At 43.1% G+C, this 72,089-nt stretch overlaps 1 protein-coding gene across 5 annotated transcripts; it reads left to right on the plus strand.

Annotated features, from left to right (window-relative positions):
• Positions 1–16,462: 16,462 nt before the first annotated feature.
• MKNK1 (MAPK interacting serine/threonine kinase 1) lies at positions 16,463–52,536 on the plus strand. Of its 5 annotated transcripts, none has more exons than XM_032218299.1 (14): positions 16,463–16,520; positions 19,292–19,354; positions 26,871–26,967; positions 37,180–37,278; positions 38,680–38,777; positions 39,304–39,383; positions 39,832–39,905; positions 41,501–41,605; positions 43,773–43,828; positions 43,928–44,023; positions 48,213–48,407; positions 48,901–49,065; positions 49,871–49,914; positions 50,400–52,536. In XM_032218299.1, exons 2-14 carry the CDS (start codon positions 19,292–19,294, stop codon positions 50,626–50,628), a joined length of 1,401 nt encoding a protein of 466 aa, XP_032074190.1. In that variant the 5' UTR covers positions 16,463–16,520; the 3' UTR covers positions 50,629–52,536. The 5 variants fall into 5 exon arrangements, with proteins under 5 accessions (XP_032074190.1, XP_032074188.1, XP_032074193.1 ...); XM_032218297.1 differs by lacking the exon at positions 16,463–16,520 and adding an exon at positions 16,555–16,677; XM_032218300.1 differs by lacking the exon at positions 16,463–16,520 and adding an exon at positions 16,622–16,641.
• Positions 52,537–72,089: the final 19,553 nt, after the last annotated feature.

The following is a 72,089-nucleotide window of genomic DNA, read 5'->3' on the forward strand; positions in this document are numbered from 1 at the left end:
TGCATCGTGAGATGGGTGTGCGAGAGCGGAACAGCCGCTTGTGCAACCCCCCTCTCCAGCCATGCAGAGCGCCATTTACTGGCATTTGGAAGGTGTCAAGCTGCAGGAGCTGGGCGGCGGTGAATAGACGTGGCTTGGCGATACCCCTAGGTCAGTGAATGGTGCTGGGCCTGGCTGCAAAGGGGGTTTGCCGAGTGGCTGCTCATGAGCGTGGTTGCTTCATGGCTATTGTGTTGCGCTGCTGCGACAGCACAACACAGCCATTCGCCCATGAGGCTGTGCCCAGCTCTTTGGGAGCCAGCTCACAAGAGAGCAGCTGCCCGGCAACCCCCCTCTTCAGCTGGGCACAGTGCTGCTCACCAACCTAGTGGTATCCCGAAGGCGCCAAGCACTGCAATCACCTTTGCCTCCCCCCAGGTTCCCGCAGCTTGGCACCTTTGGGATACTGCTACGTTGGTGAGCAGCGCTCTGCCTGGCCGGAGGTGGGGAGTTGTCCAGGGGGCTTATATGTGGGGGGGGGGTTATATTTTTTCCCACTAGAAAAATGTGGCATGGCTGTATTATGAGGACATGTTGTATTTTCGGGGAAACACGGTACTAGAATGACCAGTGAGCAAGACTACTTGTGTTTCAATACAAAAAAAAAAAAAAAAAACAGCCTTTGAAATGAACTAGTAATTGTGGATATAATTATAAAAATCTAAGAAAATAGCAATATTACAGAGTTTTCATGAGCAAATTATATCCAAATATTAACTTTCTAAAATTTTGGGTGGTTATAGAAATTGAATTCAATCAATCATATCTTCCTAGTCATCGATATATAGTATTATAAAACTGAAGGCAATCCATCTTTACTTTATTTGATTAACACATTCCTGAGATTTCTTTTCATAATTTTAATTACAGGACTTCATTCAACCTGTAGTGTGCAATATGGAAGAGGTTTCTGTATGATCAATTTTCATGCTCTCTTGGGGTTTTTCTGGCAGACTAGAGTTGGAACACAGAGCTTTCCATCTATTGCAATAGTTTTCAAGCATGTCAGTATGACGCAGAATTGATCCATACAGAGAGATTGTTCAAACTGTTTCAGAAAATACAAGAGTTACACACAGCTTCCTTTTTGAGTATATTTTCATTGATCCTGAGTCCAATGGTGCTTTTAACACATTTTATTTATTGTTTCTGTCACATTTGGGATTTTGTCCTAAGATGGCACCCTAAAGGAAATTTCTCTCCAGTCTCTATTCTGGGTATTTTCAGCCTATTCAGGATCATTCTGTTTTTGTTTCAGTGAATAACAGAATAACACAATAACAGAGTAGAGGGTACTTGGAGGTCTTCTAGTCCAACTCCCTGTTCAAGCAGGAGAGTCTAGTCTATACCACTCTGGACATATACTGTATCTGTTCAATATCTTCTTTAAAAACCCCAATGATGGAGCATGCATAACGTCTGGAGGGGAGCTATTCCAATGATGAATTGTGCTCACTGTTATGAAATTTCTCCATAGTTCTAAATTGGATCTCTTTTTGATAAATTTCCATCTGTTACTTTTTGTACTGTCCTCAAGTGGTTTGGAGAATAGGTTGACCTCCTTTTTTTTCCCTGTGTGACAACCCCTCAAATATTGAAAAATGTTTATCATGTCACCCCCCCCCCCCAAACTAACCGTTTTCTTTGTTAGGCTAGACATATCCAGTTCTTGTAACCATTCAGCATACGTTTTAGCTTTTAGCATCCTGTTGTGGTCTGCTGTTGGCCTGCGGAATCGTATAGTGAGGAGGTTGGGGAAGAACATGGGCTAGTCCTGGAATCTGGGGAAGGCTCGGATGAGTGCTCTGCGTTGGATAAGGTGACCAGATTTTAACATTGGTAAAGAGGGACACCATTGACTGGGGGGGGGGGGTTTCTTGATTAAAAATTAAAAAAAATTGGGACTTTTTTAAAACGCCGTGGGACGCGGGACAAATTGTTCAAAAGCGGGTCTGGTCACGCTTAGTTTAGAGGAGACTGCTGAGGAATTTAGGATAAAGCAATATAAGTTACTCAATCTACTTGCAACCCATCTTCAGATCATTAATTTTGTGGTTATTTATAACTGCCCTACTCATTGATTTTAAAATATTACTACAGTACGTTGTGTTCCATCACTGGATACACTGTTGGCCTCCTAAGTGAAAGTTTAATTCTTAAAAGGACATTGCAGTTCTCCAGATCTTCATTCACTTTTTTTCCACAACTCCCACATTCATCCAATAGTGGTCTATATCAGGCAGGGATGGGTTTCAAAAATTGTTCGAATCTACTCTGTGGGCGTGGCCTCCTTTGTGGGAGTGGCTTGCCACCATGTGAACTGGTGGGAGTGACCAAGACGATGTTATTACTAGATATTACTAATTACTAGATATTATTAATATTACTAGATCATTATTAATGCGTAGATAACTGCGGGACATTACACAGCCACCCACCCACACACACACAAACTATGACAATGCTAGGAAAACACCAAAAAAATAAGAATCCCCCCCCCCCAAAAAAAAAACTGCCAATGAAACCATTTTTTTTTCCTAAGCCTAAGGACAGGAAAGACAAAGTCACTGGAATAAAAACCATAATTTTCCAATGTGGAAAATTATAAAGGGCAGGCGCTCACAGAACCATCAACCACCTCAGAATTACCTAAACAAGGAGGGTGAAACACACTGCCTTGCAACAAACCTGGCCTGCCCATAGAAAAGCAGCCACTTTGAGACACATAAACCTGGTCTGAACACTTAAAAGCAACATATTGCATCACAAATAAAACATTTGCAAAAAGGAATAACATTTCTTGTAATAAACATTCTATAAACAATAAATAAATAAAAATTCCCTAAAATAATTAAAAACTACCATGTTCAGAAAACACCAAAGGACCCCACAGTCATCTCCCTCTTTATCTTTTTCTTTTTTGTCCTAACTTTCTCCTCCCCCCCCAACCCCACTCCCTTCTAGCACTGATGATGTTACCAAACTAGGAGTGCTGGAGAGGAGCTCTCACAGGGCGAAGAGCTTCCCGCTACAGGCACAATCTATCTGCAGCCATAAATGATTGCAAGCAGCAACTTCAGGCACCTGCTCGCAGCTGACAGTTGCGTTTGGGAGCGGAGGTGGCGGCAGCAGAAACGGGCACAGACGGGATGTCCCCGCTTGCTGAGTAGAACGAGGCGGCGGGGATGCGTTGTTTCAGGGTGCCCCAAGCGCTGGCTCCTCTGAGTGCAGCCCATTCCCCCTCCCAAGAAGACCGTTTTCTTTTTAAAAACGCCTCTGCAGACTATCTTGAAAACCTGCGAGGTTGCTTTGGGAGGGGGAAGACAGGCAGCATTCCCCCACCCCATCCCTGGTTGCCTGCAGCCTCGGAAGCTTCCGCAACTTGCACAGTAAAGGCAATTAAGAACTTCTCTCGCTTGTGAGATTTTCTTTACTGTGCAAAGGCTTGCTTTAAGGCTGCAGGCTCCCAGGGAGGGGGGCAGAAGGAAATGCTGCCCATCTGTCCCCTTCCAAAGCAACCTTGCAGGTTTTCAAGATCATCTGGAGAGGCGTTTTTTAAAAAGAAAATCCTGAAAAGCCACAAGATTTGGAGAGATGGGCAGCTGGTCTTTTTTTTTGGGGGGGGGAATCCCCAGAACCAGGTGCGCAACCTGCCGGCTCCTCTGAGTGCAGCCCATTCCCCCTCCCAAGAAGACCATTTTCTTTTTAAAAACACCTCTGCAGACGATCTTGAAAACCTGCGAAGTTGCTTTCGGAGGGGAAAGACAGGCAGCATTTCCCTACCCCATCTCTGGTTGCCTGCAGCCTCGGAAGCTTCCGCAACTTGCACAGTAAAGGCAATTAAAAACTTCTCTCGCTCATGAGATTTTCTTTACTGTGCAAAGCCTTGCTTTAAGGCTGCAGGCTCCCAGGGAGGGGGGCAGGGGGAAATGCTACCCATCTGTCCCCTTCCAAAGCAACCTTGCAGGTTTTCAAGATCATCCGGAGAGGCGTTTTTTAAAAAGAAAAACCCTGCAGGCAGCCAGCAACAGGGGCCAGGAGTGGTACTGGCATTCCGGAAGTTAATTACTTCCGGGTTCACCGATGATCCGGTTCGTGCAAATCGGTGCGAACCGAGAGGAACCCACCCCTGATATCAGGGGTCACCAACCTCTGATCTGTGGACCAGCACTTGTCCACAGCATGCCAGCAACCGGTCCGCGCAAACAAGCAAAGCCCCATTCACGGCACGCGGGCAGCACACAAAACCACATACACTCTGGTCCACAGAAATACCTTTCTCCATGTAAACGGTCCCTGGTACCCAAAAGATTGAGGGCCACTGCAGTGGTGCAATTCAGCCAGTTCTATCTGGTTTGGGCAAACTGGTAGTGGTGGCGGCAGGAGGCTCCATCCACCCTCCCGGACGTCATCACATCCCATTTTTGTCACTCTGCACATGTGTGGAAGGTCCTGCACATGCGTAGAGGTGGCATGTGGGCTCACATTTGTGACCCGGTAGCAAAGGTAAGTTGATTTCACCCCTGAGTCACTGGTCTATATTGTTCACCTATTGTTCTATAACAAAGTCTCATATTGAAAACTTATGTTTAATTTCCCTCTAGGTAATTATTATATATTCATGATTCATGAAACAACTGCCTTTCTCTAAAAGGTCTTCTAGTTCATGTGACTACAAAATTCTATAAAAACAAGAGAAGAGGCTGAATGTGTTTTTTTCTACCTCACACAAGTTCCTCACCTTTATTTTCTGAATTTAGGTACTTTCCATCTACTAAGCTTTCCTACATTTTGAGAATCTTTAAGCTATTAGAGTTCTTCAGATGCAAATAAGGAAATTTATCAAAACCTCCTTTCAAAATTCTACAGACTTAAAACTGTAAAAAAAAAATCATACAGAATGTTTGTAATTTTTTGCTTTTTACAAGAAGAATTATTTCATTGAGTGGTTGCATCCCTCCCCTGGTTTCCCCTCTTAGGCATTATGGAAAGAGTCTAATAGACCTCTACTAAATGTCTTCTGAATGCAGGACTTTTCAATAAACATTTTAGAATTAATAGAGATCAGTAATTAATCCTTCTCGGGGGCTCTGGTGGTAAGCAAAAGTTTTATGTATTATGGTTCATCAATGTGGTTTCTTTGCTTTGGCTTTGGTGTGATGAAAGAAACAATTGCTTACAATCTGTAATTGATAAAGAGTCTCAATCAAATCACACAAAGCCAAAAACAATCACACATTGTATAGATCAAATTTTGAGACAAGGCTTACTGCTTTCTAATGGAAAATGCTAGCAGCCTCCCAGGCCTATAAAATTATTTCCTGGAGAGCACAACTTTGATGGGGGAGGGCAGATGGACATAGTGAAGGCACCTTCTGAATGCTAACATTCATTTAATAAAACCAAAGTATTAAAAGCTGACAAAGTGAAAAGGAAGAGTTATCACTTATATGGACCAGAAGCCCTTTACAGTCAGTGTTCCCTCTAAGGTGTGCAGGTGCGCAGGCGCACACGTGGAAAGTAAACACTGCGCAGCAGTTTCTAACTACCACGCAGTGTAATTTGCCCGACACGGACTGCAGTCTGCAGAGTGGCTGCACAATCGCGATTGAAACCCCCTCCAGCTAAACAGGAGTCTTGAGGTGCAGCAGGGCAGCAAAGTGACTGGGTTGAGGACTTGAGGTGGCTCGGGATTCCTGGAGCAACTATTTAGAGGGAACATTGCCCACAGCTGCCTTTGCACAAGTTTAAGAAGGCTAAATTTGCCTTGTTGGGTGGTGGGGGGGAGAGGGAGTGATTGGCCGAAACTCGCTGAAAGAAAGTTCCGTGTCATTCTGATCCGGATGATTAATTCAGCCTCTGAGATAAACGCATTGTGTGAAAGCAGCCGGCTATCTCTTCCTCTCCAGCATCTGTGACTCGATTAACACATAAAAGCCCACAAGGGGTGGGGGTGGGGGCTGTTCGCGAACCAAGAACGAGCCAACTAAGCCGAGCACGCTTGAGAGAAACGGCAGCAGTAATGCAACGAGGTAGAAAGTGAAGGCTGGAAGCTCACTGCCGCTGTTTCTCTTGAGGCTACCCACCTGAGGCTCACATTGGCAAATCCAGGGTGGCGCGGCAGTGATCCTAGATTCCCACCTAGAGCATGTGTGCCATAGAATCCAAATGCAGAAAGCAGGATCTGTTTCCTCGTGCATCTCTCTCTTTCAAAGAAAATCTTCTTTGTTCTACCTCTCCTGGCTGCAATCTCAGCTATCTTTGAGTCTCCAACGGGTCAAGTGACATCACGTGATATTTGATAACTCATTGGGATTTTCAAAGCCATTGAGAATATTTTTGCTTTTAAGCTAATTACACTTCCTATCTGTCAGTTTATCTGTGCAATTTTGTTGGATATTTTGGGTCACTAGTTACTATCATTAGTTATATGCAGAATTGTCTCCCAGAGCTCAGTAGTAATAGGTTACTGAAACCACCTGTATAGAGAGGAACAAATTGCCACAATTTTTTAAACAATCAGCAAACATTGTTGAACAGACAGGCAATAAATCCTTGAGTTTACAAATTAATGATGGAAGAAAACTGTTAGATGTGAATGAGACTTTATGCATGGGGATTTTAATCATTTTACTCATTTAAAATAGCAAATTGCATATAATATATTAAAATGAAGTATATCAAGTGAAATTCATTAAAATGAAGTATATCAAACATTTACTATTTTAATATTACTAGTATTAAGTGCCATTTATATATTCATTTCAAATCTCTTTTATTTAATCCAAAATGAGTTTGAAAAGATAATTGTGGTGAGTTTGCTTTTGAACAAATATTTCTAAATTTATTCGTTTACAATTTTTAAATTTTTATTAGTTTGATTTGATATAACACTGATTTCATTGTTGTCTTGGGTGACATCTGTGAAAAAAATTCAGGTGCTCAGGCATGAAAATGTGCCGCTCAAACACTATACTTTTCCACCCACACTGAAAAAAAATTAGAGGGAACATTGTTTACAGTGCAACATAATTGAAGCCTGGAGGATTGTTCCATCTGTGCTTCTTTAAAATAGTATATGTTAGAATAGAATAACAGAGTTGGAAGGCACCTTGGAGATCTTCTAGTCCAACCCCCTGCTTAGGAAGGAAACCCTACACCATTTCAGACAAATGGTTATCCAACATCTTTTTAAAAACTTCCAGTGTTGGAATATTCACAATTTCTCTCCTTGATTAGTTTCCACCCATTGCTTCTTGTTCTACCCTCAGGTGCCTTGGAGAATAGTTTGACTCCCTCTTCTTTGTGGCAACCCCTGACATATTGGAACACATGCTCTCCTAGTCCTTCTTTTCATTAAAGTAGACATACCTAGTTCCAGAAACAGTTCCTCATATGTTTTGGCCTGGAAAGGCAAGAGCGGGGGGGGGGGGGGGGGGGGGGGGGAGGGGTAGGATAGGTCCTATGGGAGATGGCATCCTCCCCCGCCAGCCCTTACCTGGAAGATGACCCCTGCCCTAAAAGATAGTACCATATTGCCTTGCTTTTAGCATTTTCAACACACAAATCAACATGTCACACCCAGGATAAGAAATTCATTTTATTTCATGCTCATACCTTATACAAAATAATTTTCTCCCACTGATACTAATTAGAGGAAAAAATCTGACAAAATAATTGTAACAGATTCCACAGACTATCTCTGGCTGTTCATCTCTGAACATAGAAAGGGAAGGAAGTACCAGATCAGTTTAGCTATTTCTACTTAGCTTGGTTAACCATTTGTCTGAAGTGGTGTAGAGTTTCTTGCCTAACTAGGGGGTTGGACTAAAAGGCCCCCAAGGCCCCTTCCAATTCTGTTATTCTGCTATTCTTTTGTTCCAAATTTCAGTAATTGTAAAATTAGATATATTACCAGAACAAGAAAAGCAGAAGATTGTAGGATTTCATGCCAGATAGTGAAATTTCCTGTTTTCCGTTTATGCAAAGAAGAAAAACAACAGCTTTCACTGAGGTACACTATTATCTATTTCTGTGACACACCTTTAATACCTATGTCAGTGAAAATATTATTTTCAAAGTTGTTAATTATAAATAATATATTAGCAAAAACCATGTAGAAAATTAGTTGTTTTATGACATAAGTAGGTAATGCAGTGCTAGCGCACTGAAATTTTGGGTGAGTTGCTCTTTTGCTAGAAAATTGGTATAATTATTTCTTAAAAGCAGTGTTCCCACTCTAAAAAATAATGTGTGATTTGAAGGAGATGTGAAATAAAGTACAAAGAAGATTCTGGTTTTCTTTTTAGTAAAAAGAACTTGGCAATTATTTTGTGAAAATGGTAGTAAGTTAGCCCCACTTTAAAATCTATAATTCAAAAATTCAGACTACTGTTTCTGAATGGCTGCTTATAGTATTGCCAGCATGGGAACATTTTATTTTCATTTCTTTTATCCTCATGATTCCTGTACTTATGACTGTGTGAAAAGATTTCATTGCTATATATGGTTTTTATATGCACAATAGTAGCTTTTAGAAACACTTTAAACTTAGTACAGTATGTGTTTTCTGCAGTCACTTCTGATTAAAAAGTTAGAATGGTTGAGTTAGCCTGCAATTTTGCATTCTGACCACTGGGACACCATGCCTCCAATATAATATAGGAGATAATATATTAAATTAAGATCAAACCATAATAAAATCACCATAATGGTGGAGCTATAGAATTGCAATGGAAGAGATGTTATCAGGGGTGGGCTGCTACGGGTTAGCCCAGGTTCGGGGGAACCAGTAGTTAACATTATGGCTGGTTTGGAGAACCTCCAAATCCTACCCCTGACTGCCCCCCCTCCCAGGAGTCTCTACGCAGCCTGTTTTGGATTCGAGGTAAGCAAAGGGCCCATGTGGAGGCTTAGGGAGGGGTAAGTTCCAGAAGGCCGGAAACGTGCCATTTCTAGCCTCTGGAGGGCCTCTGGAGCCTGGAGAAGGCAAACCGGCTCCCCTTCCCCCTATGGTGCAGGAGGCCGACTAGGCTACACCTGCCATGGTTACACCCATCCAGGCAGAGAACCTGTTGCTGAAATTTTTGAAGCCCAACCCTGGATGTTATGCTTCAATATATAAGGAAGCTAACCATCTAACTGCTTCTGGTGTGGTTACAGTGAGATCATCCCAGGTGCCTTGAAATTTCCTAAGGAGACATTCTTGAACTATATTCGTATGAATTATAACCAATGAAAAGGGGGCAAAGATTGAATTATGTGGCTGGGGCTGTCATGTTTTACTTTCCTCCTTGTGGACACCCTTGTCTATGGTCATTGCAGATGGTACAAGGAGCAGCTGTGAAAGCCTCAGACGAGATCAAGCTGCTTTAAGATGCTGCCCTTTAAACCTTCATTCTCCCCTGGAATTCAAAGCACAAACAGCTGTATGGTTAATTTCCGAAAATAAGCCAAACTGCATTTTTTCCGTGCAAATTCATAACAGAGGGAAATAAGGATTGTGTCCCACAGTGTTTGCAGGGGGAAGGGGGAATGACATTGAAGGACCGGAGGAAGAGCAGCTACTAAGCCAATGGTCAGATAAGTGGGGTTTGAGCCTAGGCCAAAGGAACTAGTTTGAGTAAATCCCTCAGACAAGCTCTTATTTAATTCACAGAAACATTAAGTGAGAAAAGGAGAAACACATTCAGGCTCAAGCAAGATACTGTTCTCTTTCTCAATATTACTTCCTTATCTTCAAAATATACTTTAGATAGAAGCAAGACTCTTCAGCAGCATCTGTATCTTAATACACGTACCTTTTATTCAATTATAATTAATGTTGTTAATATGTATTGTTAGCTGATAGTGCATCCAAGGCAACAACTTTATGCATATTTTACTGTTTTCAGCAGAACATTCTACTGTTCTTAAGTTCAGCAGGGGGGATGCAGTGGCTCAGTGGCTAAGACGCTGACCTTGTCGATCAGAAAGGTCGGCAATTCGGCAGTTCGAATCCCTAGCACCGTGTAATGGAGTGAGCTCCCATTATTTGTTCTACTAGTGTTGGAGAATGAATCCAATGGCACTGGCTTTTCAGCAGCTCATGAAATATTGATCTCTTTGTCTATTACTCTGTCTGCTCTTTGTCTGAAAGATAACCAGCTGAGGTTATTTCCTTCTGCCTTCCTTCCCAGGCACTAATACACAGAACTCATGTGTTGACTTTCCCCATGATACGATAAAGTTATCTAAGAGGTAGACTATGTGTTCCTTCTAATATATTCCCTGTAAATAAATCTGCCTCACTGCTTGAGTGAGATTCCCACTTTAAGAATGTTAACATGCATATAACATTCAAAACTGAAACCCTCCAAATTTAAGCCCAAGGCCTATTGGAGCTTGCAAACATCCTCAGGCAACCTATATTTTAGAAGTGAAACTTGCAAGCATAAATAAATATCTAGGGAATAAATTTCACTTGACACAATATCACATCTGAAAGAAATTCCCCAGAAATACATATAAAATAAACTAATCTATACATTAAATGAAGCATTTGAATGCAAGTATTCATAAGGGGACACAGTGGCTCAGTGGCTAAGACGCTGAGCTTCTTCATCAAAAAGGTCGGCAGTTTGGCGGTTTGAATCCCTAGCGCTGTGTAACGGAGTGAGCTCCTGTTACTTGTTCCAGCTTCTGCCAAACTAGCAGTTTGAAACCATGTAAAAATGCAAGTAGAAAAATAGTGGCCACCTTTGTGGGAAGGTAACAGCGTTCCGTGTCCCTTCCGCATTTAGCCATGCCGTCCACATGACCACGGAATTGTCTTCAGACAGCGCTGCTCTTCAGCTTTGAAACGGAGATGTGCCCCTAGAGTCGGGAACAACGAGCATGTATGTGCGAGGGGAGCCATTACCTTTACTTAATATATATGCAATGCAAATTTTGATTAAATGTTTACCACTATCTAGAATTAGTATATTACTGAGATGTACTGCCTATTCGCCCAACCACTCTGAATAATCAAAACAGTGATTAGAGGGTGGAAAGAAACAGTTCAAACAATCCATGTGTCACATGCAGAAGATGGGGGGAGGGGGGATGGAAGGAGAGGGAGAGACAGAGAATCCTGCAAGAAAAATATATAAATAAATAAATAAATATTCCTATGCAAAACATGACTATAATGCAGAAATACCGTATTTTTTGGAGTATAAGATGCATCTCAAAAGAGGCTGAAAATCTGGGTGCGTTTTATACACTAAATACAGCATTTTTTTGCCTCCTGAAGCTCCACTCCCTTCACCAAAATGGCTGTTCATAGCCTTTAGGAGGCTTTCAGAATGCTCCTGGAGGCTGGGTAGGTAGGGCAGGTAGGGCTGTTTTTTCCTCAGTTTTGCTCCCCTAGTCCCCAGGAGCACTCTATAAGCCTCCTAAAGGCTGTGCATGCCCTTTTTTGACAAAAAATGGGCCCGCTTTTGCAAAATATGGGCCATTTTTGGGAGGTCCACAGAGTGCACAAACTTTTTTTTTAATTTGCCTCTTCAAAATTTTGGTGCATCTTATACTCTGAAAAATACAGTACTTCGGACATCTGATAGCAATGTTATTTTTGTACTATTTTCCCCCCTGAAAATAAATTCTCAAATTGGGCTCCAACTGGCGCAGAATTTTATTTTGTATTTATTTTACTCTCAATATTATGAATTGAAATGCAGTGAAAAACACTTTTTTTTTTGCAGAGGCCAGCTTACAGAGATAGAAACTTTTATAGTACTCCTGATATTTTGACTACTTGTGCTAGCCCTGAAACATATGCCTGTTAGCAGTCTTTAGGAGTGTCTTTTCTGTAATCTGGTTATGATTGTAGGAAATTCTTCTACAAGTGCTAATACACTTGGCATGATGGCTTTAAGGACCCTCTTCTGGTTCCCACATCTGTGAAATGTCCTCTTTGGATAATCTATCAGGCCACTATACATATTTCATACACTAAACTTTCTTGTTGTAGTATTTTGCCTTTAATAAGTTTCATTTTAACTGCTGAATTTTTTTAATTAAATTTTTATTTTTATTACACAGACAACACATACATAAAAAACAACAACAACAACAAAGCATCATCACATACAGCATGTCATTTGGTTATAGGTAGGGTGACCAGATGTCCCGCATTTGGCGGGACAGGCACGCTTTTTCATAATTTTTCCCGTGTCCCGGGCCGTTCTCAAAAGATCCCGCTTTTTAATTTTGGTGCCTTCTTCGATTGCTCGCTTCCCCGCCCATCCGCTGCCGCTCGCATGGGCGGGGTAGCGTAGCGAGTGAGCGGGCGGATAGGCGGGGGAGCGAGCTCGCCTTTCCAGCCCCACTTCCACCTGGACAAGCCATGGGAAAGCCTCTGCCTCTCCGAAAAGAGCCACCTGTGTGTGTGGCCCTCGGCGGGGTCTGGAAGCGGCGCCTTTCTGACAAAGCATCCCTCACACATTTCAGGGGCCGGCGGGCGAGGCGAACGCAGTGGCCGAAGACTCCTCCGCGGGACCCCTTCCGACTCCGTCTGCTTCCCAGCCTGTCCCGGCTCTCCTGACTCCTGGGGCTGCCGCTTCCCCGAACTCACCCAAAGAGAGTAAGTGACGAGCATGGGCGGGGTAGCGTAGCGAGTGAGCGGGCGGATGGCGGTGGGATAGCCGCCAGAAGCCTTCCTGCCCACCATTGGCTGCACTGCAGCTGACTTGCCCTTGGGCATCCGGGCGGGAAGAGCTGCGAGCGGATGGTGGTGGGATCGTCACCCGGGAGCCGCCAGCCTTCCTGCCCAACACCTACTCTCCCCGGACTTGTTTTGATGAGCGCGGGGCGACTGACGGTAGTTTGCGCCGGCCGCGCCCGCTCAAACTATCATCAGTCGCCCCGTGTTATAAGATTAAAATCTCTTGAATTAGATTCCGGCTGATGCGGCGGGCGGCGCGGATTGCAGCAGGGACGGCCGTCGATTGCAGCCCGATTGCGCCAGGGGCTGCGCTGGCGGGGACGGGCGGCGGGGATGGGACTGGTCCTGCTAAGGGTGTGGAGGACGTGCCTCTTGTCGGTCGAGGCATCGGCTGCCCTCCCTTCTTCTGCCTTATCTCTCCGTCCGTCTACCTTTGCGTTGGGAAAGAGAAGCGGAGTGGGAAAGCAAGACGGATTGCCATTGTCAGTTGCCAGGCGTCCAGCAGGTTGGCTGGACGCTGCCCCTGCGCTCCCGCCCAGTAGCAGCAGCAGCGGGGCTGGCGCCTGAGTGTATGGTGGAGACACCCACAGCCTTCTCCGGCTCACTGATTCTCCCCAACCCTGCGATTTTCCTTCTTCTCCACATGCCCCCCTCTCTATTCTTTTCCTCAGTTCCCACGTCCCGGTGGGTCCGCACAAGTTCCTCGCCTAGTTAAGCGCGCCTTGGATCCCAGCCCCAGGGCACCTTTCCACAGTTGGCCAAGCTCCTGCTCTCCCCGCAAAAGGTAGCCTCGCCGCCACCTCTCTCTATTCCCTTTGCCCGCTGTCGGTTAAGAACAAAGCCCACGGTGGGGAAGCTGCTTGTTTGTGTGCCTGGGATTCTTTGGGGTGTGTGTGTGTAATTGTCTCCAGCTGAAGGAGCGGAAGCGGGAGGAACGAAGCTCGGAGAAGCCAGGGAAAAGATGCAACCCCCCCTCAACTTCCCACAAGGGTTAAAGTAGAGCCTCGGGATGCCTTCATATGGAATCTCCCTCCTTCCTCTCGGCTTTGACCTAGGGAGATCCCAGGCGCTCCCGCCACCCAGCTAGAAAGGAGGAAAATCGCGGGATTGGGGAGAATCAGTGAGCCGGAGAAGGCTGTGGGTGTCTCCGCCATACACTCAGGCGCCAGCCCTGCTGCTGCTGCTACTGGGTGGGAGCGCAGAGGCGGTGTCCAGCCAACCTGCTGGAAGCCTGGCAATGGCAATCCGTCTTGCTTTCCCACTCCGCTCCTCTTTCCCAACGCAAAGGTAGACGGACGGAGAGATAAGGCAGAAGAAGGGAGGGCAGCCGATGCCTCGACCGACAAGAGGCACGTCCTCCGCACCCTTAGCAGGACCAGTCCCATCCCCCCTGCCCGTCCCTGTCAGCGCAGCCCCTGGCGCAATCAGGCTGCAATTGGCGGCCATCCCTGCTGCAATCCGCACCGCCCGCCGCATCAGTCGGAATCTAATTCAAGAGATCTTAATCTTATAACACGGGGTGACTGACGATAGTTTGAGTGGACGTGGCCGGCGCAAACTACCGTCAGTCGCCCCGCGCTCATCAAAACAATTCCAGGGAGAGTAGGTGTTGGGCAGGAAGGCTGGCGGCTCCCGGGCAGCGATCCCACCACCATCCACTCGCGGCTAGGTGGAAAGCCAGGGAAAAGATGCACATGCTCAGAGGCCAGGGTGACGCTTGCAAAGGAGAGATGCGAGAGGCGCTGGGATTGGTTAGAATCAGATGAAGCTTGGCTTTGGAAAGGTTGGGGGGGGGGACAAGCAAAAGTGAAAGCCCCAGAGAGTGACGCAGCCAAGTGTTCCACGGCCTTCCCCCCTCAGGAAAGGAGGGTTGGGATCACAGGCACCTGACTCTATTTGCTTTGGGTGTGCATCATAATGTTGTAAGCCGCCAGGAGTTACCTGTGTGTGAGGTGGGCTGCCCTATGCATTTGCGTGTGTGCGCTGGAGAGAGAGTGAAAAAGAGAGGGAGAAATAATTATATTTATTAGATAGATCAGTGTTTCTCCACCTTGGAGACTTGAAAGAATTCTGGGAGTTGAAGTCCACATACTTTCAAGTCTTCAAGGTGGAGAAACACTGAGGTAGATGATAATGAGATGAGGGAGGGAGAGGGAGAGGGAGAGAGAGAGAGAGCATAACTAGATAGACAGATAGGCAGGCAGATAGACGGATGGATAAAGAGAAAGAGAGAGAGATAGGTAGGCAGTCAGATAGATGGATGGAGAGAGAGAGGGGGAAAGAGGGAGAGGGATACCATAATTAAATAGACAGATAGGCAGGCAGATAGACAGACAGACGGATGGAGGGATAGAGAGGATATGTATAATTAAGGTGATCAGACGTCCCTAGCGAGGCCGCGGGCTGGCAGTAACCGCCGCAGCCTAGCTCCCCCCCCCCCCGGTCAATGGTGTCCCTCTTTACCAATCTGAAAATCTGGTCACCTTAGTTATAGGTGTTTTAACATCCATATTCTCGAATAACATTTACCATCACAGATTTTTCATCTAGTATAACTAAATACCTCACTTTCATTGTACAGTATATGTTCAATTACGATTAGTATTATTTTTTTCCCAATAAATCAGTTCTCTTACATTCTTGATTATCTATTTGATAACAGTATACCTTTATATAATCCCCATGTGAAAGAAAAGATTTTTTTTACCAACCATTTATATTTATATATCACTATTTTCCATTATACATAATTCCACCAATCAGGTATGCTTATGTTCATTGTTATCCTTGTACCTCATAATTAACTGCTGAATTTTTGATATTTATCAATTTTAATATTTATATCAGTTTATTTCTGTTTTCTTATTTATAAACTTCTTTGACAATATTTGCTACTTAAGATCGTATATGCATTTCCATGTTAATATCTTTTAAGTTCTGAGAGCCATCTTTTCTGTGGGCATCTACTTAGTGTTCATCTTAAATCTAAATCTATAGTGATCAATCTATGGATTTTAGATCGCTGATGGTGCATCTGGCTCTCTTCTCTTCTTCTGCACCCAACATTGAAGCATGTGATCACCTTTTCTGTTCATGACAGGACCACATGTTCAGCCATGTTGTCCTGTCCACCATTAAACCATCTTTCCAAGTAGCCTCCATGTCTCCAGTGTCTTTTTCCCCACTTGGAGCTGAACCCAGAAGGACATTTCTTACAACAGGTCCACATAATGTTCATATTAGTATATAATGGCTGTCAGAAACAACACGAAGCCATCTACACACTCTTGATAGTTTTTTTAAAGTTACAAGATTCTTTAAAATCATTCCACGTGGTTCGCCATTGCTTTATTGCTAGGCTGAGAAAGTATGACCGGTGTGATGCGCATGACTAGGAATTTTAAAAAAAGGAGATACCTAACACCAATTCGATCGCTACACTCATCCTTTCACTCCTACCGCCGCATGATCCTTTTTATCACCCTAAAATTGGAGCAGACCGTCAGCGTGTGAGTTGTGCCGGGCCATTCCCCATTCTTAAAGCATTAGCTAGCAGGAAAGGGAGCAATCTACAGATCTTCTGCTGTCCTACCCGCGGACTTTTTTTTTTTTTACAGCATCCGGTTTCTTCATCCCTCAAACCACCCGAGTGAGTTAGAAAACCGAGAGCGGGGAATGTTTCTCCCTACTTTCGCGTGCTCTGCGCATGTGCGTTCTGGCACCCAGTCCGGCCTTCCGGAAGCTGGTTCCAAAAGCTCTCCTACTACGAAAGGGTGATTCCCACGACCGGCAGGTGTGAGCATGCGCATACTTCCCCACCCCCGGCTTACAAAGCTTCTAAGGGGGGCAGGGGCAATTGCTTGTAGCTCCTCCTTTGTCGAAAGCGTGGCGGCCTGTGGGTTTTGGAGCCGGCTGTGAGTAGGAAGGGATGCCCTTTGGCAACCGCAGAGGTAGACGAAGCGGCTGAGCGTCGGGGAGGAGCGGGAGTAGAACTATCGGTGCCAGGGCACCTAACCTCCTGAGAACACAGGAGTTTGAAAGAAACCTTGCTACTGCTGCGGGTGAGGGAGAATCTTGGCTGGGGCTGGGAGATTTCAAAGAATCTTGGCTGGGGCTGGGAGATGTCGGGTACCGGGTGGGGCATTTGGCTTTCTCCTAGAGTAGGGAGTGGCCATAGTTTCCCCAGTAATACAGAGGATTGATTGAGCAAGTTTGGGGTGCGGTGGGGGAAGGGGGAAAGAGAAAATGGGGCGCCACGTGTTGGAAAATGAGGCGGTTTTTTGCAAGGTTTCTTTCAGACTCCCGTGTTCTCAGGAGGTTAGGTGCTTGTGGGTCCATTGTGTGTATGTGAGAGAGAGATGAAAGAAAGGAGATGTGAAAACCTAGTTGCAATATTGCCCGATTTACCTATTGAGCTTGGGGTTTGTAAGGGCATTATTTAAAGGGCCTGGGCTGTATTTGTGTCTCTATATTCAGACACTGCTTTTTTAAAAATCTGGGATAGGTATTTTTACAGAATGAAATGTGTCTCATGATGTCTGAACTTGGGATATATTTGCAAGTAATTGGGCCAAGGCCTTTTTACGAATCATTTCACAACAGTATATGAAGATTGGTTGTGGCAATATTGGCAATAAAAAGAACAAAAGAAAAACATGGCATCTTCAAAACACAAACACATTTATTATACTATAAATATATGTACTTGGATAGTCTTCTCAATTAATATTTCACTCCTGCTAATGAAATGACCACATATGTGAACATCTCTTGGCCAAAATATGGAAGTGGTTTGTTGTTGCCTTTTCATTTTTTTGTTTTTAAACATTTCCCAATCTAGTCTACAAAGTGGATTTTCTGGTGGTCTCCATCAGTTTACTAACCATATTTGATCGTGCTTATTTTTTTCTGAGCTGAGGTCAGCCACAATCTGCTAGGTGGGTTGGCTGGGTGAATATTTATATGGGAATTTTGGATACCTCACGGTTCACCTCTGTACCAACCAGGTTCTTTGCAAAATTGCCTTTTTCTGAGGGAACCTATCTGTCCCACCAGGTTGGATAGGTGAATGCTCCAGGCCCTTTCCTTTGAATGCTGTCATCTGGTGGGACCTTGGAGGCATGCCTTCTCTGTAGCTGCTCTGAGTCTGGAATAGGCTCCCACTGAGATTCACACCTTCCATCCCCAATCTTGTTAGCCTTCCTGAATGCTGGGAAGACTAAGCTAGGATGGGGATGAGCCAATGTATATGGAATATGGGTTTTCATGGCGCCATGGAAGGAATGATACAAAGCATTTTTATGTTGTTTTAATGATTTTGTTGTGAGCCACCTATGTCATATTTCTCATAAATAATTCTCATTTTAATTCTATATTACAGATCTCAGGGGGACATCCTTGAGCAAAATATTTCAGTGGAATAATATTTCAATGGAAGGAAGCTGAATTAAATTTATTATGAAAGTTAATCCTATTTTAGCTTATTAACACATAGGGATAAGAAACCTGCTACTCTACTATTTTTTTTACAATCTGACAGATACTGTTAAATCCAATTTATTGTGTTTTACATTTTCATAGAGTAAGCATACTCTTCTACAAAGATGAAGTACTCTTTGGGCAATTTATTTACTTTGATGGTTATGAGAAAGTGAATAGTAAAAGGAAAGAGCAAAGGGAGCAAAGGGAAATAAAATGAAAAAGATGTTCACAATACAACGATATATATATGTATATGTATATGTACACACACACACACACACACACACACACACACACACACACACACATATATATATATCTCACCCAATGACAGTTTTGTGAATGGCCACTTTTATTGGCAATTATTATTTGATCTTTTTCATTTTATTTCCCTTTGCTCTTTCTTTTTACTGCTCATTTTCCCACAACCATCAAAATAAACTCCTCAAAGAGTACTTCATATTTATAGAAGCTTACTCTATGAAAATGTAAAATATGTTGAATTGGATTTACAAAGTATCTGTAATATGATAAAAATAGTAGAGAATCATTTTGATAATAAATTAGCTTCTTTCAAACACATTTTGTGCTTTAAGCCTATTAGTTATGTAAACAATACTAAAATGAATTGATTTTTGTTTTTAAAGGCACCATGCTAGAGGTGTTTTGGGAAGGCTTCTTTGATACCTATTAAAAGATGGTATCTAAATAATAATAAAAGGATAAGAAGAAAGAATGAAGGAAGTACACATGAATGAGCGAGGGATTTAAAAATTTCATTGAGGTTAGGGCATCGTTAATTAAACATAAATAACTATATATTGCTTTAAAAGACTAAAAAAAATCAGAAAAATCATTCCACTAAATGATTATCAAGAACTGATATAATACAATATAAATCACCTGGTACAATTTTGTGTTGGCTATGTCTTCCAGTAATGGAATAAAATTATCTCCAATTTTCCCAATGGTATCTTGCAAATCATGTGGATTCCATTTAAGGAGATATTATTCTGAGAATTTCAGTTATATTAAGGGTTTTCTAAAGGTTGTGGCTAATCCTGATGTTTTCATTGTTTCCAGATGTCTACTTTGATGAGGCCCAATAATAGTTCGGACCTGAAGAGTTTCCCTAGTCCCATTATGGTAAAATACAAAGAACCCCCAGTTGTTTGTTAGAACTATTTAGGTTCACTTGGATGTTTTGATGTTTTCCTGTTCCATGTTATCATTATTTTTAAAAGTTATAGTTAAGCTTTTTTTTGGGGGGGGGGGGAATCTGGTAAATTTGTGCTGTTATTCTTTCTATTCTTAGAGATGATTCTCCAGAGACTACTACAGTTGAATGAAGGTTTATGACACATAGAAATAGAAATCCTAACCAAACCTATTTCACTTTCTTTGGAGAGAGACAGATAGACAGACAGACACATCCCCTCCATCCCAAGGACATTGTTTTGTATTCCTGAAAATCCACAACAGTGAATATTCCTTAAGTCTGGCCAACAAAATGTTAATTTAAACATCAAAGGAAGAGGAAGATTTGCCATATTATCACATTATAATACATGTAAATAAAAGGCAGTCAATAAATACTATAAATACAGACTTCAGCTTGCTAATATTCTTAAATTATTCCTAATAGTCTATCTAGATTTGGGGTTGCTTTAGCTAGTAAAAATATAACCTTCAAGGTTAACAATGCTTTGGAAAACTGTTTGCAAATCATTATTTTATTGTTTTTCTTTGAGCTGTGCAACCGCAGTCAAGCTTTGTATGTCTCATTTATCAGACTATTTGTTATCCTTTCCAGCTGCTTCATGTCTGGTTTTTAAATGTGACCAGAACTGAATGTACTCTTCCAGCAGAGTTTTTTCCACTACAAAGTAAAGTGAGAGAAGCAATTTCTGTGTCATGCTTGCCTAATACCTAACCATTATAGTGTACCTTGGCAATAAATGTGTTTGGACATCATGAAAACTATAAATCTCTGGTGTTTCAGTATGATTAATAGCTGAAGTTTTATAAACACTGCATCTTACTTATCCCTTCAATAAATTTCATGCAAAAATCCTCAAGCAGGTTTAATTAACTCCATCTCATGATACAGATATTAGAGTAACAGATAATGCCTTGGCGATAGATGGTAGAGGCCTAACTTTTTCTGCTCAACAGTTGTTTCTGGAATCAATTTTGTATGGAGTAGGTACAGTTGTCTCTAGGGCTTGCGATACCCCATGTATGATAGGAATATTTGGAGTTGTAGTCTAAATCTGAAGGGTAGTGGGTTGGAAACAGCTGGTATATGTTTAACTTTTGTTTTTTTCTGACCAGTTGGCTGGGACGATTTAATAGGTGAGCTTGAAAAACAAGTTTAAGGCAGAAATACCGTATTTTTCAGAGTATAAAATGCACCAGAGTATAATACGCACCAAGGTTTTGAAGAGGCAAATTAAAAAAAAAGTAGGTAGGTAGGTAGAGGTATAGAGAGGGAGAGAAAGAGAGAGAAATACAGTAGGTAGGTAGGTAGGTAGATAAAGGGATAGCGAGAGAGAAATAGAAAGATAGAGAGAGAGAAATACAGTAGGTAGGTAGGGAGAGAGAGTGTGTGTAGATAGGTAGGTAGGTAGAGGGATAGAGGGAGAAATAGAAAGAGAGAAATACAGTAGATAGGTAGGGAGACGGAGAAAGAGTAGGTAGATTGGTAGGTAGAGGGAGAGAGAGAGAGAGAGAAATACAATAGGTAGGTAGGGAGAGAGAGAGAGAGAGAGAGAGAGAAATACAGTAGAGAGAGAGAGAGAGTAGGTAGGGAGGGAGATGTTTCCAGATGTATTTATCCATGTACTGGAGAAGAAAATCGCTGACAATCTGTAGCACCTAAGACTTTGTTTCTGCTGGCACAGCACTTGATCAATCTAATTCTGGTTACCGTATTTTCACGCAAATAACCCGCCCACGCAAATAACCCGCCCATGCAAATAACCCGCCCACGCAAATAACGCGCAGGTTTTCAAGATTTATGTAAAAAAGTTTTTATACACCCCGCCTTCTTATATAACCCGCAATCACAGCACGTCCCTTCCCGATCTCAGCACTTTCCCTCCCCAGCGCCCAGGCTTTCTCCTCCGTTCCCGCCTCCCGTCCCTTCCACCATCTCAGCACTTTCCCTCCCCAGCTCGCCCAGGCTTTCTCCTCCGTTCCCGCCTCCCGTCCCTTCCACCATCTCAGCACTTTCCCTCCCCAGCTCGCCCAGTCTTTCTCCTCCGTTCCCGCCTCCCGTCCCTTCCCCGACCTCAGCACTTTCCCTTCTCCTCCGTTCCTGTCGGGATGCCTTCGTGAAAACCCCGCCCCTGGCTATGGGCGAAGCGACCAGGAAGAAGCAGGAGGCGAGAGGAAGCGCAGGCGGTGCTCGGCAGCCTGGATTCTGCTTCGCCGCCAGTTCAGCAGCTCCTCGCCTTCTCTGGCTTGGAAGTCCGGCAGGAAGGCGGTGGCGGCGGCGCGGCTGTGGCTCCGTTTTCAGGCCAGCCACCGCCTCCCCTTCCCTTCCTGCCGGACTTCCAAGCCAGAGAAGGCGAGGAGCTGCTGAACTGGCGGCGAAGCAGAATCCGGGCTGCCGAGCACCGCCTGCGCTTCCTCTCGCCTCCTTCTTCCTGGTCGCTTCGCCCATAGCCAGGGGCGGGGTTTTCATGAAGGCGTCCCGAAACCCAAGCAGGAAAAGGGAGAAAAGGAGCCCGAGCCGCCGAGCCAAGTCTCCTCAGCCCTTTCCAGTCTGGTTGCACGTGCCCCCGATGGAGAACGGGGAGCCGAGGTAAAGCTGCCTCCCAATTCCTCGAACTCCCTCGGCATCCCGGGAGCGTCGCCTCCGCCGTTCATCCGCTAAACTCACAGGCTGCCTTTCAGAAATAATAGTATTCTGTCAGGGTGGAAAACATTAGGCCAGCGCAAAGGGCGCCCGCTGATCTGCATCCCAGCCCACTGCCGCGAGGAAAGTGGTGGTCCCAAGCTCTCCCTTTAGTTAACCTGTGTAAAATATTTTCCGTATACCCCGCCCACTTTTATACCCCGCAGGGGCGTGCTGTGTAGGTAAAAAAACGCACATTACCCGCGGGTTATATGCGTGAAAATACGGTAATCAGTTAAAGAGCTTTCCAAAAGGGGGGGAGTTTTTGCAATCTGCAAACCTCCCTAAAACGGTCTGTTTTTCACGAAAAAGGGCCCATTTTTTTAAAAAAAGCATGAATAGTCGGGGGGGGGGTGTCTTGCAGAGTGTTCCTGTGGGGATGGGCAAAATGAGCAAAAAATGGCCCATTTTCCGTGGAAATGGGTCCGTTTTTTGTCAAAAAAATTGCATGCATAGCCTTATGGAGGCTTATGGAATGCTCCCGGGGGGGGGGGGGGGAACAGACCATTTTTTGCTCATTTCTGCCCTTCCCAGCCCCCCGGAGCTCTCTGAAGGCCTCCATAAAGGTATGCACGGCCATTTTGGTGAAGGGGCGGGGCTTCAGGAGGCAAAAAAAATGCTGTATCTGATGTATAAGATTTTCAGCCTCTTTTTTGAGACAAAAAAGTGCGTCTTATACTCCAAAAAATATGGTATTTATTTGAAACAAACCTTTTTGAATTACATGGGACTTATTTCTCAGAAATGAGTTCTCTCACCCCAGTTTCTAAAGTGCCATTGAATTCTAGTGTTTAGAAATTTATCATTCTTTATTCAGTGTTCCAATAAAATGTATACAAGTGGGACTTACAAAGCAAGAAAATGATTAACCCAAATAAATGTTTTTTTCATGTTGGAATTATTTTTATAAAACTAAACACAAGATTTGATTATTTTAAATCAAACAAAACGGTCAAGTTCTAAAAATGATTGAGTGGAAAATGTGTAAAGATAAAATCTGGCAATGAGTTTAAAACTAAAACATTAAAAAAAGAAACTGAAGGCTTTATTTTGGCTGTTTAAGAACAAGCTATTCAAACTAATGCAATCAAGGCCAGAATTGAAAAATCATTAAATGATTCAAAGTGCAGATTGTGCTAAGAGGCAGAAGAAACTATAGATTATATATTCAGCTCATGCAAGAAAATTGCACAAATTGATTAACAACACCATAACTCTGTCATTATGATTCTCTGGAACATCTCTAAAATTACGTGCTGTTAATGAAAAATTGGTGGAAATATATAGTTTAAAAATAGTTGAAAATGAGTAGGTTAAAATATTGCGGGGTTTTCAAATAAAAAAAATGATAAAGTCTTGGCTGACATCAGATTTAACTCTAGTTAAAAAGAAGAAACTATGGATAATTGATGTGGCAACACCCCTGGAATAGTAGAATAAAAAATTAAGAATTGAAGTTTACAAAGTATCATGATCTAAAATCAGTGTTGAAAGATTATGACGTAGACCGGCTGTGGCAGTCCCAGTGGTTGTTAGCACACTGGGTATCATACAAAAATATATTGGGCAGCATTTAGAAAATTTGGGCATTGACAAAATTTCCATCTGTCTGTTACAAACCTTCAGTCTGCTTCGATTGCACATATATTGAACTGGATATATTATGTTAACCTCAGTTCTTGGGAATAATTTGATGTATATGAAGGCCAACACCAGTTAATAAATCGACAGCTATGGTTTCACATTGTAATGTATTTGATAATATTTCATAGTCAGCCAGATGTTTAGACTGCATTTGGCTTTATTATCTAGGTCAGTGTTTCTCAATCTTAGCGACTTTAAATCCTGTGGACTTCAACTCCCAGAATCCCCCAGCCAGCACAACTGATCTAAGTCATTGTGGAGGACTTGATAGGTGGAAATAAATGCCAAATACAGTCTAAACATTTGACTGACCAACTATAAATAAACCACATAGATAGATTTTCTCCATGACATTCTGTTCCCAACTTGGTCTTTAGGTCTTCCAACAACGTGTTCATTGCTGTTGTAATTTAGTCCATTCACATTATTGCTGGTCATTTTCTCTTTCCTTCCACCATTCTCACCATTGTAGACTTTTCCAGAGAGCTAGACCTTCACCTAATAGTCCTCGACTTACAACAGTTTGTTTAGTGACTTTGTAAAGTTACAATGATACTGAAAAATGGGACTTATTACCTTTTTTCATAATTATGATATTTGCAGCATCCCCATGATCACGTGATCAAACTTCAGATGCTTGGCACCTGGTTTATATTTATGACTGTTGCTGTGTCCCAGGGTCAAGTGATCCGTTTTATGACCTTCTGATAAGCAAAGTCCATTTGGAAGACAGATTCACTTAACAACCAGGATACCAACTTATCAACTGCAGTGATTCACTTAACAACTGAGGCAAGAAAGGTAGTAAAATGAGGCAAAACTCAATAAATGTCTCACTCAACAACAGAAATGTTGGGCTCAATTGTAGTCGTAAGTCGAGGACTACCTGTATATCATATCCATAGTATAATATTTGGATCTGGCCATTTGTGCCAAGACTAGCTAAAAGCTGTTAACTAAGATTACACATTTTTGTATATATAATAAAATAAAATTTATATGCTGCTCATCACCCAGTAAATCTGGGTGGTTTACAATTGTTAAACCACATTTAAGAATGCTGCTATAGCTTTGATTGAACAAAATTAAGGGGGAAAATAGTACAAGATAGTACAATGAAGGCAAAGAAAGGATACCTGGAGGGGAACCAAAAGTCATCCTCATCAAAAGCCTGGGTGAGGAGCCAGGTATTTAAAGGAATAGTAGTCGATAGGAATCTATTTGAATTTTGCGGGGATCCTCATTCCAGAGGGCAGGTACTGCTACAGAGAAGTCACACATCTGGAGTCCTGACAGATATTTATTTATTTATTTTATTTATTTGTCTTGTATGTCGCCCACTCCCGGAGGACTCCGGGCGGCTCACAAAAGACAAGGGAAAGGGGGGAACGAGACAAAGAGAACATATTAAAAACAAAACCAACATTCACAATTTCCGTGAAGGTAGATGCTTCTCAGCTCCCCCCATCCTGCTGGAACAGCCAGGACTTGGTGGCTTTGCGGAAGGCCGAGAGGGTAGTAAGGGTCCGGATCTCAACAGGGAGCTCGTTCCAGGGCCGGAGCTGCAACAGAGAAGGCCCTCCCCCGGGGAATCGCCAGCCGACATTGACTGGCAGATGGAATCCGGAGGAGACCCAACCTGCGCGATCTAATTGGTCTGAGAGAGGTAATCGGCAGGAGGCGGTCTCTCAGGTACCCAGGTCTGATGCCATGTAGGGCTTTATAGGTAGCGACCAGCACCTTGAAGCGGATTCAGAGACTAATAGGTAGCCAGTGCAGCTCGCGGAGGATAGGTGTAACGTGGGTGTACCTTGGTGCACCCACAATCACTCGCGCAGCTGCATTCTGGACTAATTGGAGTCTTCGAACACTCTTCAAGGGCAGCCCCATGTAGAGCGCATTCAATAATCCAGTCTTGAGGTCACAAGGGCATGAGTGACTGTCTGAAGGGCCTCCCGATCCAGGTAGGGTCGCAATTGGTGCACCAGGCGAACCTGGGCAAAGGTCCCCCTGGTCACAGCCGACAGATGGTGTTCTAGAGTCAGCTGTGGGTCCAGGAGGACTCCCAAATTGCGAACCCTCTCTGAGGGGCGTATAATTTCGCCCCCCAGCCTGAGAGATGGAACAGTTGGACAATCTTTGGGAGGAAACATCAGAAGTCACTCGGTCTTGTCTGGATTGAGTGCTAACTTGTTTGCTCCCATCCAGACTCTAACAGCCTCCAGGCACTGGCACATCACTTCTACTGCTTCGCTGAGTTGGCACGGGGCAGACAGATACAGCTGCGTATCGTCTGCATATTGGTGATACTTAATCCCGTGCCGGCGTATGATCTCACCCAGCGGCTTCATGTAGATGTTAAATAGGAGGGGGGACAAGACCGAACCCTGCGGCACCCCATACTATCATTGTTTATTTGATGGAAACCAGAGCCTGCCAAACTTGTTAGATCACTGACTGGGCAGATACTATGGGACACAGGTAGTACCCGAAGTGACCATGTTGGGCTTTATAGGTGATGGACCAGCACCTGGAATCATGCTCAGAAGTTGAAGTCTTTGTGTTTATAGTATAGGAATGTATAGGTTATGTTATCTCTGTAACGTATAATATATATACATATATACATATACAATGCATACTTGAAATAAATGGAGTGTATGTTTGATAGATATAGAGCAGTTGAAAGATCAAGTAATGTGATGTAGAAGTTAATTGAAAATATTTTAACTCTCTTCTGGAATTTGTGAATTCTTGAAGTATGACTATTATAGTCTCAAATTGTTGCCACCCCATGGAATCATGACTTGACTAATACAATTGTGTTGTCACTGAATATGGCCAACAATATTAAGGAGATCTACTCCTGGCGAATATATAAAATGAGATAACGAAGAAATGAACAGGGAACAGGGAGGGGGCAGAAACTTTGTTGCCGGTCTACTTTATATGTGCATGCTATATATAGTAATTCTGCTACAACAAACAAGTCATAATGTTTTGTATAGATTAATAAAGAACAGATTTGTCATCTGTTATTTCTCTTGTTATATGCCAGAGTGAGCACAGAGAGAACTAATTGGGAGAATAAACAGAGACTTTTTTGTTTACTTTCAGACACAAAGTAATCCTTCATCAAGTTCATTTATGAATGAAACATGTTGTCAGGCTCCACCAGGCTTCTATTCAGTGAAACCCATCCAGCATAAATCAGGTATTTGCTTTGAATATTAAACCACTGAGCTGAGATTTATTTCTTAGGCATGTCTTTATTATTATTTATTATTATTTAATGGATTTATAGGCCGCCCAATCCCGGAGGACTCCGGGCGGTTTACAAAACAAAAGAAAGTAATTAGTGAAAAAATAAAAGAAAAAAAAATTAAAACATCACCATGCACCCAATCTGATCGGGGCTGGACCTCAGTAATGAGATCAACAGCCCCAGGCCTGCCGGAATAGACAGGTTTAACGGCTTTTCGGAAGGCCATGAGAGTGGGTAAGGTCCGGATCTCTGGGGGTAGTTCATTCCATAGGGTCGGAGCGGCCACAGAGAAGGCCCTCCTCTGGGGAGCTGCCAGCCGACACTGCCTGACTGACGGCACCTGAAGGAGGCCCACCCTCTGCAATCTCACCGGCCGTTGGGAGGTATGCGGCAATAGGCGGTCTCGCAGGTATCCTGGTCCTAAGCCATGTAGGGCTTTAAAGGTAATGACCAGCACCTTGAATTGCGATCGGAGACCAATAGGAAGCCAGTGCAGCTCGCGGAGGGTAGGTATAACGTGGGTGTATCTTGGTACACCCAATATTGCTCGCGCGGCTGCGTTCTGGACTAATTGTAGTCTCCGAACGCTTTTCAGGGGCAGTCCCATGTAGAGCGAATTACAGTAGTCTAGTCTTGAGGTGACGAGGGCGTGAGTGACCGTTTGAAGTGCCTCCCGATCCAAATAGGGCCGCAACTGATGCACCAGGAGAACCTGGGCAAAGGCCCCCCTGGTCACAGCCGACAGATGGTCTTCCAATGTCAGCTGTGGATCCAGGAGGACCCCCAAGTTGCGGGGCCTCTCTGAGGGGTGTAAATTCTCACCCCTCAGGGTTAAGGATGGACTATCTGGACTGTCCTTCGGGGGCAACATCCACAGCCACTCGGTGTTGTCAGGATTGAGTGCAAGTTTGTTCACTCCCATCCAGATCCTGACAGCTTCCAGGCATCGGCACATCATGTCCACCGCTACACTGAGCTGGCACGGGGTGGAGAGAAACAGTTGCGTATCGTCCGCATATTGATGGTATTTAACCCCGTGCTGACGAATGATCTCACCCAGCAGCTTCATGTAGATGTTAAATAGGAGGGGGGACAGGACCGAACCCTGTGGCACACCATATTTAAGGGGCCTAGGGGTTGACCTTTGCCCCCCAACCAACACCGACTGCGACCTGTCGGAGAGGTAAGAGGAGAACCACCGTAAAACGGTGCCTCCCATTCCCACCTCTTCCAGCCGTCGCAGAAGGATGCCATGGTCAATGGTATCGAAGGCCGCTGAGAGGTCAAGGAGCACCAGGATAGAGGAATGTCCCCCATCCCTGGCCTGCCAGAGAACATGGGTCAGTGCGACCATAGCGGTTTCGATGCTGTACCCAGGCCTGAAACCAGACTGAAAGGAATCTAGGTAATCTACTTCATCCAAGGTCCGTCAGAGTTGAAGAGCCACCACCTTCTCGACAACCTTCCCCCAAAAAGGAAGGTTGGAGACAGGATGGTAGTTCTTAAGAATAGCTGGGTCCAGAGAAGACTTCTTGAGGAGGGGTCTTACCACCGCTTCCTTCAAAGGTTGCGGGAAAGATCCCTTCTGTAAGGACGCGTTCGTAATCATCTCGTGTTACCTCCCTTCTGGTCGAGACCAGCCAGGAGGGGCACGGGTCCAGTAAACAGGTGGAGGCACTCATCGCTCCCATGGCCTTGTCCACTTCCTCAGGGGTGACAAGCTCGAACTCATTCTAGGAAATCTGATCAAGACTCTCCCTCGGCATCTCCGCTAGTACTGCCCAAGTGGAGTCCAGGTCTGCCCGAATCTGAGTGATTTTGTCCGACAGAAACTGAGTGAACTCCTCAGCCCTTCCCTGTAAGGGTTCCCCTGAATCCTCACCCTTCAAGAGGGAGCGGGTTACCTAAACAGGGTGGCTGGGCGAGATTCTGCGGACGCAATAAGAGCGGAAAAATGTGCACATTTTGCCGCCCGTATTGCCACTAAATAAGTCCTAATAAAGGCTCTTAATAGTGTTCGGTCGGATTCGGAGTTACTAGCCCTCCAGCGTCGCTCTAGGCATCTCTTTTGGTGCTTCATCTCCCGGAGTTCCTCGGTAAACCAAGGTGCCCTCCTGGATCCACTGCCGCGGAGAGGCTGCAAAGGCGCAATCCGATCCAGCGCCTCAGTCGCCGCAGCATTCCAGGCAGCGACCAAGGACTCTGTCGGATTGTGGACAAGGGAGTCGAGTCAGGTATCTCTCCAAGCTCCTTCTGAAATCCCAATGGGTCCATCAGGAGCCTGGGGCGGAACCACTTAATCGGCTCCACCTCCTTGCAATGGGGGAGTAGCTTCCCAAAGTCAAGCCTCAGCAAGGAGTGATCTGACCATGACAAGGGCGAGATCTCTATTCCCCTTAATTCAAGATCACGTCTCCACTGCCCCGAGAGAAATACGAGGTCGAGCATGTGTCCCGCTCTATGAGTCGGACCCTGAACTACTTGGGTCAAGTCCATGGTTGTCATGGAAGCCATGAACTCCTGAGCCCCGTCAGAGTGTTCGCCCAGAGATGGCAGGTTAAAGTCCCCCAGTACCATTAGTCTGGGGAACTCCACCGCCAACCTGGCTACTGTCTCTAGGAGCGCAGGCAGGGCTGTTGTGACGCAGCTGGGAGTTAGGTACGTCAGAAACAAGCCCAATTGAATCCCTAGGTCCAACTTCCCGAGAAGAGACTCACACCCCACGATCCCTGGAGCAGGGATCTTGCGAGGAACTAATGACTTTCGGATAATAACTGCCACTCCCCCACCCCTTTCTCTGGTGTCGTGGTTGGTGGAGCACTTGGAACCCTTCTGGGCATATTTCTGAGAGGGGGATTCCTCCCTCATGGCCCAGCCAGGTTTCAGTAATACATGCCAGGTCTGCCCCCTCGTCTAATATTACATCCCGGACGAGGGGAGCTTTATAAACCACAGACCTGGCATTTAGCAACAGCAACCTGAGACCAGGGCCCTGATTTCCTCTGTCACCAGGTCCTTGAGTTGAACTTGAAGGGCCAGAACAAGGGATCGCTGTGATGTAGCGAGCCCTTCTTCCCCGGTAATGGCTAGCCCTGCAGCTCCCGTCATATCTGCCCCTCCCGGTCTTAACCGAGATGCTCCAACCTTCCCCCATCCCCGTAGACCCACCCCTCCCATGGCCTCCATTCTTCCCAGCAGGCAGCGCATACCATTCGTTCTAGGATGGGAGGCAGGTCTGGGCCTCCATCCACTTCTTCTTCTGCACTCAGTGGAGGGGGCTCCAGGCCGTACTCTCAGTCCTATCATGTATACCACACAAGCACTCTCCTCATACACCCCCCACAATAATCATTAAAAAAATACAACAATATAATAAAATAATAAATTAGTTAAGTTAAAAGTGGGTACATTCTTCTTCATTCAGACATTCACACACACACTCCACAAACAGGTTAAACGCAGATCTTGATTCCGCCCAAGCGGTGCGTGCAAGTTCGAATAGCTGGGACTGATGATGGTTTGGGAGGGAGAGTTCCTCGTTCTCTTTTTCCCTCCTGCGAGGTCTAGAAAAGTGCAAAAAAGGGTCCATAAGTCTAGGGTGGCTGAAGTGGTTGGGGGGGGGGAGAGGAGGGGGTAGACGCCAGTTGGAAGGGGCGCTGGATCCCCGTCCACGTCTTCTTCGTCTTCCGTCGTCTCCTCCTGTAAGAGGTGTGTGACACGAGGCAAAACGCAGAAGTTGCCGACATGCCAGAAGATCATCATAGTCGTTGCAGTGGTGGTGTAGTCTGAAAGGTAAACGGAAGAGAAGAAGAAAGTGAGGCTCCGGACGGAGCCAGGAATGGCGGCAGCTGGGGGTGTGTGTGATCGCTCGACGGCACCGAAGACAAGATGGTCTGAGAAACAGCGCCGTCCGAGGAGGCGTTCCTGGGGCAGCAGTGGACGGCGGCAACCATAGCAGAAGAGGCCAGACGCAGGGTCCCAAAAGCCGAGGTTGTGACAGTTAAAGCGTCGGGCAGTGAGAAGCCCTGCAGCGGTGGTGGCAGGGCAGAGCGAGGCTGCGGCAGGAAAGGAGGAGGGGTGGTGGTGCCCGGAACAGCAATGGCAGTGGCAGACAGAGCCAGCCGCCCAGTCCCGGAGCACATCTCTAAGTGTTCAAAATGTTGACCTTGTGTGGAATTCTTGGTGCTATTAGTGCTTGGTTGTTGCAGATGTTTATTCCCTGTTTAGGTAACATCACAAGTACAAGTAAGTGTGGGGTTTGCTTCCTGTTTATATACAATAGCTTGCTCTATCAGTGTTGGTAAATGCTGGAACCTGTGGAAACTTATTCTATAAAAGATGTTTGTTTCTGATGGCATAGATCAGAGGTGTCAAACTCAACTCGCGCTGGGTGCTTAGATCTGGGATGCTCTGAAGACAGCAAAGGACTGGCCTGTGGTGCCTCTGCCAGCAAAAACGGGCTCCCAATCTTCATTTATGGCTGGGATGGCCTCTTGCAACCTTTTACCTGTAAAAACGGGTTGCAGGAGGCCATCCCAGTGAAAACGGAGATTGGGAGCCTGTTTTCACTGGCAGAGCACTTGGGCTGCCTGAGGCGCCCCTGACACGAGTGATGTCAAGCTGCCTATGGCCATGGCCTCCACGGCCCCCCGAAGTCAATACAACCCTGATGCGACCCTCAATGAAATAGAGTTTGACACCCCTGGCATAAATTGATATAAGCTTAGCAGTTATCAATATATCAATTATTTATGCTTAAAAGTAGTTTATTCAGAGAGATAAATATAATGAAGACAGGGTAAGCAAGGCTTCTCTTTGCCACCCACACCTTGCCCAATATTTTCAAGAATACCAATTGCACAAAATGTACAGGGGGTAGTCCTCAGCTTATGACCACGCGTCCCAAAATTTCTGCTGCTAAGGGAGCCATTTGTTAAGTGAATTTTGCCCCATTTTGTGAACTTTCTTGCCACAATTATTAAATGAATCACTACAGTTGTTAAGTTAGCAACAGAGTTAAGTGAATCTGGATTCCCCATTGACTTTGCTTGTCAGAAGGTAGCAAAAGGTGATGATTCCAGGGCGCTGCCACCATCATAAATATGAGTCAGTTGCCAAGGGTCTGAATTTGGATCATGTGACCATGGGTATGCTGCAGTGGTTGTTAAATGTGAAAAATGGTCATGCCACTTTTTTCATTGTAATTTTGAACAGTCGATGAACTGTTGTAAGTTGAGCACTACCTGTACTGCAGAAGCCCAGATAATCATTAGATTGCAGCAGAGAGGACCAAATGGTTCTCCTGTGCTACAAACTAGAGGCCACGGTCTGCTAAATCAAGTCTTCATTTTGTATGGTTCTGCCTTTTTAGTTAAACCTTAGCTAAATCAATGGAGCATTAATCCAGTAAATGATAGCATAGCAAAAATAACTGAGCTTTGTAAGATTGAGGGGCATGAAAAGAAGGGGACAACAATGGGCAAGGGAATGAATGTGTTCATTGCCAGTGCAATGCTGGAAGCCTTGTTGGTTGCTTCTGGGCACACAGGTCAGAGTTGTGGACAGTTGTCCATACAGTTTCCAAGAGCCAGCCCCAACACAGTCCAGATGAGACTCTACTAATGTCCTTGAGTTTCCTTAGCTATTTTGTGAAGATGAATACAGATTGCTCCTAGGCTCATTTAATATAATTTTAAAGCAATCCTACTACAAGATAGGTTAGAAGGGCAGGTGCTATAATTATGGTAAAACAATTGATTGCCATCTTACACATTTAAAAAAATGGCAAGGTCATTCTGTTTCATTCTAGCAAAAAGTATGTTAGGAGAGTAGTTATACAAGGATATGTCTAGCATTTCTGATTAAAACCACAGGTAGAATAAATAGCAAAAGTAACACTTGTTTTATGGCTGTCTGAGCACAACTTGGACATAGCAATGAGTCAAGCTTTTTTTTGGTGTGAAAGAAAGCTGTTTAACCTTTGATGTGTCAGATGGGAAAAACTGATTGAAATAGCCTCTACATTGGCTAGCCCAATACAGATACTGTAGAGAACAAATACATTTCTTAACAGAATAACAGAGTTGGAAGGGATCTTGGAGGTCTTTTAATCTGACCCTCTGCTTAGGCAAGAAACCCTACACCATTTCAGACAAGTGTTTATCCAATTGCTTAAAAACTTCCAGTGTTGGAGCATTTGCAACTTCTGGAAGCAATGTTCCATTGATTAATTGTTCTTTCAGGAAATTTCTCCTTAGTTCTAAGTTGTTTCTCTCCTTGATTAGTTTCCACCCATTGCTTTTTGTCCTACCCTCAGGTGATTTGAAGAATAGCTTGACTACGTCTTCTTTGTGGCAACCCCTGAGATACTGGATCACTGCTATCATGCTACCCCTAGTCTTTCTTTTCATCAGACTAGATATACCCATTTCCAGCAACCGTCCTTTATATGTTTTAGCCTCCAGTCCCCTAATCATCTTTGTTGCTCTTCTCTGTACTCTTTCTAGAGTCCCAACATCTTTTTTACATTGTGGTGACCAAAACTGGATGCAGTATTCCAGGTGTGGCCTTAACAAAGCATTATAAAGTGGAATTAACGCTTCATGTGATCTTGATTCTATCCCTCTGTTTATGCAGCCTAGAACTCTGCTGTACACTGCTGGCTCATATTTAAATGATTGTCCACTAGGATTCCAAGATCCCTCTCACAGTTACTGCTATTGAGCAAGGCACCACATATACTTGTATCTGCATTTTGTTTTTGTTGCCTAAATGTAGAACCTTACTTTTTTCACCATTGAATTTCATTTTGTTAGATAGCGCCCAATGTTCAAGTCTGTCAAGATCCTTCTGTATCTTAAGTCTATCTTCTGGAGTGTTGGTTATTCCTGCTAGCTTGGTGTCGTCTGCAAATTTGATAAGTTCCCCATCTATTCCCTTGTCCAAATCATTGATGAAGATGTTGAAGAGTACTGGGCCTAAAACAGAGCCTTGGGATATCCCACTGCATACTTCCCTCCAGATAGATGCAGGTTCATTGAGGACTATACTTTGAGTGTGGTTGGTCAGCCAGTTACAAATGCATCCAGTGGTGATACTGTCTAACCAACATTTTTCTATTTTATCAAGTGGTAAGTTATGGTCTACTTTATCAAATGCCTTACTGCAGTCCAAGTAAATTATATCGACAACATTCCTCTAGTCCACTAATTTTGCCACTTTGTCAAAGAATGCAATAAGATTAGTCTGTCATGATCTGTTTTTCACAAACTCATGTTGGCTTTTGGTTATTACTTTATTTACTTCTAGATATTTGCTGATTCGTTGCTTGATTATCTTTTCCAGAATCTTCCCTGGTATTGCGATCAGACTGATAGGTCTGTAGTTTTCTGGATCCATTTTTTTCCTTTTTTGAAGATGGGAACTACATCAGCTCTTTTCCAGTCCTCTGGAGTTCCCCGGTGCTCCAGGATCTTTGAAAGATATAGTTCAGTGGTTCTGAGATCTCATCTGCGAGTTCCTTCAGAACCTTGAGGTGTAATCCATCTGGTGATTTGAACTTGCCTAGGGTAGACAGGTGCTCACTTACCATTTTCTTCCCTATTTTAACTTGTGTTCCTGATCTGTTTTTTGTGGTGCTGTTTTTGATAGGTTGGACTGTTTTTTTCCCTTTGTATAAAGACAGATGCAAAAAATGGGTTAAGTAGTTCTGCTTTCTCCCTGTTGCTTGTCACCTTCTTGCCACTTTTTTCTTGTTTTTAACATGTTGGAATAAGCTTTTTTTGTTATTTTTACTTTTGTCGCAAGCCTTTGTTCATTGTGAGCTTTAGCTTTCCTCACTTCATCTTTGCAGACTTGGGCTATTTGCTGATATTCTACCTTAGTTATGTGCCCCACTTTCCACTTTTTATACTTATCCTTTTTGTCTTTTAATTTGTCAGAGTTCTTTATGCAGCCATGCTGGGTTTTTTTGAGAGCTGTTATTTTTTTCATTGGTATTGTGCTAGACTGGGCTTTTATAATCTCATTTTCAAAATTTCTCAAGCTTCTTGAGTTGTTTTCCCCTTGAAGATCAGTAATGATATTAATTATAGCTTCAATCATAAATCAAAAAGCACATTGAGTTATTATTGTTGACTACTGCACCACTGGAGCATTTCATTCAAGTTGAATTCAGTATTTTTAAAATGGAGACAGGCCTTTAAAATACAAAAAAAAATCAATTCAATGGACATGCACTATATATATATATATGTGTGTGTGTGTGTGTGTGTATTGTATATTGTGTATATGTATGTATATATACTTAGAGTCACAACCCCTGGTATGCCCAAGTATGGGAGGAAGGTCACACTTCCACTCTCTGTCATTAGGCTCGTCACAAGAGTCCATCCAGACAGAAACCCAATATTTTTTACTGTTGCCTTTTTTGTTACATTTGTTATATTTATGCTGATAAATAAATAAAGGGAGACTAGTATAGATCTATTTCAAGCTATTTAGCTCTCATCAGCTAGCCATACCCAAGTTTTTGGGAATCGAACCTGTGCTCTATTGCCTCCCAGGCAGGGAGTTAACCATTTGAGCTACAGAGAACGACTCCTTTATCAGCCAGCCAGGGTGGGAGGTATATACTTAGAGTCACAACCCCTGGTATGCCCAAGTATGGGAGGAAGGTCACACTTCCACTCTCTGTCATTAGGCTCGTCACAAGAGTCCATCCAGACAGAAACCCAATATTTTTTTTTTTTACTGTTGCCTTTTTTGTTACATTTGTTATATTTATGCTGATAAATAAATAAAGGGAGACCAGTATAGATCTATTTCAAGCTATTTAGCTCTCATCAGCTAGCCATACCCAAGTTTTTGGGAATCGAACCTGTGCTCTATTGCCTCCCAGGCAGGGAGTTAACCATTTGAGCTACAGAGAACGACTCCTTTATCAGCCAGCCAGGGTGGGAGGTATATACTTAGAGTCACAACCCCTGGTATGCCCAAGTATGGGAGGAAGGTCACACTTCCACTCTCTGTCATTAGGCTCGTCACAAGAGTCCATCCAGACAGAAACCCAATATTTAAAGGCAACAGTAAAAAATATTGGGTTTCTGTCTGGATGGACTCTTGTGACGAGCCTAATGACAGAGAGTGGAAGTGTGACCTTCCTCCCATACTTGGGCATACCAGGGGTTGTGACTCTAAGTATATACCTCCCACCCTGGCTGGCTGATAAAGGAGTCGTTCTCTGTAGCTCAAATGGTTAACTCCCTGCCTGGGAGGCAATAGAGCACAGGTTCGATTCCCAAAAACTTGGGTATGGCTAGCTGATGAGAGCTAAATAGCTTGAAACAGATCTATACTAGTCTCCCTTTATTTATTTATCAGCATAAATATAACGTATGTATGTGTGTATATATATATATATATATATATATATATATATATATATATATATATATATATATATATATATATACATATACATACATACATACATATATATACATATATATATACATACATACATACATACATACATACATTCATTTATACACACACACACACACACACACACACACACACACACACATATCCCCAGACCCCTTTCCTGCCATCCTTCTGGGCTTTTATGAAAATTTTATTTACTATATATTGTAGACTTCTGCTGAATGGATTTTTGCATTCTAAATATCTTTTTTTTAGTGTCCTGCTGATTTTTCACACTGTCTCTTTTTTTAACTCCATTGCCTGGGGTTGATACAACCTGGTAAAAAGCCATTCCTTCCCTCACCCCTCCCCTTCCAGGAATTATGACTTATTATTTTATAGTGTCTGAACAAAAAGGTCCTATAAGCTTTAACAATTGAAATAGTGGTAAAACAACTATTCCAAATGGGCCTATGATGTGCTATGTGGGAACCCCATATTTTGTAACATTTGTACAAACATTTTGTACATTGTTTTTTATTGTTACTTTTTTCTTGCTGTGTCCCTATACCTTAAAAATAGTATTCCTTGGATATAACAAATATATTATTATTTTTTACATTGCGTGAAAAAATAAATTCGAAAACATTAGAGATTTAAGAATCTGAAGTTATATTACTCTCTCACATATTTGCTGTAAAAAAACACATGATCTGCTGTACTTTTTCTGTTGTGTAGAGATCATCAACAGCCAGCCTCTTCCCATATTAGAAAATGGTAAAAGGAAAAAGAAAAAGCGGACAAGAGCTACAGATCATTTCCCTGGAAGGTTTGAAGGTTGGATTTATAACTGCTTGGATTTTGGGGGGGATGTAGTTTTGGTTTTGGGTAGATTTGTTTGCTTGTGTTCAATCCTGTATGGTAGTCTTGGAAATAATGTGAGAGTATTGCACTTTGATTTGTAGTGTAAATCTGTGTTTCTCAATCACAGCAACTTTTAAGATGCAGGATTTCAATTCCCAGAATCCTTCAGTCAGCATGGCTAGCTGGGGAATTCAAGGTTACACATCTTAAAGTTGGAAGTACTGGGTTAAAAGCACAACTTACATTTTTCTGCTTGTGCATTGTCCTTGTTTGGCTTTGCTGAAGAAGAACAAAGTAGAGATACTCCCTGTTTAACAACAGCCCTATTTAGAAACCATTTGAAATTGTGACAGTGTTAAAAAGGTAACTTTATGACTGGTCCTTGAACTTACCACTATTACAGTTTACAGTATATTATCAGCATTCAGGTACTTTGCAACCAGCCCATATTTATGGCCATTGCAACATCCAGTGGTCACACGATTGTCACTTGCAAGCTTCACATCCAGCTTTCAACAAGCAGAGTCAATGGAGAAGTTGGCAGTAAAATTACAAGCGATATCTCAATAAGTGATTTTCTTATTGACCATGGCGGAACTGATGTTGAAAGTCCTTTGTGGAAAAGTGATATTTCACTTAATGACCATATCACTTAGTGACAGTTGCTGGTTGCAGTTGTCATTAAGTGAGGACTACCTATAATTGAAATTCACATTGCATGATTCCATATTTCATTGATATTATTCCAAGATCATTGAAAAGGAAGAAGCATTAGCAATTAAAATTTAGAAGGTAAAATAGAGAGGATCACAATCTTTCAGAAATGATGTTTTCCACATGAAAAACCGATAAACTTTTCTTCCATGTTGTCTTTAATTTCTTGATGAACTTTTTCTTGTTTAGTAGCAATTGTGTTATCAGCACTAAGTTTACCCAATTGTCCACTATTAATTCCCTCTGTATATGGGATTATTATTATTATTATTATTATATCTTTTATTCATTAAACATGAAACACAGTCAACTGAACATTTAAACATGTATCACAAATACCATTGACTGGCTCTGATGGTTGATATGGGTTGCTACCAGAATCCTAGGTATCAACCAAGTATCTTCTTAAAATTTAAGTTGTTCCTAGTAGTGCAGTCTTTTGCAGCTCTGCTGGTGCTACAGCAGGATGCTGCAACTTCTTGATGTATTTTGCAAAATTCTTGGACATGGTACCAAGTGCCCTGATGACAGTGGATACCACTTTTACATGTTTCATCCATAACCATGTAGTTTCTTATTATTACTATAATATATATAATTACTATTATTACTGTTATTATTATTATTATTACTGTTATTATTATTATTATTATTTGACAGATTTATACAAGCTCACTGCAGAGATGCTTGGTCAGGGCTCCTATGCCAAGGTTCAAGGAGCAGTTAGCTTGCAGACTGGAAAGGAATATGCAGTTAAGGTGAGGAAAACATCACAATTTTCCTTTTGATTAAGAGCATTTTATCTGCGAGAACTTACAAGAACCCAGTTACTAACTACACTAATAACTAGTTCAGAGGTAGTGAACTATGGCCCTTTATGATTTTTGGACTTCAATTCCCATAATTCCTGCCTTGAAGTTCTTGATTTGAAGTCCACAAGTCATAAAAGGGCCATAGTTCCCCACCCAATTCTAGTTCTAAACATTTTTCCCCCTTCAACATAATAAAATGAAAAGATTGTGTCAATGGCAACATTTGGCATCATGCAAAATTTTCTACTTCCGCAGCAGGAATTTCCCTCACTTTTCCTCCCAATGCTTCATGAAGGCTTCTGAAAGCTCATCTGGAGGGTGTAGGGTTGAGTAGATGTGTAACATGGTGCAAGAAATGATTTTGATCTGTCAATAAAACCCAAGTTTGGCAGGCAGACAGAATTGGATATAATGCAATATTCATTCTGCAAGAAGTTTTTCATTTTAAAAAAACTTTCTATTTTTGCAACAGATAATTGAAAAAAATGCTGGACATAGTCGGAGTCGGGTATTTCGAGAAGTGGAAACATTGTATCAGTGTCAGGGTAATAAGTAAGTATTACAGTATTAATAAAATCTTGTATGTTAAAGATTCCACAAAATAAGATTGGCAGCAGTTGTTTATTCTTGGTATAGGCTTGGAAAGCAGAGATCAAATAACATCCCTTGTAAATTATGTTGATCAAGCACAAAGGATAGACTTGAAGCAGCTGCTTCTACCAAAATTGTTCAGTTCCTTTTGGCTCCTACATATTTATTTAGCAATGCAGGCGTGGCAATGAGAGAGAGCGCAAGACAATTGAATTATTTTTCATATGTATGAAAAATACTGATTAATTTTAAAATCAGTCATACTGATGATTTTAGGATTACAACGATGTGATTTTTGTTTACCTGAAAACATCAGAATATTTCAAATAACACTTTTGGGCATACTTGTGCAATTTTGATGTACTAAGAAAATAAAACTTAGCATGATCACCTGTGCCTTGTTTTTAAGGAACATTTTGGAATTAATAGAGTTTTTTGAAGATAGCGTAAGGTATTACCTTGTGTTTGAAAAACTGCGAGGAGGTAAGTATTCATTCCCCTTCCTTTGCCTCTGCTCTCCCAATTTTGTGATAACATTGACCCTGCCTTAGTTTAATCATTCAAACCTTTCACAGAAATATGTAGTTTTATCTTATGTTACATAACACTTGGATTTTCATTCATAGCCTATTTTAAAGAGTATTATTGTATTCCTGTATGAAGCTGAAATATTATCCAGATAATATTGGGGTGTTCTTAAAAAATGAATTGAAGTCACTCAGAACAATTACATTATAGTAAAGAGCAGAAGACCTGTGTTTTTTAGTGTTGAGAATTGGCCACATATATAAAAAATACAAAGTTAGGAACAATGTTCTCTCTAAACTGTGCGCTTGCGCGGCTGCACACCTAAAAGAAAACACCGCGCAGAAGTTTCAAACTGCAGCGCAGTGTTTCTTTAAATGTGACTGAAAATATCCCTCCTCCCTCCCTTCTCTCTCTGCACCGAACTCTCTCCTCCATCTGGTGATTGGTGAAATCAAGGAAGACTCTGCCCAGAGACCAATGACACTGCAGAAGGGAGAATTCCCATTGGGAAAACATGATTCGCTGGTTGTAGCCTGTGTTTCTCTGCACATCTGGGGTTTCTCAGGCATTGTGTTGTGTGAAGCCCCGTTCTGGACTGGGCAGTCTTTCTGCGATCCCTTCACTTCAGGGAGAGAGGGAACCAGCGTGGAATTGGACTGCCTGAGCCAAAGGGGTCCACAGGATCTTGAGACTTGATTTTTGAGCAGTACCAATCCTTTCTACTCTTTCCTTTTCCTTTCTGTCCTTCTTCTATCTTCCTTTCCTTTTCCTTTCCTTTCTCTTTTCCTTTCATTTCTCATTTCTTTTCCTTTTTTCTTTCCTTCTTTTCCATTTCTTTTCCTTTCTCTTTTCCTTTTTCCTTTCCTTTCCTTCTTTCCTTTTCTTCTTTGCCATTTCCTTTCCTTCTTTGCCATTTCCTTTCCTTTTCTTCCCCCTCCCCTTCCTTCCTTCCTGGGGGTCTGAGGGAGAGGGAGGGGACCCTTTTCCTCCTTGCCTCCCTCCCCAACATCTGCTCTGATGGCAATTATGGCTTAAAAAAATTCAGGTGTTCAGGCATGAAAATGTGCCACTCAAACACTATACTTTTCCGCACATTGAAAAAAATTAGAGGGAACATTGGTTAGGAAACGGATTATGTGCCCCTCTTTGCAGTGACAAAGTATGATATACAATTTCACAGTAAAAATCTGTACATCTATTATTCAAAATTTGTTTTTGATGGGGAGAGGGTGGTTTCAGGAAATGTGAACAGACTAAACTTTTGGCCTATCATTCCTGATAAAAATAGCAAACTTGTATAAACAACTTTGGAGTAAATGTCACACTTGTTTCTGAAGAAAACAGACCAGTCCGCATGGTCTGTAACCTGTTGCGCTGTGATGTGGGGGCTGTAAAATCAATTTCTCTTCTGTAATTACCTTTGCTACTATTTTTGTTGAGATAGAAACCTGGGCAATTTAGTTGTCACAAATATGTTTATACTTATTATAGAGTTTGGTGTCTTCAGTTGTTTTGCCTACAAGCATCTACCTGCCGTCTTTCCTCTATAGGCTCTATCTTGACTTATATACAACAGCAAAAGCACTTTAATGAGAGGGAGGCCAGCCAGGTGGTGAGAGATATTGCCTGTGCATTGGATTTCTTGCACACAAAAGGTAAAAACAAACACATTCCTATTTCCAAGCTCATTAGCCACCAGCTTTCAGGTTAGGCAAGGTTTGCTTGTATATTTAAAAAACCAGCATGACATTAAGTTTACTTCTGTGTTTAAGCATTTTGGATGTCTTTTTCTAACATAATAGCATAAGGATTTTGACACTGGTTGTTGACTTTGAGGTACAGTGAATGAACATAGTCCTTATTGAGCTATTGCACATGAACGATGATTCAATTTAAATGACACTTAATAGGGGATTTGGAGAAGATGAATAATGCTCATATTAACTATGTGCTTAAAGGTGACCCACATGCCTTGTAAACAGATACATTGCAGTATGTGTAGGATCTGGGTTATGAAGTAGCATGGATGATTTTTTTTAATTAAAAACAATACAAAATTATGGCTACCTTAAGGTTGTAAAGATTTTTAAGTTTCAAGTTTTCAATCCATTATTACAGTCATGAGAATGGTACAGTAGTGCCACACTGTTCGTTAATAATAAACATTTAAAATCATATAACGAGCATAAGTAATAGAAGTAAGGATGATTGGGGAATTAGAAATTAAGTCTGATAAAGACAGGCAAAAGGAAATAAGAATTGCGAAGAAAGGATTCTGGTAGAGTTTTTCAAATAGCTAAGACTGTCATACTGAAAGTCAAGACCTTCACCTGGGATATGGAACAATGGATTTAAGGTTTAAGAAGGCAGAAATACACCTGAATATTAGAAACAAACTTCATAAGAATATGAGCAGTTTGAAAATAGATCCAGTTATGAAGGGAGGTAGTGGCCATCCTCTGCTAGATATATTTAAGTGCAAACTAGACAGCCATCTGTTGGAGAGCCCTTAATTGTATAAACGGTCATTTCTAATGTCACGGATCAAAGTAATGTAAGTTTTGCTCACCACTTTACCTTAACAGTGGCACTTAATGATACCGATGATAAATTCACATTTTTAAAAATTGTTTACTGTATTTTTTGGAGTATAAGACGCACCTTTTTCCCTCAAAAAAGAGGCTGAAAATCTGGGTGCGTCTTATACACTGAATACAGCATTTTTTGCCTCCTGAAACTCCGCCCCCTTTAGCAAAATGGCCGTGCATAGCTTTTAGAAGGCTTTCAGAGAGCTCCTGGGGGCTGGGGAGGGCAGAAATGAGCGAAAAACAGGGTCAGTGCAGTTACGGGAACACTGAAATTACAATGTAATTACAAGGTATTTTGAAGCCAGCCTGCCCCCTGCCCTCCATTATCATAGCTTTTTCTTACCAAAAGCAAGCACTAATGGCCTATGTAGTTCAATCCCAGCCATCCTATAAGAGATTCTTTGTCCCTAAATAAATCCATGTGCCTGAGTTCGCTTCACTAACACAGGCTGCTATTTGTGTGCAGAAATATTAACAATTGGGCAATACAATTCAATTACCCCATTATCTTCTGGTTAGAAGCAGGGCGCCCTTTTGTTTTCCAGCTGAACAAATACTTTGGTCAAAATTCTGAAAAAAGAAAACACTCTTTGAAGACCTACATGTCCTATATGTTATACATGTCCAGTTCCTTTGGAAACTTAAGATTCATAGTTTTTCTTCTCTCAGTTGTGAATACTCAATCTGTGGGTGAAAATACGAGTCAAGCACTGACTTTCGAAGTTATGTCACTGCCCCTCAGGACTTTTTAGAATTCTGGTTTAATTTGAGAAGGAGCCAGTCACTGCTGGTATCCGTGTATTGACAACATGAAGAGCTTGTAAAGGGAATATATTTTATTGTTCGTTCTTTAAAAAATGTACCAAGTAGTACAAGTATACACACATATCAAGAGCTATAAAAAAATAGTCCATTAGCCAATACATTTCATTTTGTGTCTTAGAAATGCTTCTTAAATGCCTGGGTTGTACTATGTAATTTGTGAACGTTCAAGATTCATATGAAGGTATTATTTTAATGCCGTTATTCTAATGAATATTATTTCTCCTGTACAATTATTTGGAAAACATCCAGGAATATTTCATGAAGTTTGAATGTAACTTTAAGAGATGATTTAAGTGCAATGGAATTAGTAGCTACTGCAAACACCAAAAAGCAAATATTTTCTCTATTTTCTCCATTTTTGACATTGTTGTTTTGGATATGACTCCTTGTCTTTTGTGTTACTTCTTAGGTATCGCACATCGAGATCTAAAACCTGAGAATATACTCTGTGAATCTCCTAATAAGGTGCATCTATGCTTTGCAATTCTATCTGTTTACTTTTCATTAGGTTTATTTCCTCAGTGATTTGATTTGCATTTATTTTTCCTTCTTCCTCCATTTCAGGTATCACCTGTAAAAATTTGTGACTTTGATCTTGGAAGTGGGGTGAAACTCAACAGTGCATGTACTCCAATCTCTACTCCTGAACTGACTACTCCGGTATGTAGGCTCCTGTATTTTGGAGAGTAGTCTATGATGTGAGAACAAAGGCAACAATTCACTATGTTGTGCTGTAAAGTTGCTTAGATGCACAACCTAGCTGGCGTTTAGTTGAATTGCAAAAAGTGAAATATCCAGCAAGCTGCATTTTCCAGACAATATCTTGCTATTTGGGGGGGGGATTATAGATGATAATATAGCTTATAGAGTAAATTTCAAGTTTGCAAATAACTCTAATAATAAACTAAGTTGCATTTCTCAAGTTTGAAAATTATAAGAAAATAGCTGCCAATAAGATCATGGAAATCTTGACATTAGTCCTAATGTAAAGGATCATTCGGCTAATTGGGCTTTTGAATGCATGCGCTGAAATAAGCCCTCCCCTGAAAATAAGCCCTCCCTGAAAATATTGCAACACAGCAGCAATCATGAGGTGACAATGCTCCCAGGCTCTTGCACCTCAAAAATAATAAGACCTCCCTGAAAATAAGGCCAAGTCTTAAATCTGATACAGGATTGGATGATAGGCAGATTGAAGCTGAAACAAATGTGGCCTAAACTGGATAAGCATTCAGTTTTACGTACTTCAATGTCAGGAAAAAGTTGTTCCACAAGATTCCTTGAATGGATGGAAAGTTTGCCAGAAAAAGGAATTATTTTGGGCAATTCCATCCAGTAAAGGGCAGTATAAGAAAATTAGTGGAATCGCACCAGGAAGCAGGAAACCTAAAGATTGCTGAAATTGGTAGTATGCAAAAGCAGAATTACATATATATCAAGTCCCTGTAAGTGTACAGAAGAGAGTGCAAATAAATAAGAAAAATTATAAACGGACTGATTTATTTTCCTAGATCATGTTTATTCTCTTGTAGCCAACAAGACTTGCATCTTTAACGCTGTATAATAGGACTGATTGAACAGTCCTTTTGCAATGTATTTCAGAGATTTTTTAGCATTGAAACTACTCTTGTGATTATTGTTAGTTAACCTGTTAACAGCCCTCATATTCACGCACCAAATTCTGAAATTATGGCTTGCCCAGGCTAAATAAAACCATTATCCAGGCTAGGTAATCAAATTACTAGAGAACTAAGAAGAGAGAACATGGAAGTATTATTTTCAAAAACAACATATATAACATAATCAAATATATTGGGCACCCCAATCTCAACAATCTCAATAATTCCTTATCAATGCACATTGGAAGGATTCAAATTTTGCTTTTACTTGTTTTCTTGTCATTGTTTAGTTCAGTGTTTTTCAATCTCAGCAACTTTAAGATGTATGGACTTCAACTTCTGGGATCTTCAAAGCCGTTGAGGTTGAGAAACACTGGGGGCAATATGCTGAATCTGTCAACCGTTTAGAGAGGGCTGTAAAGCACTGTGAAGTGGCATATAAATCTAAGTGCTATTGCTATCAGATCAGAGGTGGCATTCAGCCGGTTCTCTCTGGTTTGGCTGAACCGGTAGAGGTGGCTGGAAGAGGCTCCGCCCACCCGCCCCGACATAATGCACGAGCACTGCACTCGCTCACATTTGCGAACCGGTAGGGAAGGTAAGTGAATCCCACCGCTGTATCAGATGGTTGCAACACATGGTATGGAATCCTGGGTATAAGGTCCCTGGAACATGGTTTACTGTATATGTTTCTCCAAAACTCCTTCTAACTCATGACCAAACATTAAAGGTTCAGGAGAGATTAAAATTTGGAAATGATGAGTGAATATGAAACAGTACTGGAATAAGTCACTTCATATTGGACAATATGTTTCAAAGAGAGTTGCAAGAATGTTAAACTATATATTTAAAAGAGTTTTTATATATTGCTTGACCCAACGCATCCCGGAACCTGACTTGGGAGGTTTGGGATGATAAATGGGTATATTTTCATTTAATTAAAATCTGCAAGGTTAAGTTGTATCACCAAGCCAACTGTTTGTTACTACGCAAAAAGCATTATAAAATTGTGCATATATTCAAGTACTCTATACTGAGACATCTACAAATTAACATTCTCAATTTCATTTTTGCTTCCTCATAATTCTTGCTGTTGCCCAGCAACTGTGCTATAGTTCATTGCCAGGGTTGTGGGAGACAGACCAGAAATTTTATGCTTATTTCCATAAAGTGTGAAATGCTGCTCTCACTTAAAAAAAAAGTCTTGGCTTTAAAAATGTTCAGTTTGTATTGTGCTACAAAATATGAATTAAATTTACACTACAGTGTGCCTGGGTCTGGGAATCTCTTATCTACCAGGGTTAGACTGAATGAGTTGCGTAGACTAAATTTCCAGAGAGATAACGGCTTTGAATCAATGAGAAATAATAATCACGGTAATAATCCCAGTAACCTGGATAATAATCCCAGTAATTTGTATAGAACCGATTAGATCAGGGGTGTCCAATTTTAGAATCTATATATGCTGGCTAGGGAATTGAAGTCCACAGATCTTAAAGTTGCCAAGGTTGGATATCCCTGGCTTAGATCGTCCTCTCCTTCCTCCATTCTTCTGAACTTCTTCAGCATCTGCCAGTATGCTGCTACTAAACTGATACTGATTTAAAATTAACAGCAGCAGAATTTCCTGCATTGGGTTTAATACTCTCCCAGCTTTATGGGGAAAAATAGTCACTCCAAATAGATGTTACTAATCATATAATTTGTAATACAGATAGTCCTAAACTTATACCGTATATACTCGAGTATAGGCCGACCCGAATATAAGCCGAGGCACCTAATTTTACCACAAAAACTGGAAAAGTTATTGACTCGAGTATAAGCCTAGGGTGGGAAATGCAGCAGCTACCGGTAAATTTCAAAAATAAAAATAGATACCAATAATGTTTTGAATATTTATTTCAAAGAAAAACAGTAAACTAGCGGTGTATTCAATGAAATACTTCACTCACCTCATGATGCTGATGTCCCGCTGTGATGATGATGTCCCGTGCAGCCACGGGAGCGATGTCCCGCCTCCTATGACACACGGCACAGTGATTCCTATCATTGGATCACTGTACCAGAGGAGGTGGGACATCGCTATGTGGCTGCTTGCCATAACAAGGAGGAGGTGGGACATCGTTGCAGAGCGGCAGGAGGGGGAGGAAGGGGAATCGTAAGACAGCCCTGCATTACATTAGAACGTGAGGAGGGGGGATGGTGCGGTGCGTGCTGCGCGGCAAACTGACACAGAGGGAGGGGAAACTCACAGGGGCACTGGGCCATTCACGAGTGTCACCCAGCGGCATGGCCCCGCCCCTTTTTCTCCTCCATTTCGGGCAATTTTTCACTGACTCGAGTATAAGCCGAGGCGGCTTTTTTCAGCCCAAAAAGTGGGCTGAAAAACTAGGCTTATACTCGAGTATATACAGTAATCACAATTGAGCACAAGATTTATGTTGCTAAATTGAACATTAAATGAGTTTTGCCCCCTTTTACGACCTTTCTTGCCATAGTTGTTAAGTGAATCACTTAAGTCGTTAAATTAGTAAGATGATTGTTATGTGAATCTGCCTTCCCCGTTGACTTGGCTTGTCAGAAGGTCGCAAAAACTGATCACATGACCCCAAGATGCTGCAACCATCATAAATATGAACCAGCTGCCAATCATCTGAATAGATAGTTGTAAATGTGAAAAATTGTCATGTCACTTTTTTTTAATGCTGTGAATGGTCACTATATGACCTGTAATGCATTGACCTTAACCATGGGTACTGCGTCCAGGGTTTTGGGTGGATCTGTCTTTCCAAAAAGAGTTATGTATTAACGGCACAGGTAGCCTCCCTTAATGACTACAATTGGAACTGGCAGATCCATTGCAAAGTCCTGTCGTCATTAAGCAGAAAATTGTATGATCACATTGGGCTTATGGAATCACTTCCTCTCCAGCCATGAAATGAGTCACTGTGGTTGTTAAGCGAGATATCATGTGACCACCACGTGCAGCATTACTTCCAGGTTCCCCATTAACTCTTCTCGTTGGAAGCTGGTTGTGAAACATGTGAATGGTAGTCACGTGACCACAGGCTGCTATGAGAGCAGTCAGTGCAAGGGGGATGGTTACAAAGCTGTTTTATGTTACATGGTTTGAATGGTCACTAAATGATGCAGTCATTAAGCAAGGACTACCTGTGTTGTGAATGCTTCCTTTTCTGCAACTGTCTGATATCAGTTCTGTCTCTTGCTAGTGTGGGTCTGCAGAGTACATGGCACCAGAGGTGGTGGAAGTCTTCACAGAAGAAGCCACATTCTATGACAAGCGATGCGACCTGTGGAGCCTAGGTGTGATTTTGTATATCATGCTAAGTGGCTATCCTCCATTTGTGGGTAATTGTGGTACAGACTGTGGCTGGGACAGGGGAGAAGTCTGCAAAGTTTGTCAGGTAATCAGTATATTTTGGACATGTAATAATGTAGCACAGAGGTGAGGAGCCATGGCCCTTTTATGACTTAAGGACTTCATCTCCCAGAATTCCTGGCTCAGAAATTCTGGGAGTTGAAGTCCACATGTCATAAAAGGGCCATCGTTCCCTACCCCTGATGTAGCAGGTTTAATTGAGCTTCTTTAAAATTATTCAGATATCCTCTGAGACATCTATGGACTTGAAGAATGAAGGCAATTAAAGCTGTTTTCAAAACCGTTTCAGGTTGAATGTATAAGTTCATAATGAATGTGAAGGTTTTATATTCAGATCATGTTCTCTAGTCTTATGTTCTTAAGAATTGTACTAAAAGTATATTTCCCACGATTCCCAGTTTGACCTCTGTTGCATGTAGAGGGGGAATAATATTTTTCAAAACTGTAACCCATTTAAAAATATTTGTAAATATAGTTAAAAATATATTCTGAGAAACATTATACTTTCCCCCCCATAGAGTAAGCTTTTTGAGAGTATCCAGGAAGGCAAGTATGAGTTCCCTGACAAGGATTGGTCTGGCATCTCCAGTCAAGCCAAAGATCTCATCTCAAAACTCCTGGTTCGTAATGCCAAACTGAGGCTTGGCGCTGCCCAGGTTCTAGAACATCCCTGGGTACAAGGTGTAAGTGATGCCCTCTATTTCTATATGTCATTGGTGCATGTGAACCAAATCTTACAAAAGAACATAATGTCACATCTGTGGTGGGGAAAAAAGACCTTGGCTAAAAATGTGAACACAATGATGCTGTCTTAAACCACATGAATCCAGATCCCTAATGGCTTGTGATGGTACAAACAATCTCCCAGTTCAGAGTTACTTAACCTGTCTTATTCTACTGAAGTGAAACAGTGGGTATGCAGTTGATTTCCTATATCTACAAATATTCTTTATTACTGAGAACTTAAAAGCTTTCCTTTGAGAGTCGCAAAGGGTTGTTTGCTGTAGTCAAATTCGATTTTTTTTTACTACCGGTTCTGTGGGCATGGCTTGGTGTGCGTGGCAGGGGAAGGATACTACAAAATCCCCTTTCCTCCCCACTCCTGGGGGAAGGATATTGCAAAATCTCCATTCCCACCCCACTCTGGGGCCAGCCAGAGGGGGTATTTACTGGTTATCCGAACTACTCAAAATTTCCCCTACTGGTTCTTCAGAACCTGTCAGAACCTGCTGAATTTTCACCCCTGGTTGTTTGGTACTAGAAGAACCAATTTCTGTTAATATAAATATATTGTTCTTTAATGAACATTTCTTTGGACATTGTAATTGCTAATATCTAGTTAGCCAACATAGCATCTTGCTGTTAAAATGTGACTTATTCAGAAAAATGTTCAAAGTAAATGAACTGTGAAGATTGAGTATTCTTTGATTAGTAAAGATTTTCTTCAGGGTTGCTTCGCTTACACTGCAACTTTTTTGTGGCTTTCAGCATGCTTCTGAAAAAGGATTACCTACACCCCAGGTTCTTCAAAGGTAAGCTTTTCTGTAAATTTGTCACAATTAATTGAAAAAGTGATTAGAAGTGTTTCCAATCTTAGCATCATTAAGATGTGTGGACTTCAACTCCCAAAATTTCCCATCCTGCCACACCGCTTGGGGAATTCTGAGAGTCAAAATCCACAAGTCTTAAAGTTGCCAAGGTTGAGAAACACTGCAATGGATCCATTTTCTCAGCCAAGTTGAGAAACACTGGCTTAGAAGATAGATCCATTGCAATCAGAAGAATTTTGAGAGAAAGCGGAGGGTTGTATTAATTGGTAAAATGTTCCCAGAAAACATTGTTTCTTGGGTCTGAAGAGCCATTAATTGTTCCCATCACTTCTTGTTTGGAAATGAATCACAAAATTAACCTGGTTATAAGGAAGATAATGAAGAGACAACTTGTGCTTTTCTGATGGGCAATTAGATTGTTAGTTCCTCTGGTATAAACTAATTTTCTTTTCTCAATTCTCCCGCAGGAACAGCAGCACAAAGGACTTGACTATTTTTGCCGCTGAAGCTATTGCTCTGAACCGCCAACTCTCCCAGCATGAAAATCAATTCAGTGAAGAACAGGAAAGCCTCACACAGGCCATATGCTCCATGAAGCTTTCTCCTCCCTCTAAATCCCGCCTGGCCAAACGTAGAGCCATGGCCCAGGCTACCAAATCCAGTGATTTCCAGCCAGCTCCTCAGGCAGCTCTTTAATGTACATTTTATGTTTGTTAATTCAAGGGTAGCTTTGGTTATAACTGGTAAGGTACTCATCACCGATCAGTATATTGTACCCTCTTTACAACAAAGAAACTTTAGAACAAAAGTTGGAGGAGAATTATGTAAAGGACAGCTTTTTTGGATTTTTTTTTTAAACAAATGCATGTTTTGAATTTTGTGAAGTTCTTAGATGAAATTGCTGCTCTGTTGCAATATAGCAAACCACTTAGGCAATATTTGCACACTCCCGTCCAAAACCAGAGGATACATCTCTGTTGCCAAGCTTTGTGACTAATAGAACTCCAAATTTAAAGGGTATTGAGTTTTCAGTACTTTTATCGCTCTACATCCCTACTTGTAGTCACAAACAATTGTAATGAGTTTTGTTTGAGAAACTTCATTATTCTGCTTTTTTTAAAGCTTTCTTTGTCTGTTAATAGTCTATTGTAAGAATGAAGGTTATTTAATCTGGAATTTCCTTCTTCCATCAGAAAAGGTAGAGTATATGAAAGTGCATTGATAATATGAGGCATATTTTTTTTAAGATACCAAAAAAAAAGGTGGTGACAGATCTCTGAGCTAAAGAGCTATTAAAGCATGATCTCCTTCCTTTCACTTTGGCAGAGAAGGAAGCATGAACCTCCATTTCACTATCTTTAAAACAAGGAATGAGCTCATTTAAAAAATATCTCCTTGATTTGTTCCCATCCTGTAAGCATGGAACCAAGAGAAGGGTTTGTGCCAGTCCATCATCCTTGGTCTTTTGAGTCATTATTTGAACCATTATTCTGCATCTGCTGTTGAATATCATCACAATTAAGATAATTACCTCCTGTTCAACTTGAAAATAGAGCAAATGGCTGACACACACATGCACTCATGCACTCATGCAGCCTTTCCTTTTTCTGCTCACCTTGAATACTTGAGGAAAAGTACTTAATTGATAACTGTGAAATATTTAAGTATGTGCCATTTTGATCAATTTTCCTATCTCTCTAGCAAGCAGCTAGATCCATATAGAGCTGGATAAATCAGCACAGAGTGGTTCTTGCTGTTGAGGCATATATTCTATAGTTTACCTTATCTAAGGACAATAAAAGTGAAAGTGGAGAAAGGGATTTTTATAATCAGATTTTTCCATTATCGATTGCAAATAATTGTTCATGCGATAATGTTAGGCCTCTCTTACATGTTTATAAAGAGAGAAATGCACACACATATACATATATGCACCAATTAAGCAATCTTACATCTTGAACCTTGGATGACCTAGTTCAGTGTAATGTTGGATGGCAAGACAACTTAGGGTTACAAAGTCAGGTTTCTATTTTATATTAAATATAGTGTACAATTATGGTTAAGTTTTCATGTGATCACCCATAATTACAATAGTCATTTTAAGCTTACATTTAGGAGTTGAACATCTTAGAAATCCTTGGAAAGCTATTCATCTCATGGAAATTTATTTAAAAAATAAAAGTTGGAAATTTAGCCCGGTGCGTTACATAAAGCAGGAATTATCTAATATTTGAAGATCAGTATTAATACCTATGGGAGTAGGAAGATAAATCCAACAACTTTAGAAGGATACTGAGGTTTTCCAAAATTTGCCTGTCAAATAACTTCATATTCTGCCTTTAAATATAATTTCTATGTTTTATAAACTTTTAAATTAGTAGTGATGATAAAAACATGTAGAATGGGTGCTGCACTTAAAGTTTTTATATATTGTACATTTAATAATGTACAATGTTGGTTTTTAAGTTACTGTTAAATTACTGTTACATTTGTAATGTACTCCATGGTTAACTGAAAGCATTGGATAAACTCAGGAAACTCAGGAAATATCTCCATATGACATCATTGCAATGTAATGAAAATTAAATTTGTCTAATTTATGAAGTAGTTTGCTACCTTATTGATCTGTACAGTAAAAGAAGCACCCCCTTTCACAATTTGGAATTCAAAGGGTGTGTTATATAATGGACACTAGCCTTTGTTTTTACAGCACTTTGCATCATGTCTCAGAAAAGCTGTCAACAATTCTGGCCAATGATTTATGCCAGAGTTGTTGCTAATATTAAGATCAAAAAGCCTAAGTGTGTGAGGTTATGTGTTGTGTGTGAGAGAGAGAGAATGAGAAAGACTCCGCTAAGAGGTTTTTTTTGGATAGTGCTAATTCTATATTTATTTATTGTATGGCACATTCACATCACATTTAGATAAAAACAAGATAATTCAAAATATAGAATGTAAAATCTAAATTATTATAAATGTATGTCTAGGTTACAGATATAATTTTTAATTCTATATCAAAGCATGCATTTTGGAAAAGAAACGCAAATAAAACTAAAATGACATGTTAGGTTTATCTAATAGTTTTTGTTGTCTCTCAAGAGGCTTTCAAAACCATTAAGCTTACTTGGGTTTCTGCATACACTGCAGTGTTCCTACCCTGATTTAGATATTATAGAATAATTTAGATGATAGAGTTGTAAAGATTGTAAAAAAAAATATGTAGTCCAACCCTCTGTGGATCCTAGCCAGTGGTTTTCAGATTTGGCAGTTTTATGATGTATTAGACTTCCACTCCCAGCTAGCAACTCAAGTTTGCATCTACCCTAAATCTAATTCCTTGAAACTAACCTATGAAGCAATAAATAATAAGTCTATTATTCCTTCATCAGACCTTCAAATACTTAACTGATCATTGTCATATCTCAGATATGTATATTAAACATATCTAGAATCTTGAATTATTCTTGATGCTGTTTAATTATTCTTGATGCTGTTTAATTTCTAGGTCCTTCAATATTTTGCTTGTCTCAAAATTTCCTCCAGTTGGTGGAACTGTGGTAGCGAGAACTACATACAGTTTTTGAAGTGGTGTCTAAAGGGTAGAGCACATTAAAACAGTTCTTCCTTTGATCTGGATTCTATGTTTTTGTAAGTACTTAACAAGTTGTTATGCCTTTTTAGCAAGTGCATCAAGTTATTGACGCAAGTTTAACTTCTAATCAATAAGAGCAGCCTTATTCTTTTCAAAACTCAGTTCTCCTTCCTATACTTGCCTTCCATTTTTCCTATTCAGATTCAGAACTTTACATTTCTCCTGATTAAATCTTTTCAAAAGCTAAGGACAGTGATAAGTCACAGTGGCAAACAGCGAAAACACTATGCCCCCTAGCATTTATAACACTTGAAGAAAACATGGTTCACTTTTAAAATACAGGTAGTCCTTGTTTAGTGACTGCCTTGGAGAGCAACCATTCAATTACAGTGCTGATGAAAACAACTTGGCAACCAGCATTTATGACTTGCAGCATCTGTCTCAGCCACATGTTCACTGTTACAGTCAGTACAATATTTCATAGTACTATGTCTGACCCCTCCCCATGACCTAAATAAGCTACCTAGAGCTGCTTTTCTCCAGAGTACAGCATGTCCCTTAAAAAAAGTGCTAATCACAAGTTAGGTTCAGGTTTGTGACTTTAATTAGTTGATTAGAATCTGCAGGCTGCCATCTGCTGCCTGAAATTGACAAGCCCCTAATCATTTTCACACTAAAGGCTTTTCTTTGCCTCCTAAGGTATTAGTGGCTTGAGGCAAACAGCTGGAGCTAGCATATTCCTTTATTTGTGTATTTCCCACTGCGTTCCTGATTACTTCCTAGTAAACCTTTCTCTAATGAATGTACATACAAACATTAATTCCCTTCTCACTAATTTTCCCAATGCTGGAGTGAGAATTCCAAAGGATGCAGAGTGAGATAAAAGTTCTGTAAGATTTGCCCTTTTACCTGGTTTCCCTCTGACTTGAGTGCTGGAAAACTTTCCCTGCTGTTTGGGATCACCTGGCTCTTTGGGGTCATATCTGACAATATAAAGCAGGGGTGTCAAACTCACTGTGTCACATTGCCATCGTGATGTTTTGTGACATTTCTCCCATTTGTGGAGCTGGGGTGGGTGTGGCCTGCATGTGATGCATCTGGCCTGCAGGCCGCCAGTTTGACACCCCTGATAAAGTGAAGAAAAGCTGAAGTAAGATTGTAAGTCCAATTGTGGGCACATGATTTTTCACTTAGAGACAGCCTTCCTTAATGACCAGATTTTACATTACATAAAGATTCCCCTCACATGTATGTTCCCGACTCTAGGGGGCGGTGCTCATCTCCGTTTCAAAGCTGAAGAGCCAGCGCTATCCGAAGATGTCTCCGTGGTCATGTGGCTGGCATGACTAAATGCCGAAGGCACACAGAACGCTGTTACCTTCCCACCAAAGTGGTTCCTATTTTTTCTACTTGCATTTTTACATGCTTTTGAACTGCTAGGTTGGGAGAAGTTGGGACAAGTAACCTGCTTACTCCATTACATGGCACTAGGGGTTCAAACCGCTGAACTGCTGACTTTTCTGATCGACAAGCTCAGCATCTTAGCCATTGAGCCACTGCATCCCTTTACATATGCATACATTAAATTATTAACAAGTGTACAGATTTATAACAATAGTACTAATATACTAACATTAATAATACTAACATACTTCAAAGTTAATAGCAATCCTGATGTCACCTAAATGAACTTGTGTCTTGATGAATTCCAAACATTAAATATTTGAGAATACATACAACTTTAGACAGTAATACAGTAATATAGAGTAAATCAGTCCCAAATAATAGTACAACAGGCAAGACAAAGCGATATGAACTCACCTCCATCAGCAAAGTAAGTATAACTATTAGACATTATCTAACATGTCCAATAGATGTGAAATACCCTTTTGCTACATTTAACCTTATTTTAAATCAATTTCATATAGATTCTGGTGTCCTACCACTGATTTACTGAAATGACACATTTTGTTCATTATTACAGAAATCACATAAATAGTACCAATTTTATCAACTTATTTCAACTTCAAATAGCATTACTAGGTGGGAAACCATAGTTAATGTCTCCAAAATTACCAAGTATTGTAGAATTTTGGAAGCAGCAATGGTATCATGGAAAAAATAAGCAGAATAATGTATTTAAAATCAGTAAGCTGCCAGTAAGCCCTCTGAGGCAAGTCAAACTTTTTATTCCATAAAAGTTTAGAAACAGTTTGTTTTGAACTGCACTGTTAAAAATAATAATGTTAAGAATGATCTAGTTGATCCCAAACCAGCTTAGATGTGTTTAATTTTGGGTTATCCCTTAATATTGTAGGTAAATAAATCAAGATAATACTGCAAACTATTATTTTTTAATATACAGTTACAGCTGAAACTCGAAAAATTAGAACATTGTGCAAAAGTTCATTTATTACAGTAATGCAACTAAAGGTGAAACTAATATATGAGATAAGACTCATTACATACAAAGCAAGATAGTTCAAGCTGTGATTTTTCACAATCGTGATGATTATGGCGTACAGCTCATGAAAACCCCAAATCCACCATCTCAGAAAATTAGAATATTACATGCAATCAATAAAACAAGGATTGTACATAGAACAATATTGGACCTCTGAAAAGTATAAGCATGCATATGTACTTAGTACTTGGTTTGGGCACCTTTTGCAGCAATTACTGCATCAATGCGGGGAGGGGGCATGGAAGCTATTAGCCTGTGGCACTGCTGAGCAACTTTTGCATCTCATTTGGAAACCAAGGACCCAGAATACGGAGGAAGAATGGAGAGGCCAATCAAACACAGTAATCCCACAGTCATTGAACCAGGTTTTGGTACTTTTGGCAAAAGTTGCTCTTATCAGAAAAGAGGAATTTGGACCACTGAGCAACAAGACTTTGGACCACTGTGCTTCATTAAGACCAGGGTCAATGCAGCCGTCTACCAGGAGATTTTGGAGCACTTTAGGCTTCCTTCCGCAGGCGAGCTTTATGGGGATGCTGACTTCATTTTCCAGCTGCCCACACTGCCAAAAGCACCAAAACCTGGTTCAGTGACTGTGGGATTACTGTGCTTGATTGGCCAGCAAACTCGCCTGACCTGAACCCCATAGAGAATCTATGGGGCATTGCCAAGAGAAAGATGAGAGACATGAGACCGAACAATGCAGAAGAGCTGAAGGCCACTATTGAAGTATCCTGGTCTTCCATAAAACCTCAGCAGTGCCACAGGCTAATAGCTTCCATGCCATGCCGCATTGAGGAGTAATTGCTGCAAAAGGGGCCCAAACCAAGCACTGAGTATGTATGTGTTCTGTCCCCCGCTTCACAGCTCGTTAACAAATGCAGGCAGGCAACTTAAAAGGAAGTCTTTCTTTATCATCGACCATGGTATCCTTCTGCGACAACTGCGGGAGGTGGGAGTGGGTGGCACTGTTTTGCAGTGGTTCTCCTCCTACCTCTCGGACAGGTCGCAGTCAGTGTTGGTCGGGGGGCAGAGATCGACCCCTAGGCCCCTAACATACGGGGTGCCGCAGGGGTCGGTCCTGTCCCCCCTACTATTTAACATCTACATGAAACCGCTGGGCGAGATCATTCGGAGGCATGGGATAAAATATCACCAATACGCGGACGATACGCAGTTGTATCTGTCCGCCCCATGCCAACTCAATGAAGCGGTGGACGTGATGAACCGGGGTCTGGAGGCCATTAGAGACTGGATGAGGGCTAACAAGCTTGTACTCAACCCGGAAAAGACCGAGTGGCTGTTGTGTTTTCCTCCCAATAATTTGGCCAGTGTTCCATCACTCAGGCTGGGGGGTCAAATATTACACCCCTCAGACAGGATTCACAACTTGGGAGTCCTTCTGGATCCACAGCTGACTTTTGATTACCACCTGTCGGCTGTGACCAGGGGGGCATTTGCCCAGGTTCGCCTGGTACGCCAGTTGCGACCCTACCTGAACCGGGAGGCTCTCACAACAGTCACTCGGGCCCTTGTGACCTCTAGGCTGGAATACTGCAATGTGCTCTACATGGGGCTGCCCTTGAAGAGCATCCGGCGACTTCAGCTAGTCCAGAATGCGGCCGCGCGAGTGATTGTGGGTGCACCTCGGTTCGCCCACATAACACCTATCCTCCGCGAGCTGCGCTGGCTACCTGTTGATCTCCGGGTGCGCTTCAAGGTGCTACTTACCACCTACAAAGCCCTTCATGGTAGTGGATCTAGGTACTTGAGAGACCGCCTCCTGCCAATTACCTCCTCACGACCCATTAGATCGCATAGATTGGGCCTCCTCCGAGTTCCATCTGCCAGTCAGTGTCGACTGGCAACTATGCGGAGGAGAGCCTTTTCAGTAGCAGCTCCGACCCTTTGGAACGATCTCCCCGTGGAGATTCGTACCCTCACCACCCTCCAGACCTTCCGCACAGCCCTCAAGACCTGGCTATCCCATCAGGCCTGGGGTTAAAGATTATATTCCATCCCCGCCCGAATGTTGAATGAATGTTGCTTTACTCTTTTAATTATGTATTGTCCTATATGTCTTTGTATGTTTCCCCTTCCTATATAAGTTGTAAGCCGCCCTGAGTCCCCTCAGGGAAAAGGGCGGCCTATAAATAAACTTAACCTAACCTAACCTAACCTTATCAGTTTTCAGTTCAAACTGGCTTCGAGCCCAAAAATAACATAAATACAAGTCTCCGACAAGAATGCAAAACAAAAGACTCTTATAAGCACTGCACTTCTTCCACAGTCTCCACGAATCAGGTTTACATGAAACACCAAAGCACTTATCCAAGTGTAACAGGCATAAATCACGATTAATAATCAAGCAATGTTGTACCAAACAAGGAACACACGAAGGAACGTTGACTCCAGTGACTGGGGCGTGGCAGCATCCGTCCTTTTATCTCCAAACTTGCCTCCCACAAGCCCCAGCTGCATACTGAATCTTGTATCCCGAAAAAACTCACAGCAGAACTGCTGAGTCACAACACTATCCCCCACTGCAGGGCCCTTTTCCCGGGGTCCGATAGTCGGGATGACGTGTCCCCAAGATGACCAGCACCCATTTCCCTTGGTGCCTTTTTCATGAATCCCAAACCTCTGGAGGCACAGCCCCCTTGAATCAGAACTCTTTAGGTAACCGGTGGCCACCATGTTTCCTTCCACCTTTCCCGGTGTTGACACCCCGTTCAGGGTCATCCACCCTCCTCAAGGCCAACCCCAAAGTCCCCCTACCATTGGAGGTTGATGGCAGCTCTACCAGCTTTGGCTGAGCCTTAACTCCCTGTCTAGGGTCCTCCACCCTCTGCAAGGCCGACCCACCAACCCCCTTTCCGTCGGAGGTTGACGGCAGCTCTACCGACTTCAGCTGAGCCTTATCTTCCTGTCTAGGGTCCTCCACCCTCTGCAAGGCCGACCCACCAACCCCCTTTCCGTCGGAGGTTGATGGCACCTCTACCAGCTTTGGCCGAGCCACCACACAATCCCCTCCCGCAGAGCCCTTCCCCCAGTTTCGATGATCAGGGTGCGGCCCAGAGGGGTTGGTGACGGCCTCCCCGGAGCATGGTCTAAGACCCTTGTACCCCTCAGGGACCCTAAAGACAAAGTCCAGTGCTGCGGGGACCGGAGTCAACAACGGCTGGAATCTCGGCGGAGTTCTCTTTGTAGACCTGGCCCAATGACATTGAGCACAGGACTTCACGCACCTCCGTACGTCATTTTTCAGATGGGGCCACCAAAATTGACGGGAGACCAGGCACAACATCCGAACAAACCCCCAATGTCTTGATGCAGATGGGCAGTGAATCTGCGAGAGCACCTGTTGACGGATGTGCCCTGCGGGAACATAGAGCCGGCCCCTACATTTCAAAATATCCCCTTCCAAAGTCCATGGGGACGCCGGCCTCACTTCCGCCTTTTGTTGCTCCACCCAGTCGTCACCCCGCTGCGCATCCCGTACCAGAGACTGCATGCTCCCGGGATGACAAACGGCAGCGCAGGTTGCAACGGGTAGAACAGTCCGAGGTGGAAGCGAGTTCGCAGGGTCGGAGTTCTTTACTGTACTCGGCAGGGCATCCGCCCTGGGACTCCACACCCCCCGAACGCACGCTATCTTGTGCGAACGGGGTAACACGGCCGCACCAATGTGCTGGTTGTCCGACTTGATCGTGCGTTGCTGAGGGATGGCTGCAGTCCACGCAACCCTTCTGTTCTTCTTGGGGCAGCTCCCTGCCAAGTGTCCAAGATCCCCGCAGTAAAAACACAATCCCTCCGCACGTCTTATGTCCATCTCTGTCCGTGACACCCGAGGTCGGACAGCACCCAACTCCATGGGCTCCTCCCAGTCCACTGCAGTCTCTTGCTGAACTGGCATGCTGGTGGTTTCCTGGAATACCCGGCGAGGCCTTCGCCTCTGCAGCCGGGCGTCTATCCAGAGGCACAGGAGGACCAATGCGTCCAACGTCAGTGGCCTGTCCACCCTCACCAGTTCATCCTCCAAGGCCTCAGACAATCCATCTTGGAACGTGTTCATTAGAGCTGGTTCATTCCATGTGGAATCCTGGCTACGTAGCCTGAATTCCGACACATAGTCCTGCAATGAATCCCACCGTCTGGTCAGTGGGAAAGTCCTCCGCTGTCAGGCTCAGGAACAGCTGGCATTGTCCCAGAAACATGGCAAACATAGCCAGACTCCCGTCATATTTATCTGGCATGGCTACTGGGCACTTCCTCCTTGGCTGGGGGGGGGGGTCTTACAGCTCTCTGCAACTGTTGAATTTGGTCCGACAACATTGTTATTTGCTGCGCCATTAATCTATTCTCAGCCATGAGCTGTTCCATAATTACTGAGATTAAGGCTTGTCAGGATGGAGTCAATCTGTTCTGTCCCCCCCTTCATGGCTCGTTAACAAATGCAGGCAGGCAACTTAAAAGGAAGTCTTTATCAGTTTTCAATTGAAACTGGCTTCGAGCCCAAAAATAACATAAATACAAGTCTCCGACAAGAATGCAAAACAAAAGACTTTTACAAGCACTGCACTTCTTCCACAGTCTCCACGGATCAGGTTTACATGAAACACCAAAGCACTTATCTAAGTGTAACAGGCATAAATCACGATTAATAATCAAGCAATGTTGTACCAAACAAGGAACACACGAAGGAACGTTGACTCCAGCGACTGGGGCGTGGCAGCATCCATCCTTTTGTCTCCAAACTTGCCTCCCACAAGCTCCAGCTGCATACTGAATCTTGTATCCCAAAAAAACTCACAGCAGAACTGCTGAGTCACAACACATATGCATGCTTATACTTTTCAGTGGTCTGATATTGTTCTATGTACAATCCTTGTTTTATTGATTGCATGTAATATTCTAATTTTCTGAAATGGTGGATTTGGAGTTTTCATGAGCTGTATACCATAATCATCACAATTATGACAAATCACGTCTTGAACTATCTTGCTCTGCATGTAATGCAGGGGTGGGTACCTTCCGGTTCGCACCGGTTCGCACGAACTGGTTCGTTGGTGAACCCGGAAGTAATTAACTTCCGGGAACACCGATACTGGTCCTGGCCCCTGTCGCTGCAAAGCGCCCTTTTGCCGGCACATCGCAGCTCACTTGCTCATTCCCCTGCCCATCCGCAGCTCGCTCCCCCGCCCGTCCGCACTAAGCCCAGCCTGCCGCTCACTGATTGGCTGGAGTCCAGCCAATCAGTGAGCGGGCTGGAGGCGAAGCTTTTTTCGCGCTTGACCTCCATTTCAAAATTCCCTTCAGCCTTCGCTTGCTGCTTCCCCCTCAGGTAAGCAACAAAGCCCCAGCGGCGGGACTTGGGAGGCTTCGGGTGGGTGGCGGCGGCCCAGCTTTCGTGAGGGAAGGCCTCCAGGCCTTCGCTCATGAAAGCTGCGGGCTCGCGTGCACTATGCGGCCGAAGCTGGGTGGGGGGGTGGCGGTAGCGGTGGCGGCGTTAGTGGCGGCAGTGGCGTTAGCGGTGATGGCGGTAGCGGCTGAAGTGGGGGGGCGGCGGCCTAGCTTTCGCGAGCTAGGCTCGCGTGCACTACGTGGCCAAAGTTGGGGGGGGCGGCGTTAGCGTCGGCATTAGCGGTGGCGGCGTTAGCGGCTGAAGCGTTAGCGGCGGCGGTGGCATTAGCAGCAGCGGCGGTAGTGGTGGCAGCGGCGGTAGCGGCTGAATGAGGGCGGCGGCCTAGCTTTCGCAAGCTAGGTTCGAGTCCACTACGCAGCCGAAGCTGGGTGGGGGGACGACGTTAGTGGTGGTGTTAGCGGCGGCAGCGGTAATGGCTGAAGCGTTAGTGGCGGCGGCATTAGCGGTGGTGGCATTAGCGGCGTTAGCGGCGGTGGTGGTAGTGGCGGCAGCGGTAGCGGTAGCGGCTGAAGTTGGACGGCGGTGGCCTAGCATTCGTGAGGAAAGGCCTCCAGGCCTTCCGTTGCAAAAGCCGCGGGCTCGCGTGCACTACGTGGCCGAAGGCGCGTGGGGGGCGGTGTTAGCAAGCCACTCCCATCCGGTCACATGTGTAGCAAGCCACTCCCATAAAGGATGCCACGCCCACAGAGTAGGTTTGAACAATTTTTGAAACCCACCCCTGATGTAATGAGTCTTATCTCATATATTAGTTTCACCTTTTAAGTTGCATTACTGAAATAAATGAACTTTTGCACGATATTCTAATTTTTCGAGTTTCACCTGTAGTCTTCGACTTATAAAATTTTGCTTGGTGACTATTTTAAGTTACAATGGCACTGAAAAAAGTGACTTATGACCATTTTGCAGCATGTCCATGGTCATTGACTTACATTCAGATGCCTGGCAACTGACTTATATTTATGATGGTTGCAGTATCCCGGGGTCATGTGATTATCTTTTGCGACCTTCTGATAAGCAAAATCAATGGGGAACCCAGATTAACTTCACAATTCTGTTACTAATTAAACAACTACTTAATTTATTTCACGTAGCAACATAAATTTGGGGGTCAATTGTAGTCGGAAGTTGAGGACTACCTATATATTGTGCAGAATGAAGTGCAAATATAAAACAGTTCCCTGCAAAATCTGTGATCTCAAGTAGAACTGAATTCTGATATTCATATTTCCATATGTATAATTGGAGCTAAGATAAATGACCAGTGATAAACTTAAATGCATAGAAAGATAATTCCACAGAATGTACTGTATTTTTATATATAATGTCATTAAATAAACATTTGAAATGCAAAGATGATTTAAGGTTGACCATTTTTACTGCGTGTATGCATGCATGCAGAAGTCCTTTGTGGGCCATAAAGTACCCTTTCTAAGGCCATCATTAATTCAAATCATCATTAAGTGAATGGTCATAAGTCAAGGACTACCTATAAAAACTATGAAAACCCCAAATCAAAACCCACCTGAAATATATCCAAGGAACTATTCCAACAGCCTTCACGACATCTTTAAGGTTTATAGTTTATTTTTATTTCAAACATCAGTTAAAAATCTGATATTCTTAGACATTTGACAGCACTACCTATATCTATGCTGAATACATAATAAACAGTTAAAATCTTAACATCCATATTTATAAAGAAACAGGTCTATAATTAGAGTATGTAGTAGAATACCTGCCCAGTTTAAGAATAGCTATTTGCCTTATTAAAACTAAAATAGATTTATCTTATGAAAAATCTTAACCATACCCATCTACTAAAATAGAAGAAAAAACTCCAGCATAACTTTCATACTGAACTATTGGAAAACCATCAGAGTCAGGAATCTTCTCTGATTTTATAGATTTAACTATAATGACAAAACCTTGAAGCACAAGAAGTACAATAAAATTAATAATCTTGTTTGATAAATACATTCTCTGTAAAAAAAAAAAGGAGCACCAAAATGACAATAAATATTAGATGCTGACAATCATTTCAACAATCAACTTAGGAAGTCTACTAATTAAAACAGAAACATTTAGAAATTTAAAAATGGAATGGATTGCTTACTGAAAAAGATGTCATTGTGAACCCTTTCAAATATTCGTTTTTTGGTGTTTTTTTTCTTTCTTTCATCCTGTCTAGCTAATGTCAGACTATGAAGGTGAAACAGCCAACCTGACTTATTGCTTTCTTTTGAATCTAGTTCACCCAATGAACCATTCATCGCTGAGGTGAGGTAAGGTTTGTTCACCACTGAGATGAGCGAGAGAAACCAATAAGCACTGCAGTTCACCCTGTTGTGATATAAAAATTCTGCAGTGTTCCTAAATGGCTACTTTTATCAGTGTCCTTAGGTGGATAAATCAACCGCTGAGGGAACTCTTTCTGATACTATTCTGAAAAGAATCCATCTTAGGTCTGTGCTGGCATTATGTTTTCAAGGCATCTAATTATGTGAATGATATGTAAAAGGGAAGTTTCTTTGAGGTTTGGGGAAAGAATACTTCCTGCTTAATTCTTATCACTTATGTTTTTTTCTTGTGGACCATTCCCCTGGTAAGGCATAAGCATCTAGTTTGGTTTCTTTAGGAACATGCTACCATGGCAACCAAAGGTTTGACAATTCTGAAGAAACGTACGTTGGTGCCCACTTGAAAAGCTTCCCTTTTATGCCTTGCTTTATCACTTATTTCTTACTAGTTGTTACCAACACAATATTGAAGAGATTGTATGATTATTTTTCAGGTTCAGATTCGGAAACCTGCAGGCTTCTTTTCCCTGAAAGGCATCATCAGGAGACAATGGGAAGAGCCAAATAAAAATACAGGGTTCACAATTCACTTGAGCTGAATGGCATTGTGTCAAGAGGTTGCTTTGTGCAGAGAATACAATTTAACTAAGGGGCATGGTGTGCGAGAGAGAGAGAGCGAGAGAGAGAGAGAGAGAGAGCGAGAGAGAGAGAGAGAGAGAGAGAGAGAGAGAGAGAAAGAAAGAGAGAGAGAGAGAGAGAGAGAACTTCCGGATACTGTATACATTTTATCTAACTTTGCTTTATTTTTTACGTAGTCAGTTTCATCTCACAATATCAAATATGGACTGTGGAATATATTGAACTGACATGTGTTAAATAGAATTTGAGATGAAGACCTGGAATCTATCTATCTATCTATCTATCTATCTATCTATCTATCTATCTATCTATCTATCTATCTATCATCTATCATCTATCACTCTGTGTGTGTGTGTGTGTGTGTTTCCAGCATAACTCTGGAATGCCTCAAGCAATTTCAACCAAACTTGGTACACAGATGACTTATTCTCTGGAAACAAACTGTAAAGAGAACACACCCTTGGGGGGGGGGATGTTCTGTTACAATGCAGCCTGTTGTGCCTTAAAATGGATTCTACTGTTCTGTCATAAAATGGCTTCTACTGTACTCCACAAGGGAGCTTCCTCTGGTAAGGGGGAAAATCCAACATTAGAAATTACATTTGGTCCAGGCATTTTCCCCCTATTGATGCAGGAGGGGGTGCACAGGTAAACCCACCAGTGCTGGCCAGGTTAGGTGGTCTTAATAGAATGGACCTTATAAATTCATATTAGCTTGGCTTTTCATTCTAGTGCCCGGGAGTTCCAAAGTTGACTTTTAGCTGGAGTGAACTTTCTCTCCAACTTCCTCATAAGTATTAAAAATAGGGCTGAACAGTGTGGCAAGACCCTGTAAAGGAGGGGCACAGGAAGCCAGGCGTGGGTGAGAGATAGAACAGAGGTAAAAACTGCTGACAGCTTAAGACATTATAGGAACTTCTCTTTTTTGTATTTCTCCTATGTACTTTGCTGTAACATTCCAAATGAACTTCTCTTTTTCGAAATGTCATGCTTGTCTCGTGTATGGAAACGCCTTGAGAATGCACAGTGTGGAACACGGCATAAAAGTAGCATCCTGGGCAGAGCCCAGGCAGTTCAGATTTTGGTGTGTGAACACGCTGAACTTGATGCAACAAATAAACCTGTTTCTCTCACCTTCGTGGTATCGAGTCCTGGTCTTTCGTAAGTAGATTACAAACCTCAATCTGCTGCAACATTTTTGGCGAGCCAGCCAGGAGTCGAGGGGTCTTTGGGACCCTCTGGAACGTCCACCCCAATGTCGGGGCTCATACTGTCAGGGGGAACCTCCCTGGCACCAACGGACCCTTGATCCGAGGGACTTCCCAGCGACAGAGGGCTCCAGCAGCAGTGGTTGGCGATTCCAAGAACCAACAGAGAAGGACCAGAGACCAGGCACCTGAAGGCTGGCCAGCATCGCAGGAGGGAAGCCAAGTACAGGAGGCAAGTACTGTGGGAACCCTATTTAGGCCCGGACTCCTTGTTGAGCCGGAGGCGAGGCCTGATCTCCCTCGCTAGGTGGAAGGTTTTGGGGAGGATTGTTTAGTGTATGTGTGTGTATGATTGAGGGGGGGGGCTACTGCATTTCCCTATGTTGGCCGTGTTTACACGGTACCCTGGGTCAGAGCCTGTGTGGGGTGATTGCTAAATCTTTGTTGTCTGGTACCCTGGGAGGACCATGGGTGGGGGCAGCAGTGTTCCCTTGACCCCCTTACAATGTATGTTAAATCATTTTAAAGAAGGGTATATGACTCAGGATTATGGCATTGAGTTGAGCAGGCATGAGCTTAAAAAGTTTTGTGAACCTGAATGGCCCACTTTTGGTTTTGGGTGGCCCAACAAAGGCACTTTTGATCCCAACATAGCTTTGAATGTCCATAGGTTAGTGTTTGATCCTGATGTAGGGCATCCGGATCAGGTCCCGTATATTGACGTGTGGTACAATTTGTTGAGGAGACAGCTTGGCTAAAAAAAAAAAAAAAATGCAAAGACCAACAGTGTATTCTTATGGCTGTTCGGGTTGCACACCCCAAATGTCCCAAGCAGAGACCACCAATCCTAGCTAGTGCCCCAAAAGAGTTGCCAGAAGAGGAAGAGGATCACCACCCTCACCGACCCTCACCACGACCATACCTAAGGGGAGCCACACCTAGTAGCTCAGGAGACTTGAGGGCATCAACAAGCCATTCATCTGTGGAGTGGATAGAGCAAGGGCTGGACGTTGTGACCTCTATGATGTCAGAAGAAAGTCCTGTCAGAGGGACAGGGGATGGGGACCCTCTGAGCTCACCAGAATTTTGGGAGAAGAAGGAAGAGGAGATAGAGCAGTCTGAAGAGAGGGAGAAGATTAGAATTGCAGTGTCTAACATTCTAGAACCTGATGTCCCTGCTCACACCAATCTGGCTGACTTTACTGAGCAACGCTTCCCTTCAAGGGACCCGAGATGGAGCTCCTATGATCCCCACCAGCTGACTCTGCTACGTAATCATCAACAGTTAATTGTAAGGGCTGTCCAGCTGGGAGGGAAACCAGCCACCAATATGTCTAAACCAAGCCTAATCACTCAAGAAGCTACCGAAAGCCCCGAGGCTTTTTATGCTCATTTGGTAGAAGCCTACCAAATGTATACTCCAATCGACCCACCCTTCCTGAAAATGCTCGGATGCTGGCTATGGCCTTTATTTCTCAGTCAGCCCCTGACATCAGACACAAGCTGCAGAAGCTAGAAGGGGCACTGGGGAAGCCCCTCAACGAGCTTATGGAAGTGGCTAGAAAAACTTTCGTCAATAGGGACTTGTTGGAGGAAAAGAAAAAAGGATTAAAAGATGCAGAAAAAAGCAGAACTGCTCGCGGCAGCAATTATGACCATGCCAGGAGGGAGAAGAGAAATTAGGGAGGGGGACAGGGCCCCACCCTTGGGACAGAACCGATGTGCCATCTGTTACGAACATGGCCACTGGAAAGGAGAGTGCCCCAACCGGGACTGGGCTCCACCCCCTGAGGAAAGGGAAGATGACCGCCCTAGGATCCCCTCCCCTAACAAGCTGCCCCAGGAGACGTGAATCTCACAGGAGGCCCTTCAATGGCATGCAGAGATGAAATGGTTTTCAGTCATTGATTCAAAGGATGCTCTCTTTGCAATCCCCATCCATCAGAAAAGTCAGCATTTGTTTGCCTTTGAATGCCCAGTCACAGGCAGAAAGCAGCAATATGCTTGGACACATTTGCATCAAGGCTTTGAAAAAACTCCCCCACCTTATTTGGAACTGCATTAGCCATGGATTTGGAACTTTTAGACATTGCCCCACCTGATGTGGTTTTGCAAGATGTAGCTGACTTGTTGGTCACAGGCCAGATGGAGGAAGCCTGTCATGCCAATGCAGCAGCCCTACTGCTCCTCCTACAGGAGAAAGGCTACAAGGCCTCTCAGACCAAAGTCCAGTTAGTCCAGTTGGAGGTTAGATATTTGGGTTACGACATCTAACAGGGACAAAGGACTCTGGGCCATGAAAGGAAGGAGGCCATTTGCCAATTGCCAGCCCCACGAAATAGGAAGGAATTAAGGGGCTTTTTGGGAGCAGCTGGGTTTTGCCACATTTGGATTCTCAACTTCGCATTGTTAGCAAAGCCACTCTATGAAGCTACCAAGGGGAATGGAAAAGGAACCCTTGAGGTGGGAGGAAGAGGAACACAATAGCTTTTTGGAATTGAAGCATTCTGTGACTCAGGCTCCTAGTTTCCTGACTTGACAGGCCTTTCCAGTTGTTTGTGTACACTAAGTAGAATATGGCCTTGGGGTACTGATCCAAAAGTTGGGAACATGGTATCGTACAGTTGCATATTTGTCCAAACAGCTGGGTCAGGTGGCCAAAGCGTGTCTCAAGGCCTGTCTCAAGGCTGTGACAGAAACTGCCCTACTTACTCAGGAAGCCAATAAGCTCATCTTTGGACAACAATTAGACATCTACACCCCCATGTACTCAGAGCCGTCCTCGACCAAAAAGGCCATCTGTGGCTTACCAATCCACGAATGCTGAAATACCAGGGGCTTATTACACATAACCCCCTCATCAAGCTTGTCCAGTCATATGCTTTGAATCCAGCAACCTTATTGCCTGAACCAGACTCTGAAATCACCCATGATTGCTTACAAACAATTGAAGAGACCTATGCCAGTCACCCAGATTTGAAGGATGAACCCCTCTCCAACCCAGATGCAACCCTTTTTACAGATGGAACCAGCTTTCTACATGAGGGCGTGCGAAAGGCAGCTTATGCTGTGGTCACCCTTGATGATGTGTGGGAAGCCATGCCCCTACTACCAGGAACCAATGCCCAATTGGCAGAACTACATGCCCTCACAAGGCTTTGGAATTGGCACGAGATCTACAAGTCAACATTTACACAGACTCCAAATATGCCTTCCTAACCATCCAAGTCCATGGAGTTTTATATAAGGAAAGAGGCCTCATCACAGCAGGAGGAGAGGACATCAGATATGGCCCCAAATTATGCGTCTGCTGGATAGTGTATGGGCAGGTAGCTATTATGCATGTCCAGGGTCATCGAAAAGAGGTCTCAACAGCTGAAAGAGGAAACAACAAAGCTGATTGAGTTGCCAGAGCAGCAGCCTTGGATCCCCCTTCTTTACAGGCCACATGCCTCACTCTGTGGACCCCGGCCCAGGAAGAACAACCTCCATCATATAGTCACTCCGAAACCCAGCAAGCTGAAGCGATAGGGGCGGAACTACTAGATGGGTGGTGGGTTCTGCCAGACAAAAGGGTGTTTGTTCCCCAACAGTTGGCATGGGACACTGTCTCCTCCCTGCATAAGCAGTTGCACTTAGGAAAAACGGCTTTAAAAAAAAAAAAGCCTTGGCTCAGGGAGGTCTATATCAACAATTTGTCTAGCCTGGCAGCTGCTGTTTGCTCTCAATGTCAGGTATGTGCTGCTAATAACCCACGTCAAGGCCCAGTTCAGGGGGGAGGGTCAAGAGGGCAGATCACACCATAAAGGATAAGTTGCCCAAAATTTGTCAGGAAACCCATCTCAAATGGCCGGATGCCCACAGCATGGCGTTGCTGGCAAAGAGGTGCGCTCCCACCAAGGAGTTGGGCGTCTCGCCGTTTGAATTGTTGTATGGGAGGGTTCCTAATTTGCTTGGCCCACAGGTGTTGCCCACCCCCAAGTTGCAGACATGGTGAAGCTCAAACAGTTGCAAGCCCTGAATGCCATAGTCCACCAATTGCAAAAAAATGTTCTGTCTTGTCGTTCTCATGTAATTGTAACTCCAGTCCACAACTTCCACCCAGGACAAGAAGTCTGGGTGAAGGACTGGTAGAAGGAACTCTTGGGCCCCAAATGGTGTGGGCCGTATACTGTTGTTGTTTTTTCTCCCCTTGTTGTTAAGGTAGCTGAAATTAGGCCTTGGATTCACTGGACCCATTTTAAATTGGCTGCGAAAGCTTACTAGAAGGCCTCCAGTGACCCCGTGGAGCCTCTGTGCCTCACGTTCCAGAAGCACCAGGAGGAACGCCACCTCTTCTGCGGACACACGGGAAGCTGTCGCTTTACGAACAGGTGGTGAAGAACCAGCGCCCCCTGCAGGTGTCACTCAGGATGTTGACATCCATCGCACAGGCAACGTACCGCGCCTACTGTGGAAACTCTGCCCCCATCCAACGCCCAGGCACAACCATGGAGACTGACTAGCGCCTACGCCAAACTGCGTGCATTAGGAGAGGCCTGATGCCGGCAATTCTGATTGTGGTTTTTTCTCCTATTCATTTCTTTTCTCATTGACTCTCTTTATCTCTATCAGGCAATCCTGGCCAGAGCAAAGGGTGAGGCCCCACTGGTGGTGTGGGAGGTTCCGAATGATTACAAGGACCCAACCCCCTCTCCTGCTCCATCCTTTCCTAAAGGGGGGAATGGGGGTACTCCCCAACAACTGGAAGCTAGGCCCCTCACCTCTACAAATGACTCCCCTCCACTGGTAACTTCTGAACCAATGCTAGAAGAAATGGGTTCAGGGCCTTTCCCTCTTTGCAAAGACTGCTTTTATCAGGGTGAACAGGGACTGCATTTTGTGTATAATGAACGCTGGTTATTAAATTGGAGGGGGGTTCAGAAGTTACCAGTGGAGGGGAGGAGGGGCCATCCCCCTGTTCAGAGGAGACTGGGAACTATTGGCAGTGTCGAATGAACCCCAATGTCACAACTTGGGCACCAAACAAATGATACAATTCGACCATTAGGTGCCATCGCAAAAAGCCCATTCAGAGACCCTTCCCAGACCCCTTTTCAGAAAGGACAAGGGCTCAGGTGAAGCGGGCACCCCTTGATTTCAGCCTGACAATGGAATATGACATAACTTATGACCAGATTCCCATAATAGTGGAGATAACTTGTCAGCTTATTGGGGATGTAGGGAATCAGTGGTTTCTACAATGGTGGTCAGAGGATGGGAATCTGTCAAGCATGAATGCACAAGACCTGAGTAAGTACTGGCGCATAGGTATAACGTGCAACAATAGTGCTAAAGCCAGTTGCCTGGAGGTCTGGGTAACCCAATCCAACTACTTGGAAACATATCAATGCCCATCCAATCACGACAGATGCTAGGGGTCCCGGTGTATGACTCAGTGGGCCCCACACGTCAGAGGAGGGAGGCTGACACAGCCTTCTGTAACTTTCCCTGTAAGGAACTGGCTGAATACGAGAAATCCAACATGTGGAGCTCAGAGAGAATCTTATGCACCTATGGGAGGGCCACTTGGGCTGAGGATGGGTCTTGGGGTTACCGCACCCCATGCGCTTGCAGGCAGTATTGGACTTGCCTGGGGAGAGGATTGATAAATCTTTGAATATCCTCTCCACTGCCACTGACAAACTCCGTACTGCAGTGTACCAAAATTGATTGGCTCTTGATTACCTCCTCGCAAGGGAAGGAGGGGTCTGTGGGAAGTTCAACTTGTTTAATTGCTGCCTTCAAATTGATGAGACTGGAAGTGTCATTAAGCAGCTCACCACAGAAATGAGGCAACTCACTCATTTCCCAGGGCAGGAATGGAAAGGATTTGATTTAACCTCCACTTTTAACTCCTGGTTCCCAAAATTGCCAGGGTTGCAGGCCATCATTGCCTTGATTGGCCTGATCGCAGCGGGCTGTGTAATCATCCCCTGCATTATGCCAATCTTTGTCCACTATCACAAACTCTTTATCCCTCTTGATGGAGAAATGGGCTACTGCAAAGGTCCTGGCCCTGGTGGGACGCTCAGAAGAAGGACGCTCGAGCAAATATGTTGAGCTCATGCTCAATGGAGAGGAACCTGCCATGTATGAAACTACACAGTAATCTTAGGATTGGGTGCAGTTTCAAAAGGGGGGAATGATGCAGGAGGGAATGCACAGGTAAACCCACCAGTGCTGGCCAGGTTAGGTGGTCTTAATAGAATGGACCTTATAAATTCATATTAGCTTGGCTTTTCATTCTAGTGCCCTGGAGTTCCAAAGTTGACTTTTAGCTGGAGTGAACTTTCTCTCCAACTTCCTCATAAGTATTAAAAATAGGGCTGAACAGTGTGGCAAGACCCTGTAAAGGAGGGGCACAGGAAGCCAGGCGTGGGTGAGAGATAGAACAGAGGTAAAAACTGCTGACAGCTTAAGACATTATAGGAACTTCTCTTTTTTGTATTTCTCCTATGTACTTTGCTGTAACATTCCAAATGAACTTCTC

The sequence above is a fragment of the Thamnophis elegans genome, chromosome 5, assembly GCF_009769535.1.
Source record: "Thamnophis elegans isolate rThaEle1 chromosome 5, rThaEle1.pri, whole genome shotgun sequence".
Taxonomy (NCBI): Eukaryota; Metazoa; Chordata; class Lepidosauria; order Squamata; family Colubridae; genus Thamnophis; species Thamnophis elegans.

What these genes read in the sequence shown, in the direction of transcription:
- MKNK1 (XM_032218299.1), top strand. Translation starts at nt 19,292, where the DNA reads ATGTCTACTTTGATGAGGCCCAATAATAGTTCGGACCTGAAGAGTTTC. An exon ending in ACCCATCCAGCATAAATCAG is followed by an intron (nt 26,968 to 37,179) that starts GTATTTGCTTTG and finishes TCTGTTGTGTAG; the next exon opens with AGATCATCAACAGCCAGCCT. An exon ending in TCTGTGAATCTCCTAATAAG is followed by an intron (nt 43,829 to 43,927) that starts GTGCATCTATGC and finishes CCTCCATTTCAG; the next exon opens with GTATCACCTGTAAAAATTTG.